Source organism: Puma concolor, chromosome B2, assembly GCF_028749965.1.
Source record: "Puma concolor isolate L17-30 chromosome B2, mPumCon1.1.hap2, whole genome shotgun sequence".
Taxonomy (NCBI): domain Eukaryota; kingdom Metazoa; phylum Chordata; class Mammalia; order Carnivora; family Felidae; genus Puma; species Puma concolor.
The window spans coordinates 12311073-12383161 of NC_141671.1; the positions used below are offsets into that span (position 1 = coordinate 12311073).

At 43.7% G+C, this 72089-nt stretch overlaps 1 protein-coding gene and 1 long non-coding RNA gene across 2 annotated transcripts; both read right to left on the bottom strand.

Annotated features, from left to right (window-relative positions):
- Positions 1 to 972: 972 nt before the first annotated feature.
- LOC147580735 (uncharacterized) lies at positions 973 to 6448 on the bottom strand. Its single transcript, XR_015250761.1, has 2 exons — positions 6213 to 6448; positions 973 to 1223 (listed from the first exon to the last, which is right to left on the bottom strand). It is a non-coding gene; the product is annotated as an uncharacterized LOC147580735 (long non-coding RNA).
- Positions 6449 to 19597: 13149 nt separating this feature from the next.
- On the bottom strand, positions 19598 to 48770 carry STMND1 (stathmin domain containing 1). Its single transcript, XM_025917131.2, has 5 exons — positions 48613 to 48770; positions 36882 to 37062; positions 31998 to 32149; positions 22876 to 23007; positions 19598 to 21960 (listed from the first exon to the last, which is right to left on the bottom strand). Exons 1-5 carry the CDS (start codon positions 48691 to 48693, stop codon positions 21673 to 21675), a joined length of 834 nt encoding a protein of 277 aa, XP_025772916.2. The 5' UTR covers positions 48694 to 48770; the 3' UTR covers positions 19598 to 21672.
- Between the last annotated feature and the right edge of the window lie 23319 nt (positions 48771 to 72089).

Below are 72089 nucleotides of genomic sequence, written 5' to 3' on the forward strand. Positions count from 1 at the left end.
ACTGCCTCTCCTCTCTCGTCTGTGCTCTGATTTGGAATCATCACCTCGCATTTTGATGATCTATTTGCACATCTCTCTAATGCCTTGTGAGCCCCTAGGAATAAAGCTCAATTTATTCTCCTTATCTTCATCTTGAGACCTAGCACAGCGGCCAGCACAAAATATACGCTAAGTGAACATTCGCTACAGGAAACGCTGGCTAGTCAAGGACAAACTATATAGCAAAGAGGCGGGTGACTTTTCCCTTAAGGCCTGAAAATACTAAAAATGAAAAGACAGATTCACTCATGAGATGGGGGGGTGGGCGTATCAGAAGGACCCGGAAAATGTTTTCAAGGCTGGACGTTATGGAAAACATGTAGAGTTCCTGAAAGAATTTCCTGAGACCATTGTCTTCTCTACCCGGGAATTAATGCCACTTTCCTTAATCCTTACTCCGCATTCCAGAAAGGTGTTAGCATTTCAAGTCTCATCAGTACTAAAGAGAGTTTGGGTGTGGTCTCACTCTTCTGAGCAAATATAACTGCAATTATCTCAGTGACAAACAGTCAGAGAAACGACTTGGTAACACCCTTCACATTTGAAATGTAGGACACACTGCCATTTGGAGGATAGAGATCCAAGGTTCTTCCTTTTAGTAAGATTAATGCCAGTATCTTAGGGCTTAAAGACACTTAAGTGGCCACAGAAGAAATTTAGTGTCATTCAAACAAAATGAATTACAGTCATCTATTCTCAGGTTTCTAAAATACTGGCTGGGCTGGGGGGGGGGGTGGGAACCCTGCATTTATAGATGATTGTAAGGATGAGGATATTTTTCTGTCGCTGGCTGGTATTTTATAAAACATGCCACTGTGTTCAGCTTTGCAGAATTATGCCGTTAGGAGTTATACCTTCAGATGATAGCTGGCCCCAGGAAAGGGAACTGTGGGCAGAGCATTTGTTGGGAAATGATTTACAAAGACATGTGAGTTGGTTTGTTCTGAGTTTTAATCTTTCCTTTCAGGAAAGTCTTGACCTTGAAAGGACTTGCAGATCTGCCTGAGCTTGTACTTCGGAAGGGCAAAGTACTGTCGGTCACGAGTGGTAGGTGGTATTTATTTGTGTGTCCAGACACATTCTGGGATTCGACCACTAATGTGGTCCAGAATAATTATCTGTTCACTGGTCATTCAGCAAGCTTGTATGGAGGGCTGGTCCTGTGCCTGGCGCTCCTGTCGGCCCTGGGGAGACAACAGTGAACAAAGCAGACACAAGTCTCAGCCCACATGGACCTTACACTCCATGTAAGAGACAGGCAAGAAAGCAGATGGGTATCTGTATGTGTATGGTGTGTGTGTGTGTGTGTGTGTGTGTGTGCTGAAATCATTATGGAGAAGAAGAAAGCTAGAAGCAGGCTAGAGAATTATGAGGGTAGCCAGCCTGTGATTTTCCACCAAGGGTTCAGGGAAGAACCTCATTGGTGGGGAGAGGGTGGCCGAGGGGCCCTGCTACTGCTGGAGGAGGATCCTTCTGGGCAGAGGAAAGAGACACAACTGGTCTGAGATGGGACCAGGCCTGGGGTGCTGAGGAACTGAGAGGTGCTAGTGAGACTGGAGCAGAGTGAGTGGGGAACGTACTAGAAGATGAGGTCCAGAGAGCTTGGTGTAGGGTGGGGGCATCCTTGTATATGGCTTTGCAGGCCATTGTAATGACTTGGGCTTTTATTGGGTGTGAGATGGGAATTCTTGGCAATGTCAATTAGGAAAAGGATGGGGGGGATGTGCGTGGGTGGTCCGGTCTGTTAAGCACCCAACTCGTGATTTCCACTAGGGTCATGATCTCACGGTTCATGAGTTCGAGCCCACCTGGGGCTCTGTGCTGGCAGCGTAGAGCCTGCTTGGAATTCTCTGTCACCCTCTCTCTGTCCTACTTGCGTGTTCTCTCTCCCCGAAATAAATACACTTTATTAAAAAAAAAAAGAAAAGAAAAAGGGTAGGATCTCTTTTATGTTTTAACAGAGTCACGCTGGCTGCTGTCTTCAGAATAGATGGGAAGGAGACAAGGCAGGGGCTGGGGGATGAATTGGAAGGTCATGACAGCCGTCCCCATGAGAGGTGGCTCTGGCTTGGAGAGGGACGTGGTACACAGATGGTGAGAAGTGGTCATACTCTGGATATATTCTGAAAGAAGAGCCAACAGGGTCTGCAAAAGTATGGGACAGAAAATGGGAGAGACAGAGAGAAGTCAAACGTGACGTCAAGGTTTGGGGCCCAAGCCATGGAGGTGGAGATGCCATTCATTGAGAGGCGAAGGGCTGTGAGGGAAGCAGAGAGAAGCTCTTATTTGGAACATGTTAAGTTGAGATGCTGATGAGACACTCAGGTGGAGCCTGGTCTTAGAGAAGACATTGGTGTTGGATAGAAGGTCAACAGTCATCTGCATGTAAGTGGTATTTGAAGCCACTGGACTGGATATCACCAACCATGATGTAGGTAAGAAAGAAAAGAAGCCCAAAGGAAAATGTCCTAGGTTGTTTAATGGGAAGGGATCAAGGATACAAGGAAGTCAAGGAACTGAGAAGTCAAGATGTGGGAAGGGTATCCACGCAGATATTGAAATTGCCAAGAATTAGGGCAAAAAGAATGTTGGAAATCCAGGAGTGAAAGAGTCAAGGGATAGACTATCCAAGATTTTGATTATTATGCAATCAAGTAGAATAAGCCAAAATGCTCTAAAACCCAGTAGATATTTAGGGTACTATTGAGAGGCATAATGGCTTCAATTAACTATCCTTCAGCGCCACCTGCTGGACACAGACCAAAGCAAATGGCTATACGGATGAAGCCTCTAAGGAAAGCCTTCCACGTGATTTTAGTAAGTTTCATGACAGGTGCAGAAAAACGGAAAAGTCCTTCGGGCACTCTGATTAATTAGATAATCACTTTGGCATTTCACCAGAGGTAATAAATTTCACAGAGTTTGGTTTCTGAAATATCTAGAGAAGAGATAAAAGAAAGAGGAAGGTCATAAAAGGGAAGCCCAGGCACACAAAGGGATAAAAGAAAAGGAGGCAAGGATGAGACAGAAGTTGTCTATTCTACAATTTGGCCTTTGGGACATGCAGTAGCCATTTTATTTTTTCACGTGTAAATGTATTTCCCCCTACCCCACCCCACCCTAGTTTGTTAACATTTTCTGTAATCAGCAACCCCATTTTAAACATTACTGATGATATACCCACCCTGCCATTGAGTCTAGTACAGGTCCAGGTGAAAAGTAAATGTTTAATATTTGCCAAAGATTGGAGTAAGTAGAACTCAAGAGTGAAGCTAGTTGCCCAGCCATGTGAACATGCTTAACATATTAAGCTGTACACTCAAAAATGTTGAGATAGTAAGGTTTATATTATGTGTGTGTGTTTACCACAATTAAAAATTTAAAAAATTGGGGCGCCTGGGTGGCACAGTCGGTTAAGCGTCCGACTTCAGCCAGGTCACGATCTCGCGGTCCGGGAGTTCGAGCCCCGCATCGGGCTCTGGGCTGATGGCTCAGAGCCTGGAGCCTGTTTCCGATTCTGTGTCTCCCTCTCTCTCTGCCCCTCCCCCGTTCATGCTCTGTCTCTCTCTGTCCCAAAAATAAATAAATGTTGAAAAAAAAATTAAAAAAAAATTTAAAAAATTAAGAGCAGTACAAAGGATGCTTGTGCTGATGGAAATATCCTATATCTTGCCTGTATCAATGTCAATATTGTGGTTGTGCTGGCGTATAACAGTTTTGCAAGATACATCGATACATTTCTTTAGTGTTTAAAATGGTGCTAGCTTGGATTTTTATAATTTTTAGTTGAAAGCATCCTAACTATGAAATGACTTGGCTAGGGGTTTACTCCAGGAGTGGGAGTATTGGTCGGTATTGGCAACGATGCTGGTATAGTTCGTTCCATTAGTAGGGCAGAGGAGAGAAACACCATATCCATTTTGGCATATATTAAAGAGGCATTTGGGAAAAGTCAAACTACATTTGTGAGTGAGAGATTCTCTGTCATCAAAGAATAAGAAAAAACGAATACAAAAATACAAGATCTGTCAGAGGATGCAGAAACATTTGGGGAACAGAGCCACCTAACTGTGTTCATTTCTCTCCCTTTACTCCTACCCTCATGTCTATGGGTTTTCTAAGCCAAACAGCTATTGGAGTCCGTAGCAAGCTGGAGGAAGGCAAGGTCTTAGGTTTTGTTGGACTGTGGCAGAGAGAACTAGAATAGGACTGTCTCTCCCAAGGGCAGGACGATTGCCTGGAGACCAGACATTTGACAGTGGTAGATACTGGGAAGGATGAAGCTTTTGGAGATAAAGGGAGCCAGTTGTGATGATCACCATCTGAGCTAACAAAGCATGCCTGGCTACTAGGGTTCTATAACGTTAAAAAGTTAATAGGATTAACTGATCCCTCTTTGCCCATGAGATTGGTAAGGTACACGGAGACCAGCGTCAGGGAACTCTCCCCCATGTACATACAACATTGGGGGTTGTGGCCTGACTTCTACCCGTGAACTCCCTAGAATGGAAACTGGTTTTCTTCCCTCTTCCTGTCACTGCTGCCTCCCAGGGTATTTAAACAATCTTACCTGGGTGCTCCCATTGGACATCCAATAAGAGTGATGGCAACAACAAATCCCACCTAAGGATGGTCTGCAGTCAAAGACAGAATGACAAGTTGTAACAAATAGAATACATGCCCAAGGAAATGAAGCTGCTGGAGAAGACAGACAACAATTTAGTAGGGGGAAAATAACATCACATTGAGGGAATCATTGGCAACAGGGACAAGAAATGCTGAAGCTAAAAAAAAAAAACAAAAAAAAAAAAAACAAAACATAATTTAGCAATTAAGCAATTCTAAAGATAAATACAAATTTTCCGTTAAGACCCAAATTAGTGTACTTAAGAAGGCAAGTCCAAGAAATATCTCAATGACAAGGGGGAGGGGGATAGATAGATAGATAGATAGATAGATAGATAGATAAGAGAGTTGGAGGACAGGCCTAAACACCTAATTCTATAATGGAGCTCTAGAAAAAGAGGCAATACTTTAAAAAATAATAAAAGAACATTTCTGTAAGTTAAACAAATATTGGTGGCCTATAGACTGAAAGAGAATACTGATTTCTAGACTGTGTGTATGAAAAAAGACACACACCTAGAAAAATGCCAATAAAATTCCTGAATTCAAAAAAAAAAGAAAAACATAAAATCTTCAGACAAAAAGACAAAATCACTTCCCAAAGGAAAAGAATCAGACTGGCCATGGACTTCTCATATGTCATGCTAGAAAATGAAAGACGGTAGGTTCAGATCTACAGACTTCTCAGAGAAAAGAACTACAAGCCACAATCCTATACCCGACCAAGACATCCCATTTCACACGTCAAAGAAACTTGAGGGTATGCATGAATTCAGAGACTGTATCACTTAAGTGGCCCCAAAGGAGGAATTTTCTCAAGCAAATGTTCTCATCAGATCACAAACCTAAAGAGACATGAAGATAAGGCAAGAAGATGACAGGAAACCATCATGGGCAATGAAACTTGAGATATTTACATCTGTGATATATCTATATCTGAGAATCTGTATATAAGTATACAGATTCTGTACATTAAATCAAAAGTACTAAATTATCTCAAAAACACACACACACACACACACACACACACACAAACAAAACAACCCTGGGAGTTAGAAGGAGTAGTAACTAAAACCATTCTTAGACATTCAGCTTAAGAACAGATGAAGAACGGGGGAGGAGCCAAGATGGCGAAACAGCATGGAAGTTTTTTGTGTGTCTCACATCCATGAAATATAGCCAGACCAACACTAAACCATCCTACACACCTAGAAAGCTGATTGGAGGATTAACACAACAATCTACACCACCTGAACCACAGAATTCAGCAGGTACGTGGTGCAGAGAGGTGAACTTGGGGAGCGAGAAGTCACGGAGGGCAGGGAGCTGCTTTTGCAGGCAGAGAGAGGATGGAGCCTCTGGGGGGGGGGTGCGGGTAGAATACGGGAAAAGCACCCCCCCCCAAAAGCAGCTGGAGAGAAAGTGGAAAATTGGAAATAGCCGCAGGGACTAAACTAAAAAGGGAGAAAAGAGAAAGGAGAGGGTCTAAATTCCATTAAGACTGTAAACAAGGAGAGTGCAAAGGCTGCAACTCCGCAGCTCGATACCTGGCAGTGCTCTGGTGGGAAGAGCGAATCCCCAGGAACAGAGTGGGGTCCGGGAGGTTCTCAGGCCACACGGGGAAAAGCAGTTCCACTGCTGGAAGGACATTTGGTAGAGACTGTTGAGGTCACCTGGTCCCAGCAGACCCCAGAAAACAGCCACATTCGCTGGTGCTGGAACAAGGTCCTTAAGGGTGAAGCCTGGTGCCAGATGTGTGTTGTGATTTTCCATAATTCCTGAAAAGCTGCAGCTACACTATCTTGCAAACTTTTGCTGGGGCAGGCTGGCACCTGGCCGCAGTCTCGGGGCACCGGCTGCAGCAGGGTCCAGCAAGCATTCCTGCATGCAGCCAGCATTTGACCATTGCTCGGTGAGACCCTCCCGCAGAGGGGCAGAACGGGTCAAAGCCACAGGCCTTCAGAAGTAAGGGGCCGGGAAAACAGCCCCATCTGAGACAAGACTCGGGAGAGAGGTGCCCGGGGCCTGGTCATGGAGAGTGAGAAAGCGGGGAGTGGATGTGAGCTGAAGACAGAGGACAGGTGCGCGATTGCTGATTGGGGAGAACAGAGTTCCAGTGCTAGAGACTGGGTAGCTGGGTGGACCCATTTTCACCGCTCCCACCATGCACATACCCACCTATGAGCACCGCAACTATCCGCCCCAGTAGGCTAGGGGTGCCATCTAGTGGAGAATGGAGCCATTACACTGAACCCCGCCCAACTGGGCCAACCTCGCTCTTCAAGAACACAAGTCTCACCGCCAGCTTAGTTTATGGACTATAAAGCGCTACATAATCTGACTTCTAGGGGAAAGCGAAGTAATTTCAGCCCTATTTCAATCTGTTAGCAGGTCCATCTATTCAATTTTCTTTCTTTTTTTCTTTTACACTACTTTTCTTTTTCTTGAATACAGAAAGAGAAAAAATTCATTTTTATTTTCAATTTTTATTAAAAATATTTTTATTTAATTTTTTTACTATATTTTTTACTTTTGTGTAATTTTTTTCAAATTCTTACTTCCATCATTTTATTTTAGTCTACTTCAGTGTATTCACCTTTTCAAATTTTCAAATGATTTCTTTTTCTTTTTTCTCATTTTCATTTCTTTTCTTTTGCTTGAATGCAGAAAGAGAAAAACTTCATTTTTACTTTCAATTTCTATTAGAAATATTTTTATTTATTTTTTTCTATATTTTTTGCTTTTATGTAAATTCTTTCAAATTCTATTTTACTTCCATCATTTTATTTTAGTCTTCTACATTGTACTCACTTTTTCAAATTTTCAAGCGATTTCTTTTTTTTCTTTTTTTTCATTTCTTTCCTTTTTCTTGAATACAGAAAGAGAAAACTTCATTTTTATATTTAATTTTTATTAAAAATATTTTTCTTTAATTTTTTTCTACTATATTCTTTACTTTTGTGTAAATTTTCTCAAATTCTATTTTACTCCCATCATCTCATTGTAGTCTACTTCAGTGTATTCATTTTTTCAAACTCTCAAACAATTTCCTCCCCCCCTTTTTTTCTCTAATCTGTCAAGCCATTTTCAACACCCAGACCAAAAACACACCTAAGATCTAGCATCATTTATTAGATTTGTGTGTTTAATTTTTTAATTTTAATTTTTTAAAATTTTAATTCTTTTTTAATTTTAATTATTCTACCTCATTAACTCCTTTTCTCCCTTCAAAATAACAAAACGAAGGCGTTCACCCCAAAAGAAAGAGCACGAAGAAACGACAGCCAGGGATTTAAGCAACACAGATACAAGCAAGATGTCTGAACCAGAATTTAGAATCACAATAATAAGAATACTAGCTCGAGTCGAAAATAGATTAGAATCCTTTTCTGCAGAGATAAAAGAAGGAAAAACTCGTCAGGGTGAAATAAAAAATGCTCTAACTGAGCTGCAATCATGGATGGATGCAGTGGCGGCAAGGATGGATGAGGCAGAACAGAGAATCAGCGATAGAGAGGACACACGTATAGAGAATAATGAAGCGGAAAAAAAGAGGGAGATGAAGGCACAAGAGCATAATTTAAGAATTAGAGAAATCAGGGGCGCCTGAATGGCTCAGCCGGTTAAGTGTCCGACTTCAGCCCAGGTCACCATGATCTCATGGTTTGTGAGTTCGAGCCCCGCGTCGGGCTCTGTGCTGACAGCTCAGAGCCTGGAGCCTGCTTTGGATGCTGTGTCTCCCTCTCTCTCTGCCCCTTCCCTACTCACGCTCTGTCTCTCTGTCAAAAATAAATAAACATTGAAAAAATTTTAAGAATTAGAGAAATCAGTGACTCATTAAAAAGGAACAACATCAGAATCATAGGGGACCCAGAAGATAAAGAGAGAGAAAAAGGGGTAGAAGGGTTATGTGGAAAACTTTCCTAACCTGGGGAAAGACAGAGACATCAAAATCCAGGAAGCGCAGAGGACCCCCATTAGATTCAACAAAAACCGACCATCAACAAGGCATATCATAGTCAAATTCACAAAATACTCAAGCAAGGAGAGAATCATGAAAGCAGCAAGGGAAAAAAAGTCCCTAACATACAAGGGAATACAGATCAGGTTTGCAGCAGACCTATCCACAGAAACTTGGCAGGCCAGAAAGGAGTGGCAGGATATATTCAGTGTGCTGAATCAGAAAAATATGCAGCCAAGAATTCTTTATCCAGCAAGTCTGTCATTCAAAATAGAAGGAGAGATAAAGTTTCCCAGACAAACAAAAATTAAAGGAGTTTGTGACCACTAAACCAGCCCTGTTGGGGCACCTGGGTGGTGCAGTCAGTTAAGCGTCCGACTTCAGCCAGGTCACGATCTCGCGGTCCGTGAGTTTGAGCCCCGCGTCGGGCTCTGGGCTGATGGCTCAGAGCCTGGAGCCTGTTTCCGATTCTGTGTCTCCCTCTCTCTGACCCTCCCCCATTCATGCTCTGTCTCTCTCTGTCCCAAAAATAAATACACGTTGAAAAAAAAAATTTTTTTAAAAGAAATTTTAAGGGGACTCTCTGAGGGGAGAAAAGACTAAAAATATATATATACATACATATATATGCATATATATACCAAAAGCAACAAAGATTAGAAAGGACCAGAGAACACCACCAGAAACTCCAACTCTACAAGCATCATAATGGCAATAAACTCATATCTTTCAGGACTCACTCTAAACATCAATGGACTCAATGCTCCAATCAAAAGACATAAGGTAACAGAATGGATAAGAAAACAAGATCCATCTATATGCTGTTTACAAGAGATCACTTTAGACCTAGACACCTTCAGAATGAAAATAAGGGGATGGAGAACCATCTATCATGCTAATGGTCAACAAAAGAAAGCTGGAGTAGCCATACTTCTATCAGACTCTAGACTTTAAAATAAAGACTGTATGAAGAGATGCAGAAGGGCATTATATCATACTCAAGGGGTCTATCCACCAAGAAGACGTAACAATTGTAAACACCTACGTGCCATATGTGAGAGCACCCAAATATATAAATCAATTAATCACAAACATAAAGAAACTCATCAATAGTAATGCCATAATAGGAGACTTCAACACCCCACTGACAACAATGGACAGATCATCTAATCAAAAAATCAAAAGGAAACAATGGCTTTGAATGACACACTGGACCAGATGGACTTAACAGATATATTCAGAACATTTCATCCTAAAGCAGTAGAATATACATTCTTCTCCAGTGCACATGGAATGTTCTCCAGGATAGACCATATACTGGGACACAAATCAGCCCAAAGTAAGTACAAAGAGATCGAGATCATACCATGCATATTTTCAGACCACAACTCTGTGAAACTCGAAATCAACCACAAGAAAAAATTTGGAAAGGTAACAAATACTTGGAGACTGAAGAGCATTCTATTAAAGAATGAATGGGCTAACCAAGAAGTTAAAGAGGAAATTAAAAAGTATATGGAAGTCAATGAAAATGATAACACCACAACCTAAAACCTCTGGGACACAGCAGAGGCGGTGATAAGAGGAAAGTATATAGCGATCCAGGCCTTCTTAAAAAGGAAGAAAGATCTCAGATACACAACCTACCCTTATGCCTTAAGGAGCTGGAAAAAGAACAGCAAATAAAACCCCAAACCAGCAGAAGACAGGAAATAATAAAGATTAGAGCAGAAATTAAATGCTTTCAAAACCAAAAAAAACTGTAGAACAGATTAATGAAACCAGAAGCTGGTTCTTTGAAAGAATTAACAAAATGGATAAACCACTAGCCAGTTTGATCAAAAAGGAAAAGGAAAGGGCGCAAAGACATAAAATCTAGAATGAAAGAGGAGAGATCACAACCAACACAGCAGAAATAAAAACAATAATAAGAGAATATTATGAGCAATTACATGCCAATAAAATGGGAAATCTGGAAGAAATGGACAAATTCCTAGAAACATATACACTACCAAAACTGAAACAGAAGAAATAGAAAATTTGAACAGACCCATAACAGTAAGGAAATTGAATTAGTAATCAAAAATCTGCCAAAAAACAAGAGTCCAGAGCCAGATGGCTTTCCAGGGGAATTCTACCAAACATTTAAGGAAGAGTTAACACCTATTCTCTTGAAGATGTTCTAAAATATAGAAGTGGAAGGAAAACTTCCAAACTCTTTCTATGAAGCCAGCATTACCTTGATTCCAAAACCAGACAGAGACCCCACTAAAAAGGAGAACTATAGACCAATTTCCCTGATGAACATGGATGCAAAAATCCTCAACAAGATATTAGCCAACCGGATCCAACAATACATTAAAAAAATTATTCACCACGACCAAGTGGGATTTATATCTGGGATGCATGGCTGGTTCAATATCTGCAAAACAATTAACATGATTCATCACATCAATAAAAGAAAGGACAAGAACCATATGATTCTCTCAATAGATGCAGAGAAAGCATTTGACAAAATACAGCATCCTTTCTTGATAAAAACCCTCAAGAAAGTAGGGATAGAAGGAGCATACCTAGACATCATAAAAGCCATATATGAATGACCCAATGCTAATATCATCCTCAATGGGGAAAAACTGAGACCTTTCCCCCTAAGGTCAGGAACAAAACAGGGATGTCCACTCTTGCCACTGTTATTCAACCTAGTATTGGGAGTCTTAGTCTCTGCAATCAGACAATACAAAGAAATAAAAGGCATCCAAATTGGCCAGGAGGAGGTCAAACCTTCACTCCTCGCAAATGACATGATACTCTATATGGAAAACCCAAAAGATTCCACCACCAAACTGCTGGAATTGATTCATGAATTCAGCAAAGTTGCAGGATATAAAATCAACACACAGAAATTGGTTGCATTCCTATACACCAACAATGAAGCGACAGAAAAAGAAATCAAGGAATCGATCCCATTTACAGTTGCACCAAAACCCATAAAATACCTAGGAATAAATCTAATCAAAGAGGTGAAAAATCTATACACTGAAAACTATAGAAAGCTTATGAAAGAAATTGAAGAAGACCCAAAATGATGGAAAAAGATTCCATGCTCCTGGATAGGAAGAACAAATATTGTTAAAATGTCGATACTATCCAAAGCAATCTACATATTCAATGCAATCCCTATCAAAATAACACCAGCATTCCTCACGGAGCTAGAACAAATAATCCTAAAATTTGTATGGAACCAGAAAAGACGTTCTTAGCCAAAGCAATCTTGAAAAAGAAAACCAAACCAGGAGGCATCACAATCCCAGACTTCAAGCTATACTACAAAGCTGTAATCATCAAGACAATATGGTCCTGGCACAAAAACAGACACTCAGATCAATGGAATAGAATAGAGAACCCAGAAATCGACCCACAGACATATGGCCAACTAATCTTTGACAAAGCAGGAAAGAATATTCAATGGAATAAATACAGTCTCTTTAGCAAGTGGTGCTGGGAAAATGGCAGCGATATGCAGAAGAATGAACCTAGACCACTTTCTTACACCAGACACAAAAATAAACTCAAAATGGATGAAAGACCTCAATGTAAGACAGGAAGCCATCAAAATCCTCGAGGAGGAAGTAGGCAAAAACCTCTTTGATCTTGGCCGCAGCAACTTCTTACTCAACACATCTCTGGAGGCAAGGAAAACAAATGCAAAAATGAACTACTGGAACCTCATCAAAATAAAAATCTTCTGCACAGAAAAGGAAACAATCAGCAAAACTAAAAGGCAATTGACAGAATGGGAGGAGATATTAGAAAATGACATATCAGATAAAGGGTTAGGATCTAAAATCTATAAAGAACTTCTCAAACTCAACACCCAAAAAACAAACAATCCAGTGAAGAAATGGGCAAAAGACATGAATAGACACTTCTCCAAAGAAGACATCCAGATGGCCAACCAGATGAAAAAATGCTCAACATCACTCATCATCAGGGAAATACCACCTCACAGTGGTCAGAGTGGCTAACATTAACAACTCAGGAAACAGCAGTTGCTGGTGAGGATGTGGAGAAACGGGAACCCTCTTGCACTGTTGGTGGGAATGCAAACTGGTGCAGCCACTCTGGGAAACAGTGTGGAGGTTCCTCAAAAAACTAAAACTAAAACTACCCTATGACCCAGCAATTGCACTACTAGGCATTTAGCCAAGGGATACAGGTGTGGTGTTTCGAAGGGACACAGGCACCCCCATGTCTATAGCAGCACTATCAACAATAGCCAAAGTATGGAAAGAGCCCAAATGTCCATCGATGGATGAATGGATAAAGAAGATGTGGTATATATACATAATGGAGTATTGCTTGGCAATCAAAAAGAATGAAATCTTGCCATTTGCAACTACGTGGATGGAACTGGAGGGTGTTCTGCTAAGTGAACTTAGTCAGTCAGAGAAAAACAAAAATCATATGGCTTCACTCATATGAGGACTTTAAGAGACAAAACACATGAACATAAGGGAAGGGAAACAAAAATGTAAAAACAGGGAGGGGGACAAAACAGAAGAGACTCATAAATATGGAGAACAAACTGAGGGTTATGGGAGTTGTGGGAGGGGGGATGGGCTAAATGGGTAAGGGGCATTAAGGAATCTACTCCTGAAATCATTGTTGCACCATATGCTAACTGATTTGGATGTAAACTTTAAAAAATAATTTAAAAAAAAGAACAGATGAAGAAAGAGGAGAAGCATATTGAAAAGTATTCACTGATCTTGTTGAGGTGATGTGGGGCTATACTGGAGATGTGGGAGGGCTCAAGCTGGCTGGTTGTTGGGAGGTTCCAGGGGGCACCATGAAGGTCCTGGTGTCCCCCACTGAGCTGGAAATATTGTGCACACCCTGCTATGCCCCTTGAGCATATGAAATAGCAGACTTTTATCAGGCTGAGCAGCATGAAATTGCCAATGAATGGACCATATTTAACCTCTGAGTTTTATATTACAGACAGTGGAATGTAATGTTTCAGCCAAGCCAATACTCCAAGGCCATCTGCCCAGGGCTTCACTTTCTTCCTTTTCGCCCTACAGCACGTCACATTGGAGATGTTAGTCTTTCTAGCAACCGATTCGCAGGCCAGCAATTGTTCCCCATGGGCCGAGGACTCAAGTCCACACGAACTTCTCTACCTTGGCTGCTGCAGCTGGCGCTCAATTCGATTGTTTTTTCTGGTCCAGATTTCCAGCATGTAAACCGCACAGGTCACAGCAATGTGGAGGGATAAAGGAATAAGTGTCCCTCCTAGGAGAGTTACCCAAATGGTTCCAAGCCATCTGAACTAATCAAGCACTCAGTCAGTGCCACGGTATTTCTGTCCAAATGGCAATTTCCTGCATCGCCAAGTTTTCTGCAATGGGAGACACAAGATGCAAAACAAACATTTCCATGTTATAGAGCTTAGGAGATAAAACTGAAGGCATTCAAGACTAGTTTCATAAACTAGCATTTGTATGTTGACTGCAGAATCATTCATAATAACCTATAAAAGTGAGAAATTGAAACTAACCCAAACCTCCTATAACAGGGATGAATTAATTAATTAATAGCAGTCTCTTCCAGCTTTTTTGGAAACGCAAATCCCCTTAAATATTTTCAGCAAAAATATTTTCAGCAATTTTGAATGGCATGCGAGAATGAACTGATTTTAAATAAAAAAAATATTAAAAAAAGTTTTGATCCTAATTCCTTCAAAATGTAATAGATGTAGGGGTGCCTGGGTGGCTCAGTTGGTTAAGTGTCTGACTCTTTTTTTTTTTTTAATTTTTTTTTTTTCAACGTTTATTTATTTTTGGGACAGAGAGAGACAGAGCATGAATGGGGGAGGGTCAGAGAGAGGGAGACACAGAATCGGAAACAGGCTCCAGGCTCTGAGCCATCAGCCCAGAGCCCGACACGGGGCTCGAACTCATGGACCGCGAGATCGTGACCTGGCTGAAGTCGGACGCTTAACCGACTGCGCCACCCAGGCGCCCCACTGACTCTTGATCTCAGCTCAGGTCATTATCTCCTGGTTCGTGAGTCCAAGCACCGCATCGGGCTCTGCACTGACAGTGTGGAGCCTATTTGGGATTCTTTCTCTCCCTCTCTCTCTGCCCCTCCCCTGCTCCCCTCCCCCCACCAAAACAAATTAAAAAACTTAAAAAAATAAAATATAATAGATGCAGTCAGGTCTGAAAGATTATTAGTTAATAAAAAATAGTCAATTTGACAGAAAGTCTTAAGAAACTGCATATATACGGTAAGCAGTTTATTTTAACTTAAAACAGTTACATAAATTTTCATTGAAAATATTTTGGCATAACACCAACAAAGCATGATTGGAATTCTTAACATGAACCACACCTGTCATGCATTATCTAGAGCCAAAGTTTTAGGTGTTTTAATTAGAGGGTGCAATTTGTACATTTTATGAAATGATGTGAGCATAGAACCTTTGAAGTTTTTTTTACAATCTTATCTATTCCTTTACAGACCATTTTTATTTTTATTTATTTATTAGACTATTTTTATTTAAAATAGAGAAGCTATTAAAAATTAAATATAATAACCAGTACAAATGGCATTAATAGGTTTTAGAAGAAGTATCACTGACTTGGTAAGTATTGTTTTCAAGTTTATTTATTTATTTTGAGAGAGAGAGAGAGTACAAGTGGGAGAGGGCCAGAGAAAGAGGGAGAAAGAGAATCCCAAGCAAGCCCCACACTGACAGTGCGCAGCCCCACGTGGGGCTCAAACTCACAAACCGTGAGATCATGACCTGAGCGGAAACCAAGAGCCAGACGCTTCACCGACTGAGCCAGCCAGGCGCCCCTGACTTGCTAAGTATTTAACTCGATGCTAGAGGGTAGGGGTCCTTGAGCCTGCTGGAAAGTGGCCTGAACTGAGTGCCTACAAGGGAGTGAAAGAACAGGGCAGACTTCGGTGAGAATCAGAACTACCTGGAAGGCTTGAGCAAACCCAGAACGTTGGGCCCCACCATCTGATACAGAAGGGCTGGGGTGGGACCTGAGAACTTGCCTTTATTACAAGGTGGGGAAGGGGCACACCCTGAAAATTGTTATGCCCAGAATTCGTGATCCCCAAAGACCACCAGGGAGCCGAGTCCGATGCAAAAGCAAAAGAGCCTTTTTTCGAGCTAGCTGAGCTCAGTCCCCTACCTGCACCGACGCAGATACCAGGGAGAGAGAGCGAGTTTCAAAAGCACAAAGGTTTTATAGGGGTCTAGGGGCAGCCGATTGGCTGGGGAAGGGGCGTGGCCTCGGCCGATTGGCTGGGGAAGGGTCAGAGTCCTGTTACGCAGGTCGCTGGGCGGGTTTTGATCAGGAAGTTTGAATGGGTGAGAGGGAGGTTACTCAAGGGGAGGAGGCGTGGTCTAGGTGAAGGACACAGAGCAAGATGGAGTCGGCCAGCCGCGTAGGCCCGCCCTTTCAAAAATCACTGGCATAAACCAGTCTGGAGGGTTGGTGAACAAATCTCCCTACCGTCTTTCTCCCACTTAGCATGTGAGCATTGCTGTTTGTTTTAAGCAAGGAAAAAGAATGAATTGTTTTCATATGCATTTTAGACGATACACTGTGTTTGCTTTAGGGATTGAGTTGTGTGACACAGAGAGAAAATTTATGTGTTAATTACTAGAAATTCGTAGGAGTTGAAGTACAGCTTTCATGACCTTACTGTTTGGAATGAATGCATTCTGTGCTTAAAATAGCCAGTCGCTTTATTTTTAAGACTAATTTCTTGGTTCTGAATGATGAGAGAAAAAGTTTCAGACCCTTAGCTGCAAACACTCTTCTGTCCACAACACTTTGCAAATACAGCTCATCTCTATTCCTGATCCACGAAAAGCCAACTCGGATATAAGATGTAATTGTCAGTCTTGTTTTCTCTTTAGCACACGGGCTTTTGAAGCAGACTTGAGGTCTCCGTGTGCTGAACAGCATCTGTGATGAGGCGAAGTCGGGAGTGGAGTCTGAAGGTGGGTCTGTAAAACTGGCTGCATCTGATCTTGTGTTCTTTTGCACTGACCATCCTGCGGGGAAGGGCGTGGAACAGAGCGCGAGCCAGGGAAACCAGCAGGGCAGTTTCTGCCCTGCAAGGTGTTCAGACTGTGTCGTCTTCACAGGGGAAATGTTCAAGATGTTTGACTTCTCCACCTTTTAAAAACAGAGACTGAGCATGCGTTCTTCCCGTCTTTAGCTACGGGAACCCTTAGAAACCTAAGAGGAAAACCATACAGTGTTGCATCATTAAGAACGACAGCGCGGAAGTAGATGTGTTTACGAATGAGAATGAGAAGTTGTTGAGTGAAAAAAAGCAAGTTGCAAAAGAGTTTGTGTAGCACGAGTCCACTTTTGCCAGGAAAAACGTGTTGAAATACATACAGCAAAATGCTCCCAGCAGTTTCTTAGCTGGAGGGAAGCACGTTGGTTTCCTGGTGGGTTTTTTTCTTTTCTTTTCTTTTCTTTTCTTTTTTTTTTTTTTTTTTTGCGTCTTAGCTTTTTCAGTGTTTGTAATTCCACATTGCTTAGGTAATTTAAAAGAAAGGGGGGGAGGCAGCAAATACAAGTGACACAGAGAGACCATAACGGTCATCTCCCACAGTTTGCTTTAAAATAATGCCCTTTCCTGACCCAAGATGCTCTAGAAAAAGGTGTGGTGTCTACAGGTTATGTGGGGGCAAAGCGATCTATCTGCTGACACCCCAAAGCACCGCACAGCTTTAAAATGCAGTATTTACCGTGTAACTACGACTTCAAATACTAGCTGTTTACTAGCAGTGGAGTAACACACAGAAATAGGCTCAGTCATAAATTACTGGTAGTCGCTATAGCAACACTGCGATAAGTTCTATTCTTGTTACTGTGATTGCACAATCACTTTTGATCTAACATAAATAAGAATCTTACAACGTGTAGTACTTTCAACATATGTGAAATATTTTAAACACACCTTTTATTTTTTTAAACTTTTTTTTAATGTTTATCCATTTTTGAGAGAGAGAGGCAGAGCGCGAGCTGGGGAGGGGGCAGAGAGAGAGAGAGGGAGACACAGAATCCGAAGCGGGCTCCGGGCTCTGAGCTGTCAGCACAGAGCCCGATGTGGGGCTCGAACTCATGAACCACGAGATCATGACCTGAGCCGGAGTCGGATGCTTAACTGACTGAGCCACCCACACGCCCCTTAAATATACCTTTTAAATATTAGTTTAGGTATAAATTATCCATAAGGGTTTTTTTGTTCACCCCCCAAACTGGAGGGTTTACTAAACATCAAGTTTACCTCCTATGAGACTGGACCAGACCATCTTTCACAAGGAAATCGATATAGGCGTTTTTCTGTTGCACCCAATTAAAATGGTTATAGGGACATTTACCTAAGTTTGTCTTCCTGACTCATAACTTCCTGAAGGTTGTAGCTGGATTTGAGTTGAAATACCCTGGCGGCTGTTCAAAACCTTCTGCTTCAGCAATGAGAAAACCAATTAGGTTATTCTCAACACATAAAATTAACGTGATCCCAGAGGCTATATTTTAGAAATCTCTTTCTTTTATTTATTTATTTATTTATTTATTTATTTATTTATTTATTTATTTATTTTTATTTATTTATTTTTTTTTTAAATTTGTTTTTTCAACATTTATTTATTTTTGGGACAGAGAGAGGCAGAGCATGAACGGGGGAGGGGCAGAGAGAGAGGGAGACACAGAATCGGAAACAGGCTCCAGGCTCTGAGCCATCAGCCCAGAGCCTGATGCGGGGCTCGAACTCCCAGACCGCGAGATCGTGACCTGGCTTAAGTCGGACGCTTAACCGACTGCGCCACCCAGGCGCCCCTAGAAATCTCTTTCTTTTCTCTTACTCTTCAGTGTAAATCATCCTTTTAAATAAAAAAAAAAAATGAAAACAAAAAGAGGATCATGGGAAAAAGTCACATTTACATTTGAAGTTAAAAAATAGTACGTTGCCGGGATGGGCTGACCGCTCTGGAGGCAGTGGGAGGATTCAAACCCCAGCCAGACCCCCCTGATGCCAGGGTTCGTGAAGGTGAAAAGTCCTTAGAGCCTCTGAGCCTGTTTCTTCGTCCGTAAAGCCTCGGTCCGTTTGGTGAGTAGTAATATACTTAGAGTTTAAGAGCCGTTCCTTGTATCCAGGTGTATATTTTCATCACCTCTCTTCCCACCCTGTTAAAGTGTTTCTTGCTAAGAAAATACATGGCTAGTCATTCTGGATGTGTTACTCTGCTGTATTTAACTCTATGTAGAAAGCTTTCCAAGCCAGGTTATCAGCGATGATGTTCACATCTGTAGTGCATATATTTGAACTCAACAAATGTGTCACCCAAGCCACTGTAAGTAAGAGCATAGAAGTTCAAGAGAAAGTATTAGTGGGATATTTATCAAATTGGGGGATTTAATATACAACAATTACTACAGAGGCACCTGGGTGGCTCAGTTGGTTAAGCGTCCAACTCTTTTTTTTTTTTTTAATTTTTTTTTTCATCGTTTATTTATTTTTGGGACAGAGAGAGACAGAGCCTGAACGGGGGAGGGGCAGAGAGAGAGGGAGACACAGAATCGGAAACAGGCTCCAGGCTCCGATCCATCAGCCCAGAGCCTGACGCGGGGCTCGAACTCACGGACCGCGAGATCGTGACCTGGTTGAAGTCGGATGCTCAACGACTGCGCCACCCAGGCGCCCCAAGCGTCCAACTCTTGATTTCGGCTCCGGTCATCATCTCAGGGCTTGGGATCCAAACTGACAGTGGGGAGCCTGCTTGGGATTCTCTTTCTCTTCCTCTCTCTCTGCCCCTCCCCAACCCGCACATGTGCTTTCTCTCTCTCTCTCTCTCTCTCTCAAAATTAAAGACAAAAAACTTTAAAAACAAAACAAATCAATTACTACACATTTGCACTCCGTGTATATTTGGGCCATTTAAATTTTTTTATTTACAGAGATCTGAATGATACTAAATCCTTTCGAAGTGGCCTACTGCAATCATTTCTGCTACTGTAATATTTTGTAAGATTATCACATGTCACCACAAGATAGCTGCCAGAAAAAATCTCAGGACAATATGGAAAACATCACGTTGGCCACCTGGGATTTTACATAAATCGTATTCTGTAATATTATGGCATATTCCAGTTTCCACCGTACTTTTAGACCCATTATTTCATTTGGGTTGATGGAAGCGGTTATCCCAAATTAACGTATAAGGTAATGGAGACACAGACTGCCCTGGACCAGGGCTCTGCAGGTCACATTGTAAGAAGGAGATCGTGGTTCTTAAAGGTTTGGGTTCCAGAATGGGTTTTGAAAGAAGTCCCTCCATCATACCACCATCATACCTGGCTACCGGATCCCGAATCCTACAATATCCCAAAGGGAATGCATAAGCAGCAGGTGCCTCGTGGTCCTCCGGTCAAATTGCACTGTCCCCAGCCACCGGTTCCCATCTTTGGGGGCTGTCCTGCTTCTCAGAGATGTGTGGGGACACCGACGCATCCACTAACAAAATATTTACACGGCACTTATGATGTGCCATTCACCTTCGGAGGGACAAAAAAATGCAACTGTGAACAAGACACTCATCTCCTGCTCTGCTAAAACCGAAATATCTCGTGGTGGAGCTGAAAACCTATCAGGCGATTTCAAGTGGGTGGCAAGTGCAGAGGTGAGTGGGCCAGGGTGCCGAAAGTCAACTGGAAGAGAGCGGCACCAACCCAGACCGGGAGCTTTGGACTAAGTGGTCTGAGTGGAGACACAAACAACAAGAAGGCATTAGTCGGCTCCAGCAGCGAGAGGGAGAGAGGGGGCGAGGGGAGCTGCACGTGCAAAGACCCTGAAGCAGAGGAGAAGCAGTGTGATGAGTCTGAGGGGCTCAAGTTCAGCACAAGTGAATTGTGAAAGCAGAGATCCTTACCAGTCACAGAAAGGGTTCTGGACTCTGCTTCGACCACGAAAGGCACCCAGGAAAGGGTTTTAACCAGAGGACTGTGGTATAGGGACCAAGGAAACTTTTGTAGAGATCCAGTTGAATGACAGGAGGGTGGTGTGAGGGGAAATGTGTGAAAATGGATGGGAGATCTTCAGGATGTAGACTCATCAGAGGCGCCCGGGTGGCTCAGTCGGTTAAGTGCCGGGCTCTTGATTTCAGCTCAGGTCATGATCTCACGGTTCATGGGATTGAGCCCCACATGGGGCCTGGGAATCCTGCCTGGGATTCTCTCTCGCCCTCTCTCTCTCTCTCTGCAACTCCCCTGCTTGCACACATGCTTTCTCTCTCAAAATAAATAAACAAATAAATAAATAAAAAAAAGAATGTAGATCTGTCAGACTCCCATGGGGGAGTTAGGCACAGGGCCTCCTGTCAGTGTACCGCCTCCGGGACATCCCCCACCCCTAGACGCTAGTGAAGTTTGTCTTTTTTCATACTTAATTCTCTGAATTGGATATTGCTTCCTTAAGCTGTATGGATGAAAGTGTAATTCAAACAGCTTCAAGATATTGCTTTCCATCTTTCACAACACAGAATGAGAATAATGAAACATACAGATAAGCATACAGATCATTCAAACACGTAATACAAATCTGTGCAATTTGTCTGAAGGGACCCTCAGAGGGTGAACATAGCCAACGGGCAGGAGCAAAAAAGAAGGGTTTCATTTGTCACAAACACATTAACGTAAGCTGGAAAGTATTCATAAAGATGTCTTCATAGCGTCTGAAGCCCCACTGGAAGAGAATGCCAACTTTATAATGTGGAAGCCAGTCAGATCTTCCTGGGGTTTTTTCCCCCCCTTTTGCTAGCTAGCATAGATATTGAATTGACTCAGCCAAGTTCAGCCCATGCACATTATACAATCGTTCCTAAACCCATGGCAAATCCCAGTGGGGTGAGATCAGGCCTCCAGAAAAACACGAGACAGACTAAAATTGTCACAATCAGGGAGAATGGATGTCTTTTCATGAAATCCACATAAGATGGCTTATTCAAATACATCATCTGCTTGGTTGTAAGACACATCTGACTCCACCAACCCAAATCCTTCATAACTGAAGTTTCTATCACTCGATGCTGTATGACTCTTCTTCCCTTTCAAAGGCTTTCCTCCCTGCGGGTCAGACGGCTCAAACTCAAACACAGCAGAACTCACAGCCTGAGGTCCTTTGGCAAACAGAACCTCAGCCCCTTCCGGCTCAGCTGCATCTGAATGATTGGCTGGGGACAAAAGTCGGTCACTCCTTAGCCTTTTTCTTATTTCTTCTTCTTTACTCTGAAAAGCGGTATTAAAGAATGAAAATGAGCCCCAATAACTTCCTCCGAGTTCTCATTAATATGCCTGAAATTAACCTGTATGATTTTCCATTTCATTATTCAGTCACTTCACAAACATGTGTTGAGGAACTACATAAAATCTTGGTTTGCAAGCATAATTCGTTCCGGAAACAGGCTGGTAATCCACTTGTACATCAAAGCGAATTTCAGAACCACTGGCTCAGTTGTGATCGTGTGACGTTCAGGTACGACTCATATTGCAAGGCATGGCTTGTTTATCAAGTTAAAGTTCATTAGAAACGTTTGCCCGTCTTGCGGAACGCTGGCAGAACAAGTTACTTGCAATCCAAGGTTTTACTGCACTATTAAAGACACTCGCACACTCCCTACCCTAGTGGAGCTGAATGGGGAGTCACTTCCTCCCCCCCCCCCCCCCCCCCCCCGAGAGGCCAGGTAAAGGGATGGAGACAAAGGCTGTCAGACCACAGCTGTGAAAGCTGCTTCCCGGCAGGATGGGGGACAGAGGGTGATGGGGACCCGGGTCGGTAATGGAACAGGTGTTGGTCTAATGGTCTGCACGGCCTCCTCTTGGCCTCTATCCTCCACCCCACGCCCCCCTCCCATCCCCACCCCAAATGAAGCTTTTCTTCTTCCAATGAAGAAAGCTCCATACTTCATTCTGAGAATTGAACAATGCTTCCTTAGGCTATTCAGATGAGACAATACTTCAGCCAGCTTCAAGATGTTGCCTCCCTCCTTCACCACACAAAGAGAATTAAAGTAAAATTAAGCATCCTGCCTAGGAAGCACAGATCACTAAGACACTGGATCTGAATCTTCAAGCTGCAGATAGGAAAGGCCTACGTGGGCTCATTTCAGCAGGTAGCACACAGTGACACAAGAGCTCAGGTACCTTCTTGTGCATCTCCACCGCTCGCACCTTCTCTTCTAGATCGTTCGTTGTGAAAGCCTTTGCTTCCTTTTTGAGCTGAAGTTTTTTCAGCCTGGCTGGAGGCTTTCTCAGAGGCCACTCGGTCACGTTTGCCTGGAGGAAGAAAAGGGAAAAAACAACAAAAGGGAGAAACAGACATATTCACTGGTGGAGGAGAGAGAGGGGAGAGGTAGAATCAACACAGTGTACAATGTCGATCCTAAAAATCTGAACAGATACGTTGGCAGATTTAAAAATCACGATGTGAACGCTGGTCACCCCAGAACTAATTCTTCGAAAAGAGAAAAAAAGGTCTATTAGATGCCTAGAAGGAAAGACAGGCTCTTTCTAAAACGCATTAAAGAACGCAACAACGGGGGCGCCTGGGTGGCGCAGTCGGTTGAGCGTCCGACTTCAGCCAGGTCACGATCTCGCGGTCCGTGGGTTCGAGCCCCGCGTCGGGCTCTGGGCTGATGGCTCAGAGCCTGGAGCCTGTTTCCGATTCTGTGTCTCCCTCTCTCTGCCCCTCCCCCGTTCATGCTCTGTCTCTCTCTGTCCCAAAAATAAATAAACGTTGAAAAAAAAAAAAAAGAACGCAACAACGTTCTGGAGCTGGAAGAAGGCTCACGAGAAGAAAACGTTCTGGAGAATGAACACAGGTGGGAAAAGGTGACAGACGAGTGATGAGCGAATGCTTAGTTCAAGGTCAAAAGTGAAACCTGATAATTTTGTAATATGCCACAGCTGGAAACACCTTTCCCTTGGGATCGAGATGGGTTTTGAGTACTTTGGGTCTCATGCAGGAGAAAATTAACCCGAGCAGCAACCTCGGGCTGGCCTTTGCCGTCAGGACTCTGTGAATGTTTTCAGGATGGGAGGAAAAATCCCCAACTATTTCGTGTGACTGACTACCCTTTCCAAAGTTCAAAGCAGCAATAATGACTTTCTGATGACAACTTCTAGTTATAAAAAAGGAAAAGTGTCGTGAAGGGTTTATAAAGAAAGTTTTAATGTACATTTTTTTCTTTTTAAAAATTAGTTTTCTATAACGTACATCAGTTAGGAAAAAGTAACGTGACACGTAAATAACTGCATAGTCTTCTGTTGAACCCCCTGGCCCCCAGTCCTACTCATCAGCATGAACTATGTGAAAGAATTTGGTATGTGTGTTTCCAGGCATTCTCTACGTACATATATTTATGGACATATGTATGTGCAGTACAACTGTAACGCTAAACCAAATGTAAATGAAATGATACCCTCTACAGGCTGTGCAATTTGCCTTCTTTACTTAATTTGCTACGGACATCTTTCTAGTTCTATGACATCTTTCCAGTTCATTATAAAGTAAACTGATTGTTCTAGGTAATTTCTCCAAAGACTTTTAAAGGCAAAGGAGCCACTGATATCCATTGTAATATCTGAAAGAGTCTCTTTACGCTACAAGCCTGCTGGTCCTGAGAAAACACATCAGAGAGGCAGTCTAGCATGTTAGAAAAAGATGCCAGGTCAAGACTCAGACAGACCTCGGTCTGAGTCCTGACTTGGCCAAGGTGTGCTTTGCGTGAGTTTTTAAGCTCTGTGAACTGGCTTTTGTCACTTAAACGGTGGGTTTAATGATACTTATTTCACAGGATTTTCTTTTTTATTTTATTTTATTTATTTATTTTTTTATTAAAAAAAAAATTTTTTTTTCAACGTTTATTTATTTTTGGGACAGAGAGAGACAGAGCATGAATGGGGGAGGGGCAGAGAGAGAGGGAGACACAGAATCGGAAACAGGCTCCAGGCTCTGAGCCATCAGCCCAGAGCCTGACGCGGGGCTCGAACTCACGGACCGCGAGATCGTGACCTGGCTGAAGTCGGACGCTTAACCGACTGCGCCACCCAGGCGCCCCAAGGATTTTCTTTTTTAAGGGACTGTACAGTAATCACTCGGGAAATGGTAATTACATTTCATTCAATGAAAGGAGTGACTGTTTTAATGAAGTTTTAAATTTTAATTGCAGTAGAGTTAACATACAGTGTAATATTCCTTCCAGGTGTACAATATAGTGATTCAACCATTCCTTACATCACCTGGTGCTCATCACAAGTGCCCTCCTTAATCCCCATCACCTGTTTTTCCCATGCCCTCCCCTCCCTTCTGGTAACCATCAGTTTGTTCTCTATAGTTAAGAGTGTTTCTCGGCTTCTCTCTCTCTTTCCCTTGCACGTCTGTTTCGTTTCTTAAATTCCACACATGAGTAAAATCGTATGGTATTTGTCTTTCTCTGACTGACTTATTTTGCATAGTATTATACTCTCTAGTTCCAACCATGTCATTGTAAATGGCAAGATTCCATTCTTTTTTATGGCTGTATAATATTCCCTATGTAACAATCCATCTATATATATAATATTATATACCCTACCACTTTTTTTTTTAAAGGGAATTTTTTTTAACGTTTATTTATTTTTGAGACAGAGAGAGACAGAGCATGAACGGGGGAGGGGCAGAGAGAGAGGGAGACACAGAATCGGAAGCAGGCTCCAGGCTCCGAGCCATCAGCCCAGAGCCTGACGCGGGGCTCGAACTCAGGGGCCGCGAGATCGTGACCTGAGCTGAAGTCGGACGCTTAACCGACTGAGCCACCCAGGCGCCCCCCCAGACATCTTTTTTAAGCCAAACAGAAACAAGCACAAGGCGGTGAGCCAGAGCTTACCATCACTGGCAAAACCTCAACTGCTTATCCCAGAGCTGTTTTTTTTTTTTAATTTTTTTAACGTTTTATTTATTTTTGAGACAGGGAGAGACAGAGCATGAACGGGGGAGGGTCAGAGAGAGGGAGACACAGAATCGGAAGCAGGCTCCAGGCTCCAAGCCATCAGCCCAGAGCCCGACGCGGGGCTCGAACTCACGGGCCGCGAGATCGTGACCTGGCTGAAGTCGGACGCTTAACCGACTGCGCCACCCAGGCGCCCCTACCCTACCACTTTTTTATCCGTTCATCCATCAATGGACACTTGGGCTGCTTCCATAGTTTGGCTATTGTAGATAAAGCTGCTATAAACATAGGGGTGCATGGATCTCTTTGAATTAGTGTTTTAGCATTCTTTGAGTAAATACCCAGCAGTGTGAATACTGGATCGTTCTATTTTTAACTTTTGGAGGAATCTCCATACTGCTTTCCCCAGTGGCTGCACCAGTTTGCATTCCCACCAATGGTGCAGGAGGGTTCCTTTTTCTCCACATCCTCACCAACACTTGTGGTTCCTTGGGTTTTTTTATTGTGGCCATTCTGACAGGTGTGAGGTGATAGTTCATTGTGGTTTTGATCTGTATTTCCCTGATGATCAGTTATGTTGAGCATCTTGTCATGTGTCTGTTGGCCATCTGGATGTCTTTTTTTGGAGAAATGTCTGTAAATGTCTTCAAGCAGTGATTTTTTTTTCTTTTCTTTTTTAATGTTTATTTATTTTTGAGAGAGGGACAGAGCACGAGCTGGGGAGGGGCAGAGAGAGAGAGGGGGAGACACAGAATCCGAAGCAGGCTCCAGGCTCTGAGCTGTCAGCACAGAGCCCGATGTGGGGCTCAAACTCGTGAACCACGAGATCGTGACCTGAGCCGAAGTCAGACACTTAACCAACTGAGCCACCCAGGTGTCCCCAAGCAGTGACTTTTTTCAATGACAGCACACAGAATCATCACCAAGATAGAGTATTTGTCCTGAAGGGCAGGAATGGGCCAGCAGGCGGCCTGGGCTTTAATCCGGGTTGACCTCTAATACTCATGGTGTCCCCTGAGGCAAGACACCTCTACTCTTCGGACTTCATGTTCTTACATGTAAAAATAGTGAGGGGGCTGAGGACCGCTAAGGTTCCCTCCAGGTTTAAGAACCATGCTTCTCAGAAAGCCGTTTAGAGGGAACCATTTGTTGAAGCTCTGGCTCACTTACAGCCATCAGACAGTTTTATGTGGTGAGAAGTTTTTCACTACACGAAAACCGTGGAATGTCTGTCAAAGCAAGTTCCCCTTCCCCCATCACTGTATTATTTTTATGACAATTGGCTGTTAGGCTCCCTCCTGGCAAAAGCCATTTGCTGCAAAGAGGGACGTACTTGCTGGAGTGGCTCAACTAAAGATACTGTGAAATTAGTATGAAAACAGTTTTTTAGTGAAGTTCACTCACAGAAGGCTAAAAATGTGAAATGGCAATCCCAGATTCAGTGAAGAAAGGCTCCATGAGGCTTGACACAGGAGTCTGAATCTTAACTAAAGGAGTAGGTGAGTGGTTCTGAGAGACTTGGGATTTCCGGTCTGGGTGGACTCTTCCTGTGGCTTTAGTTCAAAATGATGCCTAGGAAATCAAGTACTTCCTCCCGCTTCCGGAAGTTAATCCAACCTGGGCAACCCTCATCCTTTCCCGAGTTTGACATTTGAAGTAAAAGCCTTGGAAGACCTGAGGGAAAATATCTGTACTCTTTCCCACTGGATTTTATAAAGTCAGGCGTTACCAACTGTTGGCACTTAAAAATAACAATAATTGCATGATGCTTAGAGAGGGTGCTCCCTATAAAAACCCTAAACCTGTAGAAGTTACTAGTTCAATTATTTCCTTTAAGAATACCATCAGAAGACTGTCACACCCAAAGATGCTGTGATGAAGTTTGGATCTTGTTTCTAGCCAACCTGGCTTGTATATATTACTTCCTGTGGCCACCATGTAGCCCTCGGAGTTTCCCTAATTAGCCATTGATCCACAGGCAAACCTACCGTGGCTATGTTCCCTCCCCAAAGCCTTGTGCATAGAACGGGTCAAAGCTTCCAGGAGACCTGCCGTTCTTGCTCTAGCCCCGTGAGACCTCCCAGCAAGGTCACAGCGTCAGCTGACATTAGTCTTACCCAGCCCACTTCCTCCTCCTTAAAAAACTCCCCGTGAGGTTCAACGAGTAACGGTAGGGACTCTGATGCAAGAGAGACGAACTCCCTAACTGCACTGAAGGTTACCAAGGGCAAAAGTTGCCCAGAGAAGGGGGTACACTTTGGCCAGAGACAGAATGAGTCAACAGAGAAATCGGAGTCTTGTGTATGGAGGCCAAGGGGCAGGGGAAAAACGAGTCTGGGATAAAAGACACCTCAAGTGGATAATACCAATGTGGATAAATGAGAGCCAATTACACTTCTTGTAGAGATCTATACCAATACAGACACACAGCGACGTGTGCATATAAAGTCCATACACATTTATGATACACCCACTTAAGTCTCTTTAGAATATTTAAAAATATACTAAAAAATTCATTTAGTCTGATACTTAGGTTAATATTATATCATTATATATTATAATTAATTATATCAATCTAATTCTTTCTGAGTTACTCGGAGCAAATTCTATTAGTATGACTCTGTTTGAAAGCATGTTACCCCAGGGGCACTGTGAAATTGTTGTAGTACTTGCCGAGAAGCAAATGATAACAATTAAGAAAAAAGACGAATGGGGGCCTGTGGATATATACTTCCCTGGACCTCCAGGGGGAGACTGACCCACAGGGGGGTCCCCCAATTCAGCAGATGAATGGAGGATCTCACTTTTCAGCATCTTGTCTTATTTTTCACTCTACATGAGAACTAAATTAAAGAAGGGGACAGATCTGGGGCACCCGGGTGGCCCTGTCGGTTAATTGTCTGATTTTCGCTCAGGTCATGATCTCACCATTCGTGAGTTTGAGCCCCGCATCGGGCTTAGCACTGCAGAGCCTGCGAAGGCGGAGCCTGCTTGGGATTCTCTCTCTCTTCCTCTCTCTCTGCCCCTCCCCTCCTCTCTCTCTCTCAAAACAAATAAACTTAAAAAAAAAAAAAAGAAGGGACAGATCTAACATTCCCTGGTATTTATACTAATGGTATATGTTAGAAGTCTTGTTTTTAAAGTATTCTCACATTTATTGTTCTATTTTTCCCCCCATAATATTTGATTTAAAAGATTTTGGGGGACCAATGAAGAAACCGTGTTACATGGCTTCATCACATTGTATAACTGCTGACATTACTAACATCCCTTTGGTTTGCATTTTTAGCCAATTTTATCATCTGTTGTTTTTTTCTAAAAAATATTATTAAATATTGGATAGGAAAAGCATTAACTATCCAATAATACTCCCGTTCTTAGTATGTTCCCCTTTCAGTATTCACTACTCATCTTTTCACATTGGCTCAAAACTTTTGCCAAAATATGAAGGCACCTGGTGTCTGATATATGCATGTTCTCAGCTACAGCTGAACTGTAAGAGACTTTACCTGTGACGCTAAGCAATTATACCTCTCCCTCATTTCCCTGTGTTCCTGGGGATACTCTTTGTCCTCTGCCTGGAAGTATGTTACATTTTCAGGAATCCTTTAGAATTCTTACACAATGGGGGATTTCATTTCAAAAGATTTAACACTTTCCAGCTTTATAATGAATTTGAGGGCTTTGTGTATGTTGGTAGAAAAGTAAGGGCAGTGATTCTTGGCCTGGGCTGCCCACTAGAATAACCTGGGAGCTTTCAAAAGCACTGCGGCCAGAACCCATCCCCAGCCACTGGTACCAGGGGGACCCAGGCACTGGGATTTTCTTTCTTTTCTTTTTTTTAAACATATTTTTTAAATGTTTATTTAATTTTGAGAGAGGGAGAGAGACAGAGCTCGAGGGAGGGAGGGGTAGAGAGAGGGAGACACAGAATCCAAAGCTGTCTCCAGGCTCTGAGCTGTCAACACAGAGCCCAATGTGGGGCTCGAACCCACGAACTGTGAGATTGTTACCTTGAGCCGAGGTGGGACGCTCAACCAACTGAGCCGCCTAGGCACCCTGCGAATCCCAAGGAGGCTCCTCACTGTCAGCACAGAGCCCCATGTGGGGCTCAAACTCACAAACTGTGAGACCACGACCTGAGCCAAAACCAAGAGTCGGATGCTTGACTGACTGAGCCACCAAGGCGCCCCTGGGGTTTTCGAAAGCTTCCTAGGTGATTCGAATGTGCAGCCAGGTTAAGGACCACTGCTCTAGGTGATAAAACATACAGCTGTGTGTTATTGTGCTGGCTTTTTGCAAATCTAGATTATGCTGGGACATCGTGGCCCAAGTGCGGAGCAAAAAGCAAAAAACAAAAGCAAAGAGCTGTGCTATTCTTACCTACCTCTGCAGTCCTGTCACATTGAAATCCTTTTGAGAACAGTCCAACTAGGCTCCTGACAACTGTTCCATTTCTACAGAATATGAACACACTCATCATCTTTGTCTCACTTAATGATGTTATTGAAAGTCAAGCCTGTAGTTTTCATTTTTCAGATACATTTCTTTCACAAGGTGGCTTATGTTAATTCACCTTGTCGTGCCCTTGTAAGGTCTCAGTCTGGACTCCATCTCTGGCGTCTGAATCACTGGAAAATATTTTAATGCTATTCCCATTGCGGTTAGCATCAATTTTCTATAGCATTTCCCTGAAGAAGGCATCGCTTAGCGACTGAAAGTTTCCACAATTTATCCTCCTCCAAATTGTTCTCTTGTCTTTTTTTCTTTTGACACACCTTCCTTTTTTCTGACCCCCAGAGACTCACCTAAAGCTGGAAAAGAATCCCTCCCCCTCCTTTTCCATGTTAAAGACCCATCTTCCAGTACTTTCAAATAAGATACTGTACTCTAAAGTGCCATGCATCTCACAGACGTGAACTGTCATTATATTGGTATTATCTTTTCCACTATATAATCTATTTTTACCTTCCCCTGTCCCCTACACCCTCTGATTATTCGCAGCCTGATAACATCATTCGTGAGGTTTAGCGATTTCCTCTCTTTTCCCCAAATACCTTCTGCAGGATGTATATTCTTCTTCAAGAGAAAATGCCACTTTGGTTTTTATTCATGAGTCTTAAGCAATTCCTACACGCAGAGAAGGAAATTACCTTTGTTCAAACACTTAAGTGACTTGGTCTAGGTGGCATACTTGATTTAAATAATGTGTCTACTTGTCCACAGTCGATTGTTTTCCCTACAAGACAAGGATGGGCGGCCATTGAGGAGCCTTCGATGTTATTTCTGGTCCCCATTTCCATCCTTTCTGTGTCTTCCTTGTCTTTCCCACTCATCTCTCCCTAGGCTTCTTTTCTCTGTTAATTCTTCTTTCCACCTTCGTTAGGCGATGGGGTTGCTTGGGAGCTTTGTTAACAAACGAACACCCGAGAAAGCAGAACAAACAACACCTGCCATCGTCTTTACAGGTTTAGACAGAACTTATTAAAAAATTAAGGACTCAAGACTTCGGCCACAACCAGTTAAAATCAGAGTAAAAATTCTGCTCACGCTAGGGAAACACTACAACCGATTAGTCAAGATGAATCAACAAAGAAAAAGAAGAGTGTGAGGAGTTTTATAACCGTATTCATTTCTTCCTGTTTGACCTTAGGGTCAATATCGAAATGTGTACATATAGGTGTATATATAAATGTGTAAGCATATCTGTTTTAGCTTTCGCATTTAGGCCTATTTTTTATTAGATAAATCAGAGTTCAGTTTTATATTCACAATACCTAGTCCACAGGCAATGCTTAATAAAAATTCTTCAAAGAATGAAGGCATGTTATCCAATGGGGCTTACTGTCCCTCAATTTCAGTAAAACCCAAGATATGTTTTACTGGATTCCTTTATCATCAACGATCAGGGCAGTTGCTGGGTGCCTGGCTGGCTCAGTCCATAGACTATGCGACCCTTACTCTGAGGGTCGTGGGTTTGAGCTGCACGTTAGGAGTAGAGATTGCTTAAATAAATAAACTTCTCTTTTTTAAAATTTTCTATGAACTTATTTATTTATTTTTTTAATTTACATCCAAGTTAGTTAGCAAATAAATAAGCTTAAAAAAATGATTAGGGCAATTCCCGAGTCCGTGGAAAAGGATGATGTGGAGATGGGTGAAAGAATTGATGGGAGAGAAACCTGGCTTAGATAAATGCTATAATCTGCATTGTGACTTTGGAAATCGTAACTCATGATCAATCATATTCTATTACTATTTTAAACTATTACTATTACTTTCAAACTAAACTATAACTATTAGCTTATAGCTAATGTTTAATTAAGGAATACTTGCCATGACATCATAAGATTCTCCATTTCTAAGTACTTTGCTGTGGCTTTGTATTATTCCTTGACCAATTAATTCCTCCAGGATGTCTGATGACTTTTGTCGCTCTCGGATCTCGGGGGCTTGGGGGTTATGGATTAATCCACCGGTCACTAGGTCTTCCAAAGGAAAAGAAAAAAGAAATAGGAATTTAAGCATGAACATTTTATCAATCGGATGCTAAATGGATGCCTTATAAATCATGCCGCTTCATTAAATCTTGGGTGAACACTCTTACCTACATATCTGTTTCTATTATAAATCTTTGAATCCTTTGAAGTTGAAAGTCTTCGCGTTCTTTTAGAGGATACACATCACCATAATATACGGTTTGCTTAGCAAGCCCCATATTAACATAACAAAAAGTCTTTCATGTGCTGCTATGTACTACTTTTTTTGTTGTAACAACACTTATACACTGGGGTAGGACTACATGGGTTCTCGACACTAATTACCAAGCTAGAGCACAGCAAGGAAGGAGATCTTCTTTCAGTGACTCTTGTGAGTTGCAGTTTGGTTTCTATGCTTTGTATACAAAGGATAAACAGTGCGATGTTGCCAAGAGACTTCTAGTTCCGCAACCTTGAGCTTACAATTACGCCATCTGCTAAATCTATGTAAGTAAAAGTAATGCCTTTTTGAAAAGAGTCTTTGAACCAAATCAGAACTGAAGTGAAGTGATGTCAGCTAAATTTTTATTAATGATTCTAAAAATGGCACCGAAACGGTGTCTCCGGGAGCCTTTATAAACTGCACTAATGAGAGAGATCCCATCCCCCCATTACAAACCGCCCAGTGCTCCAAATAAGCAAGCATCTGTTTTTCCGGACTCACACCATGAAATAAAGGTGCGATGAGTCTTCAGAAATGAGCTATTTTCTATTTTGTAATCATCAAGAAGTGCTCACTGTAACCCCGTTGATTCCGTCTAGTGGACGGAGTCTTTTAATGAAAATTTCTAACCTCGCTGGTTAACAAAGACAATTTTTGTGAATTTGCAGTGGGAAGAGAGAAAAAATGCACACATACACACGAGCCAGATGTCTCTTACTTCAGAATATTTGCCTTCTTGTTACGAGAGACTTCTCTAATTGACCGCTGCAGGTAACTTCAACAAATCGCCTATAATCTCATTTCTTGTCCAGTGTTGTGTCTTCCTTCTACCTTCGCGTGTGTCTGGAATAGACTCGATTCCCACTGTAAAGAGCTATATACAGATTTTGGTACAGAGTGGTAAAGCATGTCTTTGAAGTATGTAACCTAGAAGCTTGAAACCACAGAGAAAAGTTAAAGCTAGAGGTAAAGAATTAGATGGATGTTTTTTTTTTTTAGAAGGTGGATTTACCTGGAAGGGCCAAAATAATAACAATTACTATTTACTGAGCATTTACGTGCCTGGCACCATATTAGGTACTTTATAGACTTTATAACACTGTGAATTCTGTGAGAGAGGTACTGTTACCCTTATTGTACAAATAAACTATATGAGAGAGGCGAATTAACTTGCTTAAGGTGACATGGGTAGGAAGAGAATCAACTAGGGTTTGAACTCAAGAATATCCGACTTCGACATCTGTGTTCTCTGCCACCCTGCCCCCCCCCCCCCACTCCTTTCCCAAGGTCATGGATGGAGGTCTACTGCATGATCCATTATTTTTCTGAATCTACCAAAGTATTTGGCTTGACATTGACAGTCGTTAGCCTACAAAGAGAACCCTGAGCTATCATGGTCATTTCAACTAGTTCTCATGATTTCTTGGGATGCTGAAGACGATTGGGGAAATGTGTGAAAATGACATTATGCTTTTTTCTGATCATGAAAGTGATACATGGTTACATAGTAAACTTGGATAGAAAAGAATGAAAAAAGAAAAGAAAAATGCCCATACTCTTAGCATTAAGAGATTACCACTGTTAATATATCAAATTTTACTTTTAAAACTCAGACACCATACTGAAGATAGTTATGTTTCCTATGCAGTCAACATATACACTAGCATTTTTTCACGAGATCGGAAACTCTTCATAAGCGTAAGTGTCAAAAGCGAAGTCATACAAGAAAATGTAGGTGAATTCATCTTAAACTCTGGTGTAGGAAAAAACTTTCTAAACATGACTCAAAATCCATATTCAATAAAAGAAAAGATTGAGAAATCTTTGATTTTAACTACATTAAAAAGTGTTTGCAAGGAAAAAAAGGAATAAATGTCAAATATAGATACCATGTAGCTTGTGATTTGATGTACAAATGGGGTACAATGTCATTTTTGGTATTTTTGCTAAAAATGTATAACCTGAAGTTAATCATGGGGAATTCTCAAACACAAACTGAGGAACTTTCTACAAAAAGCAATGGCTTATATCTCCAAAATATCAATCCAATAAAAGACAAAGAAAACCTGAGGGACTGGCTCTGGATTAAAGGAGAAAAACACATTATGTCTAAATTAAACGTGTGATTCTGGATTAGATCTTGAACCAGAAATTTATTTATTTTTTTATTTTTTTTTATTTTATTTAAAAAAAAAAATTTTTCTTTTCAACGTTTATTTTTGGGACAGAGAGAGACAGAGCATGAACGGGGGAGGGTCAGAGAGAGAGGGAGACACAGAATCGGAAACAGGCTCCAGGCTCTGAGCCATCAGCCCAGAGCCTGACGCGGGGCTCGAACTCACGGACCGCGAGATCGTGACCTGGCTGAAGTCGGAGGCTTAACCGACTGCGACTGCGCCACCCAGGCGCCCCGAACCAGAAATTTATTTACAAAGGACATTTGTGAGACAATTGATACAATTTGAATATGCAGATGAGACAATGTACTGCCTAAGGGGTAATTTGCTGATTGTGATCCCTGTACCGTGATTATGCAAAGAATATCCTTGTTTTAGGAAACACATATTGTGCTTAGGAGTAAAGTGTCATTATGTCTGCGATTTGCTCTTAGAAACAATCTAGGGGCGTGTGTGTGTGTGTGTGTGTGTGTGTGTGTGTGTAAGAGAGAGAGTGTGTATGTGTGTTTACATGAGAGAAAGAGTGTGTGTGAGAGAGAGTGTGCCAGAGAGGGTGTGTGAGAGAAAGAGTGTGTGTGAGAGACAGAGACAGAGAGCATGTGTGAGAGTGTGTGTGTGAGAGTATGTGAGTGTGTGTGTGTGTGTGGGGGGGAGCTATGATAGGTGCAATTGTATCACATGCAAATGTGGTATAATGTTAGCATCTGGGAAATCTGGGGGAAAGAATATAGGCGTCCTTTGTTTTTGCAACTTTACTTAAATCTGAAATTATTTACAGTAAGTTGTTTTGTTTTTTTTTTTTTAAGAAGAAAGAAACTTGAGAAGTGTTAGAGTGAAACCTGAAGTTTTAATCGACTGCGTTCTGTAGCCGGGCAGGGCAAGGATGCAGAAAGGACACAGGAGGAACAGGGCAGAGGACAAATCTAAGCCTCGGGGCATTGGTTCTGCACTCTGGGGCAAGGTCTTTTCTGGAAACTAATCGACAACACATTTGGGGAACACTGCTTTGCTGGTTCACTCCCTCCCCAGGCTCGTGTCTCTTGGCTCCACCCTGCTGGCTGGACTGACGGGGAGGGTGCACCCAGGTGTCCCCTCCCACCCGACAGTCTGCGGTCTGCTAGGGCCACAGATATTGAGCATTCACGGCGCTCCTGTCCACAGAATCATCAGAGAGAGACACACAGAGAGAGGAGAGGCGCCCCCCGCTCTATCCCCAGCCTCCTACCTCGTTCTCTGAGCTCACGAAGACCTCACCTCAGAACCACGAGACGAGGGCTAATAGGAAAACTATCATAACTAGACTGTGCTGTCCAAGTCCAAGGAAAAGAATCTCACTTACTAACCCATCTCTTTTCCATCTCTAACTTGTAGCTAGGGAAGAAACAACGGCCATGAGGAATGACACACGAGGCGTCCCCCCAAATAAAACAGAACACTTTTGCTCGAGTTCTTTTGAACTCAATTGGTTTCAGAGGCTGATGAAATATAAACGGGAGCTCTCAAATCAACACCAGGGGGGGTAACTCAAGTAAAGCAGAAACAACCGTAGGAAAAATCAAAATAGTTTCCAAGGAGCACACCAGGTCATGATTACTTCTTTTATGATTTTGAAAGCTGTTTGTTTTGTATATTCGCTGATGCTTTGGATGGGAGACACAGGGGAAACAGTTTGACATAGGTTTTATTTATTTTTTCAAATGTAGAACTTTCTCTTGGAAACATGTTAACAAGAGTGGAAGTTTACAGGAATTTAACCAAAGCCTGTGTGACTCCTCCTAAGGCCTGTTCCCAACCACCAGTAAGGGCTCTTAGTTAAAAAAAGGGGGGGGGGGAGAGAAAAAAAAAAGTAAGATAGTTTTAATTACTTGATCTACAAGAAGAGTAATGGTTAGCTTTATGTACGCACACAATGAAGGCTTAAGGCTACATCCTAATGTCTCAGAAATAGGGATTTTGCTATTTGGAGCACTGCCTCGCCCACAAAACTGTGATAAAGGGGTTGCTAGCATACATCATACTTTATATAACGTATATATGTGTTTTTAAAAAATATTTATTTATTTTGAGAGAGAAAGAGCACACGTGGGGGAGGGGCAGACGGATAAGGAGACCGAGAATCCCAAGCAAGCTCCCCACTGTCAGTGCAAAGCCTAATGTGGGGCTCGAACTCATGAACCGTGAGATCATGACCTGCGTGAACTCATGAACCGTGACATCATGACCTGCGTGGAAATCAAGAGTCAGACGCTTAACTGACTGAGCCCCCCAGGCGCCCCTATATTTTACAATATATGTAGAGAGATAGTGTTTTGTAGAGATTAATATACATGGGGGCTGTTACCTGAATTTATTCCTCTGTTTCTTTCACTAAGAAATGGGGGACTTTCTGTTGTGGTTCCAGGTAAACTTCCCAACTGAGCCTGTATTTCCAGGCCCTTGGGGCTGCTCAAAGGGTCCTTGGGTAATTCAGCTCCAATCTGGGGCCCGAGGTTCTCCACGGAATAAGTCACACCGACATCAGCCTGTGAAGAGGGAATGGCTCCATGAGAGTCAACATTTCTTAGAAAACAGTTTCTTGGAAAATGAAAACAATGTCACAAGGTCTGCTTGGCAAATATTTAGCCTACGAGTATCTGCAGCAGGCTGATTAGCCCCAGCCACCTGTACATGTTACCACGCATGCAGTGTGTGTTTATTTTTGAGAGAGAGAGAGACAGACAAAGAGACAGAGGGTGAGTGGGGGAGGGGCAGAGAGAGGGGGAGACAGAATCTGAAGCAGGCTCCAGGCTCTGAGCCATTAGTACAGAGCCCGATGCGGGGCTTAAACCCAGGAGCTGTGAGATCATGACTTGAGCCAAAGTCCGATGCTTAAACGAATTGCCCAGCTGCCCCCAGATATGATTAATTTAAGGACCTTGAGATGGCATGATTATTCTGGATGATCCAGGGGACCTATGTGTAACCATGATTGTCCTTAAAAGATGGAGGCGGAGGGAGATGTGGCTACAGACGTGGAGAAGGTGATGTGCCAGGGAAGCAGAGACACATTCGAGGATGTTACCAGCAGCGGATGAGGGAGGGTCACCAGCCAAGGAATGAAAGAATGTAGCTCTAGAAGTCAGGATGGGCAAGGAAAGGGATTCTTTCCCCAAAGCTCATTCCTGAAGGCAACCCACCAACTTTATCCCCAGCGCAGCTGACTGTAGCCCAGTGGAACTGATTCTGGACTTCAGACCCCCAGAATTGGAGGAGAATAAAATTGTGTGGTAGTGAGCCACCACATTTGTGATCATTTGTTATAGCAGCAATAGAAGTTAATATAGTATCTACTAGGAATCTATCAGGTACAAGCTACTATGCTGAGCACCCCAGAGGATGCCAAGCTGAACATGTTCATCAAGTGTGAAGAGTAAAGATACTGCTGTGTAAAAATTTTTTTGTCTTTTGTGTGTGAGAGAGAGTTAATGGGGGAGGGGCAGAGAGAGAATCCTAAGCAGGCTCTGCGCTGTCAGCACAGAGCCTGACATGGGGCTCAAGCCCACGAACTATGAGATCATGACCTGAGCCAAAACAAAGAGTCAGCCGCTTAACCAACGGAGCCACCCAGGCTCCCCTAAAAAAGTTTTCTTTAAATGAAACTGTCTTTATTGCTTATGCTGATTAAAGAAGCAATAGAGACTCATTGAAGAAATAAATAACATAAAAGGAAACTGTTGATCAGTTTTGTGTCAACTAAGCTATGGTATTGTTATCCAATCACACATGAATCTAATCATTGCTGTGAAGGTATTTGGTAGATGTGGTTCAGGTCTACAATCTGTTGACCTTAAGTAAAAGAGATTATGCTCAATAATCTGGATGGGCCTCATCCAATCAATTGAAGGCCTTAAGAGTAGAATTGATGTTTCCCTGAGGAAGAAGTTTTTTCTGTGGACTGTACCTTCAGCTCCAGTATGGTCCTTTCTGACCACCTATGCTATCGTGTGAATTGTGGACTTGGCTAGCCAGCTCCCGTAACTGCATAAGCCAATTCCTTGTAGTACATCTATCTATCTATCTATCTATCTATCTATCTACCTATCTCTCCATCCATCCATCTGTCCATCCATCCAGTCAACCATTATACTGGTTCTATTCTTTTGGTAGAACCCTGAATAATACAGGAACACAGTAAAAAATAAGTACCATACTCTACACTAATAACATCTTAGTATATTACTTCTTAGATGTGTTTGCTCAAAGAAATATAATCTTTAAAAACAAATTGGAATTGGCTAATTAGCACATGAAAAGATGCTCAATATCATTAGACATTAAGAAAATGCAAATCAAAACCAGAATGAGATATGACCTCACATTCATCAGGATGACTATAATGAAAAAAAACACACACACACAGAAAGTGTGAGCGGGGGTGTGGAGACATCGGAGCCCTCGTACAGTGGAGTGGGAATGTAAAATGGTACAGCCACTTTGGAAAACAGTTTGAGAATTTCTAAAAAAATCAAACAGAGCGTTAGCGTATGACCCGCAAATTCCACTTCTAGGTATATACGCCCACACAAAATGAAAGCATACATCCACGAAAAAACTTGCACGCAAATGTTCAGAATTAACATTCAAAATATCTAAAAAGTAGAAACAACCCAGACACCCATCAACTGATGAATGGATAAATAAAATGTGATATGTCCAGACCAGGAAATTTTATCTGGCAATAAGAAGAAAGAAAGTACTATTGCATTCTGCTCAGAGATGACGTTTAACAACATTCTGCTGAGTCAAAGAAGCCAGACGCGGAGACTGTTCCAGTTACCAAACACTCAGAATAGGCAAATTAATAGAAACGGAGTGTAGATTTAGTGGTTGCTTAGGAAGTAGGGGTTGGCCGCTAATGGGTAGTGGTTTCTTTTGTGGGCGGGATAAAAATGTTCTATTAGATTAGATTGTGGTGACAACTGTGAATTGTATAATATGTGGATTATATTTTAAGAAAGCTATATATAAATAATATACATCAAGTTCTATATTAAATGGTATTTAATATTTCCATAACCTGTTTTTCCCATTAAGGATATGTCAGGGACATTTGCTTACGTCAATATATATAGGTCTACCTCATTCTAGTTAACGGTGGGGAGTAGTCATTTATTTGATGACTGTAGTGTAGTCTATTATATACTATACTATAATTTATTCAACCAATTCCTACTGACGGCCATCTTGGTTGTTTCTATATATGCTTCTATATGTGTTTCTGTATATGTCTGCAATACAATGAACTATGCTGGCATAATATATGTGCATATATATATCAGTGTGAATTCACCCCATCATTCCATGAGAATAAATCCCTACATCTAAAGATGTACACATTTTCTATTAGTATGTGTTTCCAGAGGGTCCTCCATAAATCTTGCACTGGCTTACAATCCCACCCCTTCCTTTTATGAATCTCTATTCTTCCATACCAGTTCCACTGATCGTAAATATGTCAATACACTGTAAAAAGGGTCCGTATGTGATTTAGTAAACCACTGACTCCAAAATGCTGGCCCATGTCAAATTTTTCATAGTCCCACAGCAAAAGAAGAAAAATAAGAAAAATGTAGTGAGTGTTCCAAAAAGTTAAATTAATTCAATTTAAAGAGTTGGCATTAGGGGCGCCTGGGTGGCGCAGTCGGTTAAGCCTCCGACTTCAGCCAGGTCACGATCTCGCGGTCCGTGAGTTCGAGCCCCGCGTCAGGCTCTGGGCTGATGGCTCGGAGCCTGGAGCCTGTTTCCGATTCTGTGTCTCCCTCTCTCTCTGCCCCTCCCCCGTTCATGCTCTGTCTCTCTCTGTCCCAAAAATAAATAAAAACGTTGAAAAAAAAAATTAAAAAAAAAAAAAAAGAGTTGGCATTTATTGGAGAGGCAGCGTGTTCTAAATATTGGTATGTTCAGGAAAAGTTTTCTCCAATCCTCGCTAACTCCCCTGCCCCCTTTCTCCTAGTGCTGGCCTTTCCTTCCTTGCTTGGGTTGATCAGCCAACCTCTTCTCCATCACACATACCAGTGAAGCCCCCTCAGTGTCCCCAGGGGACCTAAGCACATAAGCAACTTCTACAGAGTTTCGCCTTCTGGTTATTCTTCTCATGTCTATTGATTTCATGTTTGTTGGTCCAAGGGGTGCTTTTCTTCTCCCCTGAGTATTAGAAGGTCCCCAGGACTGTACCTCCAAGGCCCCATGGTTTCCAGTAATTCCCTGGTACACTTGTACCAGGTTGTAGCTTCTTGGGGCAGCAGAAGGTGTTCAAGAAGATGCTTGAATTGGCTCTTGATGAATGAGTTTCCAGTGGGCAAGGAGAAATTGTCATTGTAGACAGAGAGGTTAAGCACACACAAAGACGGGTACGAAACAATATTGTGAGCATATGAACTTGAATTATTCCAGGGGAGCAGAAAGATGGAGATAGAACGGGGTAGATGCTGAGTGGGAAAGGGAAGTCTTTTGTGATGAGTAAAGGGGCTTGATTTTATTTTGAATGCAACAGGAATCCTTTGTAGGGTTTTTGTGTATGGAAGTAAAATAAAATATCAGTCATGTGTTTTAGAAAGATCACTGGGGTTCATTTAAATGAGGGGGGCTGAAGGAAACAAGGAAGGGACAGAGCAGGGCGGCCAATTACAATGATGGCAATTGTCCAGGTGAGCTCTGATTGAACGTGACCTAGGACAGTGGCAGTGAAACTGGGGGAAAGAGATGGAAGAAACATTAGAAAGGAAGACAGCAGACACCCTCTCCCCCCCAGCTCTTCCATTTAAAGGAGGGACAAATAGGACATCAGCATTAAACCCTTGGTAATCTCACAATAAAAATCACACAGATTTTAAAACACCTAAGCACGTTTGTTCACTTTCTGAAAGCTCTCCAAAGAGCTGTGAAATCCCTCAGGGGCTAAGTAGAAACCACAGTAGCCAGGTCCTGGCGGCTCCAACACCCACCCTCAGGTTCCTGTCATTCAATGACGATTTCTCGAGTGTTTGAACGTTCATGGGGAGACTCACGTAGCTCCTTATCACTGTGTTTACATAACATGCTGGCTGCAGCTAATCAACATCAGTTCATTGTGCTGGGGGTTAATTAGCTCTGTGCTTCAGGGCTGCATGGGAAAGTATGAAAACGCGACCAACTGAACAAACAAGCCGGCCAACAAAAAGTCGACAGATCCGAAATACCAATGGCCTACGGAGAAAGTATCAGAGCTCTTATGTGCTCTTTCTATCTCTCTCCATTTGTCTTTCTTCGTAGACACAGTTACTGCCATGTAGTCCCTGTACCGTAAGCCGACCCAGGAAAAGTCTTTATGTATATTACGTGCTATTATTTTATTATATAATAATAATCTTACTATATCAGACAGGGTCTCTCTCACGTGCACACACACATTTACAGATATATAAAATATATATTGTTATTTTATATATATATAAATATATAATATATAAAAATATATGTTGTTACATATAATACAGGACAAGGAGACTCTGATGGTTTTTTTTCAGGTGCTCATAGTCCATGCTGACGGGAAAGAGCAAAGATCACGGGGCCCCCGGTGGCTTAGCTGGTTAAGGGTCCGACTGTGGCTCAGGTCGTGATCTCGCGGTTCATGAGCCTGAGCCCTGCATCTGGTTCACTGCTGTCAGTGCAGAGTCACCTTCAGATTGTCTCCTTCTCTCTCTGCCCCTCCACCACTCGCACTTTCTCAAAAATAAAGAAACTTTTTTTTTTTAAAAAGAACAAAGATCACGTTAGGTATTCTTGACCTCCTTTCCAAATAAACTATTGAAAACCAATATATGCAATGGCGGTGAAGCAGGCAATTTCACAAGCTCATTGTGTCTTGCAGGCCTTCGTTTTTTGAACATAGCAGGGCACTGAGTTACACATAGGGACGAGTTTTGCCATCTAACGTTTCCCATCAGAGACCTTGGAAAATTTAGCAACAACAAACAAAAACACGTCCATATTGGAGCTGAGAGCACACACGAATATTCTCAATCTAAAAGGCGGCTTTTCACAAAGATATTCTGTCATCTACAAACCAGAAAAATAGATTTAATTTTTTTAATTTTTATTTATTTTTGAGAGAGAGAGAGAGAGAGCATGAGCACACGTGCTAGGGGGGAGGGGCAGTGAGAGAGGGGGACAGAGGACCCAAAGCAGGCTCTTCGCTGATAGCAGCCCAAAGTGGGGCTTGAACTCATGAGCCCTGAGATCATGACCTGAGCTGAAGTCAGACACTCAAACGACTGAGCCACCCAGGCACCCCACAAGTCAGAATATATTTAAATTCCACATTTAATTATGTGACCCTCATTGGTTTCATCAAAGTGAGGAATCCAGGCCTTACCAAGAATCTTAACCCCTTTATTCTGACTTAGATCCCGTCTGCCTTCAAGCTCTGTTAGTGACCAAAGCTTAAATGGCAGCAAATGAAGCACAATCGTTGGGCATAAGATAACATATACCAGGCTTCAGTTTCCAGAGCAGAAATGTAAGGTTCTTCTCTCTGAAAAACTAAGCATGTCTTTCAAATATCTTATCTATGTGCAACACATTCTGGAAATTTTAACCCAATTTCATAATCTAGACTTGAGAACAGACACAGTTCAGAGGCCAGAAATATTGACAAATTAATTATACTTATGCCTCTGGGGGCATCGCAAAAACAGTTTTCTTATTCTTTCTATGCATGCAGGGTTTATATTTTCACACCAATGAGAAGTCTATCTGCCGTGGAGGGGATCAGGAGGTGGGTGGGAGGTTTGACTTTGTTTCCTGGAGATGAAGTTGTGCAAACGTACAGATTCGAAGGGCGTCTGGGTGGCTCAGTCGATTAAACATCCAGCTTCAGCTCAGGTCATGATCTCGAGGTTCGTGAGTTCGAGCCCCGCGTCGGGCTCTGTGCTGACAGCTCAGAGCCTGGAGCCTGCTTCGGATTCTGTGTCTCCCTCTCTCTCTGCCCCTCCCCTGCTCGTGCTGTGTCTCCCTCTCTCAAAAATAAATAAGCATTAAAAAAAAGAAGTAGAGATTCGATATGTTTATATTTTGTGTCAATTCTATTTTATGTTTCATTGTCTTGGGGATACAATCTTATTAGTTTTAGAATTGAAAAGCCGTGAATTCTAAGCTAACAGTTATGCATGGGAATCATCAGCATTCCAAAAAAGGTATTATTTTTAATTACAGACAGGGCTGTTTTTTGTTTGTGTTTCATATATTTGTTTTCGGTCTGGAAGTGTTATAGGTTCTGTTCTAAAGCTTTTGGGAAACACATTTGCCAAATAGTTTGGAGGGAGTCATCTGTCATGTCTCCCTTGGACTGAAACCTTAATCACATTATTGGCAGGTGTATTTTATAAATATATTTGCCTGTAGACATATAGGAAAAAAAATGGGTTCTTCAGCATTTGATTTTCTAGTTTATGTCTAACGAATATTGTAACAACTAGCAACCCTCCAAACACACTCAAAAATACCCTGTTTTAAAAATTAGGACTTGAAGAAGTCATTTAGTCCCTTTTGCTGATGATAAGCCAGAACTTTCTTGTCAAAGGTTAGGGGGAAACTGTGAGGGGTCCTTAGGGATTGTCTATTCCAATCTAGTCTGTTCCCTTTCATAATAAGACAGAAACTCGGAGTTCATCATACAGAACATTTCCCTCATTGAGAAAAGTTCCCCATGCTTTTCTTATTATGCATTATTTTATTATCATGTCTACCTGCCATGTTAGACTAAGGTAAAAGTGAAGACAAAGTCAGTAGTCTTGACAAGTTTGATTTGGAATATTTTAAAAGTTGTGCCACTAAGGAACATAAATATTTCATGCATGCAAACCTGTACATCTCATTTTAAAGACACTGGTGAACCACTGAACTTTCAGCCTGTACATTCAGGAAGTTAGCAAAAATAGCACTGTCTGGTAGCTAGAGAGCGTTTCATTAGTGATTATGCCTTGGCTGGATCAGATTTCCAAAGTCTACCACTTGGGGTGGGGAAGGACGTATATGCGTGAATCGACCCTGAGTCTATTTTCAGGCTATTTATTTTAATAATTTTTTTTAAGTTTTATTTTATTTATTTATTTTTTTAATTTTTTTTTCAACGTTTTATTTATTTTTGGGACAGAGAGAGACAGAGCATGAACGGGGGAGGGGCAGAGAGAGAGGGAGACACAGAATCAGAAACAGGCTCCAGGCTCTGAGCCATCAGCCCAGAGCCCGATGCGGGGCTCGAACTCACGGACCGCGAGATCGTGACCTGGCTGAAGTCGGACGCTTAACCGACTGCGCCACCCAGGCGCCCCTTAAGTTTTATTTTTAAAAAATTTTTTTCTGAGAGACAGAGAGACAGAGAGAGACAGAGAGAGAGAGAGAGTGAGAGAGGGAGAGGGAGAGCGTGAGCAGGGGAGGAGCAGAGAGAGAAGGAGAGAGAGAAACCCAAGCAGGTTCTGTACAGTCAGCACGGAGCCTGGTATGGGGCTTGAGCTGAGATCACCACCTGAGCCGAAGTCAAGAGTCAGATGCTGAACCACCCAGACTCCCCTATTTTCAGGTGATTTTAATACTGAATTTACTCCTTGCTGACTGTTGTTGGTCTAGTTATGCAACTAGGAGACAAGAAGATACCAAGGATCGGAGGGAGTGGGAGGGACACCGGGTCCCTCAAGAAATGGTCATTAGTGCCTGGTCTTTATCAGGCGCTGTAGTAAGCAGGGGGGATTGCAGAGACAAAGAACAGTTTCTGTCCTCAAGAAGATAATAACAACTCAGGATGGGAAGCAAACACAGACATGAATAGATACAATATGATGTTTTGAAATATGGTAGGAGAAGGTATAAGTTCTGCCAGTGTGGTAGCCTAGCGGGGTGGGGAGCAGGGTCAGGAAAGTGGTCTTGAGTTGTCTTGAAAGATGGGTACGTATCTGCATGTGGCCCAGCACGGAGGACAGGGAAAGGTCTGAAAGGAGGGAAGACAGCAGGTGCAAAAGCATGGAGATAGAAACGGAATGGATTTGGGGAGCCACGAGTAGTGAGGTTTGACCAGCAATGAGTGTGGGAAGAGACGAAGCCGGAGAATTTGCCAGGAGGCAGCTCAAAGACGGCTGGTAAGGGGCGCCTGGGTGGCTCAGTCGGTTGAGCGTACGACTTCGGCTCAGGTCACGATCTCGCGGTCTGTGAGTTCGAGCCCCGCGTCGGGCTCTGTGCTGACTGCTCAGAGCCTGGAGCCTGCTTCCCCTTCTGTGTCTCCCTCTCTCTCTGCCCCTCCCCCGTCCATGCTCTGTCTCTTTCTGTCTCAAAAATAAATAAACATTTAAAAAAAATTTTTTTAAAAAAGATGGCTGGTAAGATGTGCTAAGGAGTCAGGACTTTATCTTACATAAATCACTGTAATAACAATTGTACTGACTCATATTGAGCACTTATTCTGTGCCAGGCGTTGATCCGATCATTTTATGTGAATTGAATTCATCAATCTTTGTGACAACTCTGTAACATAACTATTATTCTTATTATTGCCCTCATTTTACAGAAGGAAATCAAAGCACAGAGATGTTAAATAACTTGACCAAAGTCACACAGCTGAAACAAACAGTGAACCCAGAAATCATAACTGAGGTAGTCACATTCTTTGACCCCTGGTGTGTGTGCCTACCTAATGATTTGGGAACTGTTTTTTTTAGCAGAGGATGACATTACCAGATTTTAGAACAATGGCTCTGGAGGTCATGCGAAGCCCGGAGCTGGAGCACAGGTGGGCAGAGGAGGAAGGATCCAGGGAGACCAGTTGGGAGACTTGTCAAAACCCCAGGAGAGAGGCAATGACTTTCATGCCCAGGGAATTCAGGAAGAGACCCAGAAACCCTTCCAAACCCAGGGAAGCTTGGCTTCCAGGGACCCAGCATATCTGACACTCAGAGAGGATTGCTTTTCATCACTGTCTCCTGCTCTGTGCAACAGTCATTTTCAGTAATAACCTGGAAATGAAACAAATGATAATGGCCAGATAAGAAACACAAATGGTGAAAATGTCCTTCTCTGGAAGTCTCATGTGTAATCGCACCAGTCAAGTAAATAAAAAAGATTTTTTCGCGCAAAAAAGAGAAAAGCGCAATGGGTTAACATTTTAAATCATATTCGTACAGTTTTTGGAGAAAGGGAGAAAAATGTATTCCTACATATTAATCAAAGCAGAAGTAATGAGCAAGTAAGAGGACCAAGTTGTTTCCAAGAAGCCCGTAAATCTACGAGGGAGGAGGAGCTTTAAACACACACTTGCTGTGTGAGAAGTGAGTGGTACAGCGGTGGTGTTTGGGCTCAGTGCTGAAGGACAAGCAGGAATTGCATCAGGGGACCTGGGAATGGGGCCTGAGGAGGGCATTCCAGGAGGATGGAATGGCATGGGGAACAGCATGGACTGTGTCGGTGACTGGTGGGAACGAACCCTGCAGATTCTCGGGTTGGCAGACCCGAGAGTCCTCTAGTGTGCAGGGCTGGACAGGACGACATTACAAAGCCTGGTGGGACCGCGGGTAGAGGGTTTTGCGTGCTCTGGAGAATTTTTTCTTAGGAAGACAGATGGCAGTGTGGGAGGCAGAGAGTACCCTGTGCTCACGGGGGAGGCAGGAAGACCCAGTAAGAGGGAATAGGGCCCTGAACTCAGACAGAGGTGGCTGGAACAGAAAGCAGGAAACAGGGGCGCCAGGTGGCTCGGTGGGTTAAGCATCTGCTCAGGTCATGATCTCACGGTTCGTGAGTGTGAGCCCCTCTTCGGGCTCTGCACTGGTGGTGCTGAGCCTGCTTGGGATTCTCCCTCTCTCCCTCTCTCTCTGTTCCTCCCCTGCTTGTGCTCTCTCTCTCAAAATAAGTAAGCAAACAACAACAACAACAAAAGCAGAAAAAACAGTGTCAAGATGGATAGGCACCTGGGCACAGGCATCCACAAGGGCACCAGGTCCTAAGCCTGAGTTTCAGCCTTTACCAGCTTCCAGTTTGTTTTTTGATGTACTCCAAGAGCCCAGCAGGTGTGCTGTGGGGGTGTGTGCATGCGTGCACCCCCCCCACACACACACAGTAGGTGCTGTAAGTGACACCAAATGGCATCTTGCACATTGTCTGCTAAAAAAAAAAAAAGGTGTGCTCTTGAGACAGTAGCTCCAAAAATGCCCTTTAGGAAGGGTGACCGTAAATCCTGGTTTTCTGCCAACAATATGGGCTTAAATCAGACCAGGCAAATTTATTAATAGCGTTCCTTTTCACTCCTAAAAGTATTCTGCTTTTGGTGATCAGTTATATGGTATTACTACCTTTGGGTGACCCCTCTCCAAGGGGTACCATTGTGCCTTCCCAGCTCGGTTTGTGGAATACTGACCGTGGTGAGCATGGGACGAAATCCTGGACCTCATTTCTGTCTGGACCAACCCATCCCTCCATGCCCCACCCTGGAAAAAATTCCCCTTCAGGCCTGCAGAAGAATTACCGGGATGGCAACCTTGAGAGAGGGACTCCGAAAATTAGATTCTATCTCTAGCTCTGCCCCCAAACAAGCTGTGCAGCCTCAGGCAAGGCGTTCTCTCTCTGGGCCCCAGCGTCCTCAGGTGGGAAGCAAGAGGGCTCAGCCAGATGGAAGGCCAGATTTGAGCCCTTAAGTAATTCTCAAAGGGCCCACTTTCCGGAAGCGGGTAATATAAGGCACCTCCCAGGATCTCCCACCCTCCCCTGAGAATCCCCGCCGGCCCCAGCTCTGTGCGGGTCGCACGGCTCTACTTTTTAGTGCCCCGGGGTGTGACCAACTTCGCAGGTTCTTGACACACAAAAGGCTCTCAAAGCTAGTCCTACAGCAGCGGGGCCCTGGACACGACAGCAGGGAAACACAGACCGGTACAGCTGCTCCCGTCCCTCCGACCCTGTGCCCACCCACCGGGAGGGCTGCGAGGCCCCTGCGGACCCAGCTCCAGCCCACTCCAGTCGCTCCCCCGCCAAGCGTGGCAAAAGGCCTTGTGCCTGCTTGTCTGTTTTGTTGGTTTTACCTTAAATCCCTCATCCCAGCCCTTCTTGGGCGCGGGGACGCGTGTCTGGTCCTCAGCAGCCTGGGAAGGTCCGCAGCCCATGCCGCGCGCTCCACCTCCGGCCGGGCCTCCAGGTGCGCCCCCGGGGGTCGCTCCCTGCCGCGCCCCTGAACCTCACCCCGCCGCCCCCTCCCCTGCGCCCGCGTCCTGCACCGTGCCCCTGCGCCCTGCGCCCGTGCCCCTGCGCCCCAGCACTCTCCCACTTGCGGCACTGAAAGCCTGGGCTGGAGGCGCTCGGCGTCTGGGCAGTTGCCGGGAACTGTTGCCACAATAAACCGCATCAGCGGACCTGGGACTTTTGTAACTGGAAACTGGAAGGCCGGAGGCGTCTAAATCACACCTAGGACGCAACTTGCAGCCCTCTCCGTTGAAAAGTGAAGGGTGAGGGGCGCTCACTGCTGGGCGATTAGTCTTTAGAGAACCGTAGTCTTAAGCATCCTGCGGGACCTGTTATTTGTCCCTTTCTAAGGCACCGTGGGACCCTCCTGCTTCTGTGCTGCGGAGGCTGGGGACTGTGTGGCCAGCCGCTGCTGAGCGAAGGGGGGCCGTGGAGCTGGCCGGACAGCCTCAGACGACAGTGTCACGGGCCCACCTCGGGGAGGACGGTCACACAAACAGAAACCTGCACAGTGAAGAAAAGCGGGCATTAGGACCCTCACAGCTCAGCGGCCCCGAAATGGGTCATGCAAATCATTTTTATGGAAGCCACATTTTGTGAGCTGCTACATGGTAAGGAAATGCGTTCTCAGAGAGCTAAATAAAAAATGCCGCAACCCACCAGGCAAGGCGGACCAGGAAGACTGCCGCACTGAGCAACAGGTCCTTTCCTGGATTTCCCCCCCCCCCCCTTTTGTCCTATTTTTGATTATTTTTTCGATTTTCAATAATTAAAAAAAAAAGTGAGAGGGATCTTAGACATCATCTACCAACTCCCTATTTCACAGGCTGTAAACCTAGGCTCGGAGAGGCTGAGTGGTTCAGATTGGGGTGGGGAGGCTAGTCAACGAGGGATCTGGAACCAGGAACCAGGTGGCCTTGTGGCAGGATTCTGACACAGGGAGTCGGGACACGGAGGCCTTTCTTTCCAGGAAGCAACTTTATTTGAGCCAGCACCGCTCGGTTGGGTTCCTACCCTAAGAACTGAGCCCCCAACAGCCAGGTGGCCTAGTTTTTTTAATATATTTTTTACTTCTTTGTCTCCCACATACGGTAACACACAAATATGTAGTCTGATTAAGTGGTCTCATATTACAGGGTGGTGATGGATGTTGTCACATATGCGTATAACCAGGTTGCCTTGAGGTCTTTTTTTTTTTTTTTTCCTTTCCTTAGGGAGGGTTCCCTACAACAGCCTGACTCACTCCCATGAATCAGCAACACCAGGAAAATCCTAGTAAGAATTTTTGGAAATGTAAAAATCCTGGATCCTTCCAGGGAAATTACTGGTCCGTTCTGTTACAGGTGCTGATTCTTTGGGTTATAGCGTTTAAACTCCTTTCACTGCCTCTCTTTACTGGTTGGACGATGTTGCCCATCAATTTTCCTTTTACTAACATTGAGAAAAAAGAGGAAATATGGGATGAAAATCAAGTCAAAGCCTTAGGATTATTGAGCAAGGAGCATTACAGATTTGTGAATGAAGAGTTGAAACAAGGCTCAGATGGCATTTGGGGTTCTTTCTCTGAAAGAATGAACTCATGGGTGTAACAAGTCACATGAAACGTTCCAGCTGGAAACTGAAAAACTCTCAACCAGAATAAGCCAACACAAGACACCAAAGAAATGTTCTCGAGAAAGTTTAGTGAAAGTTTACAGGATGAGCTGTGTGAGTTTTTTTTTTTTTTTTCTTCTAAGGCAACCTGTGAACAGAGACTTGATAGGACATGGGTGTGAATAAATGGGGTGGAACCCACATGTGTTGTGTAAGTGTGTCTGGAAGCATCCTCTAACTGCGGTCCACAGTTGTGAAAATTCTCTTTTTCTAGCAATGTGCGAGAGCTTGCGTGTACTGCCTCATGAGAGCTGATTGTCAGGAATATTTGGGCCTAGCTGTTAAAATACGATCATTATTAAAAATGAAGTTATGGGGGCGCCTGGGTGGCGCAGTCGGTTAAGCGTCCGACTTCAGCCAGGTCACGATCTCGCGGTCCGTGAGTTCGAGCCCCGCGTCAGGCTCTGGGCTGATGGCTCAGAGCCTGGAGCCTGTTTCTGATTCTGTGTCTCCCTCTCTCTCTGCCCCTCCCCCATTCATGCTCTGTCTCTCTCTGTCCCAAAAAATAAATAAACGTTGAAAAAAAATTTTTTTTAAAATGAAGTTATGTAATACAATAATAATATGTAATGCATACAATTAAATTAGTTGTATTTAAAATGAAGGTAACGAACACAACTCACCAGTTCCTAATTATTTTACTACAGTTTACTCTTGGGCGCCTGGCTGGCTCAGTTGGTTAAGCGTCCCACTTTGGCACAGGTCATGATTTCACGGCTCGTGAGTTCAAGCCCTATGTTGGGCTCTGTGCTGATGGTGGGGAGCCTGCTTGGAGTTCTCTCTCTCCCTCTCTCTCTGCTCCTCCCCTTTGCGTGCACTTGCTCTCTCTCTCTCAAAAAAATAAATAGACTTAAAAAAATAAAACAGGGGCACCTGGATGGCTCAGTCAGTTGAGCATCGGATTTCGGCTCAGGTCATGATCTCTCTGTTAGTGACTTTGAGCCCCGTGTCAGGCTCTGTGCTGTCAGCTCAGAGCTTAGAGCCTGCTTTGGATTCTGTGTCTCCCTCTCTCTCTGCCCCTCACTCATGTTCTGTGTCTCTCTCCTTCAAAAATAAATAAACATTAAAAATTAAAAAAAAAAACCAATTTACTCTTACGCTTCTGAATATATTGGTCATATCTGTGTGCTGTGCTACTGTGGGTCTCTTTCCAACTCCACATCCGGTGACATCACTTCCGTAGTTTGAAATCAGTCAAGGTGGGAATACAGACACCGTGAAAACTGATAAAAGCTACCAATCAGGGCTTTCTGCCTCCCCACCTCCGGCCCCTGGAGTTGGCTATTAAACATCTATCAGCACACCACTGCCTTTTCCCTTATATTCCAGAACACCAAGGAATAGCTCTGCTCTGCTTATCCTTCCCTGATTTCTGCAGTGAAGTGACCTCGGTCACCCCCAGCCCCAGCCACGGGAGGTATGTGGATATCATTCCTCCGTCCCCCTTCACCCTGGAGCTCTGCACTGAGGCTCTGTGCTGCTGGCCCATAATGATCATTCTCTGGTCTTGGATAACTTGTTTCCACTTTGAAGGCCGTGTGAGAAAGCCTTTGATCTTCAACAAAACAGGGCCATATCGCTTGCCCAGTTTTTTAAAGTAAGCTCTACCCCCAAGGTGGGTCTTGAACTTACCACCCGAGATCAAGAGCCACATGCCCCACAGACTGAGGCAGCCAGGTGCCCCATCACTTGCCCATTTTAAAGTTTGACCACCAGCCTTGGTTTTCCTCTTCAGTTTTGAATAATCTCAAGATGGCCAGCTTTCCATTTCCCTATGGAATTTAAGCCTGAGGTTTGACCTGAGCTCTTTCTTCTCTGGGGTGTTGAGGATATTGGAAGGACTGGTTGAGGATATGGGAAGGACTGGTGCCTCTCAAACTATAATGTGCACACCCTGCAGACCTTGTCAAAAATGCAGACTCCTATTCAGTGGGTTTAGGGCAGGGCCCAAAGACCGCTTTTCTAACAAGCTTCCGGGCCACTGCTGATGGAGGGTCAAGCTTGGAGTAGGAAAGGTATAGAACACATGTGGATGTTGAGCCATTACTTCAGAAGACGGAAAGGAAAAATGGAAGGAAGGAGAAAGAATTGAAGAGGAAAAGGATGGAGGCAGTGACAACAAAGCCCATAGTTCATTTTACTCCCATCTGGGAAGGACCTTTACACAAAAAGTTACAAACTAGGAACACGACCAGCTTCCTTCTCATCCCTCTTCCCCGGTGCACGATGGGTGTCTGTGAGTAACCGGGTTATGGTGAGGAAGAAAAGAAAATCCTTACTTGCTGTCACCCAAGCTCTGGAGTTAGATATTTTTCCTCTTCTGTTCGTTCTGAGATAGTTACCTTTCCAGGGATGGTGGGTAAACCAGACGGCAGAGTGAGGTGTCTCTCTGTGGCACTCAGAGCATTAGTGCATGAGGGCAGGGTCGGTACCAGGCAGCTGCAAGGTTTCAGGTTGCAGTGACTAGAAAAATTATGTGCGGACCTTCATTCCCAAACATGTCCCAAAGACTGATTAGTATAATCATAAATGATTATACTAATTTGTTTTAATGTGTATTTACTTTTGAGCGAGAGAGAGACAGAGTGTGAGCAGGGGAGGGGCAGAGAGAGGGAGACACAGAATCCGAAGCAGGCTCGGAGCTGTCCGCATAGAGCCTGATGTGGGGCTCAAACCCATGAACCATGAGATCGTGACCGGAGCTGAAGTTGGCCACTTAACTGACTGAGCTACCCAGGCGCCGCTGACATTTTTAAAAAAGATTTATTTATTTATTTTTGAGAGAGAGAGAGAGAGAGAGAGAGAGAGAGAGAGAGAAGTGGAGGAGGGGCAGAGAGAGAATCCCAAGCCAGCTTCACATGGTCAGCGCAGGGCCCCACATGGGGCTCGAACCCATGAACCATGAGATCACGACCTGAGCTGAAAGTCAGATGCTTAACCAACTGAGCCACCCAGGAGCCCCATGGTTGACATTTTTGAGTGCTTGCTAAGAATTAGGTACGAGAGGGAAGCTGATGGCTCTGTTGGTATTTCTATTTTATTGCTATTTTATTAGTCAGTTATTGGCTTAAAGTATGGATTGGAAAACTATGACTCACAGGCCAGATCTTGATAAAGACAGACATGCCTGTCTTTATCAGACATATGAGCTAAGAATGGCTTTTATACTTTTAAACGGTGGAAAAAAATATGGGAAAAAATTTTTAAAAAGAAGAACATTAATTAGTAATTTGTGACAATTATACGAAGCTCAAATTTCAGTGTCCATAAATAAAGTTTTATTGGAACATAATCAGCCCCATTTGTTTACATATTATCTAGGGCTGCCTTTGTGCCATGAGTGACAAAGACCATACGGCCTGCGAAGCTGAAAATATTTATTATCTAGCCTTTAATGGAAAATGTTTGCTGGTCTATGATTTAAAATGATAAAGTAATTCCCACAAGGGTCTGAAATAACTGTGTGGAACCCTAATGGCCTGGAAGACTTTGTATCCCTTCCAGAAGGACAAAAATCTCCCGGGGGAGTAGATGCCACACAGGGGGAATTTATCTCATTAGCTAATAGAACTCCCAGGCCTCCACCATTTTGTTAAGTGGCTTCATCGGGCCGCTAACCCCCGCTCCCCCACCCCCCATGCTTCTCCCGGAGCACCCCGTTCAACAGGAAGGCTGTGAGGCGGGGAACACCACCTCGCTGTGTTGACGTGCTGTTTTGTATCCTGGGACGCAGCACAGGCAGTGTTGCGGCTTCCGGAAAAAGAAAAGAGAGCACCAGATTGTCAGAAACGAGGGGCGGCATTCTGAGCGTCTTCTGGAATGTAAAGACCTAATTCAAAAACCCCATATCGGTCTGGTTTTGCGGACTCCTTTGTCAGACACTCCAACCCAAACCGTGTGTATCTGGAAAACAGTCCCCTCTTTTACACACACACCGTGTCGCTCAGATGTGCGGGGCCTCTGAAGTTCGTACCTCTGGCATCCGCTGGGACGGGTTGCCTCAGTAACAGTACCAAGCACATTTAGAAACCTCACGAACCTGTCTATGAACAGTTGTGTGATAAAGAAAACTACCACTAGGAAAGGAGAAAGAATTGGACCAGAAGATCATCACACACAAAAAAAGACACAGCAACACATTTGCATAATCAAGATTTTTGCTACCCGTGTACCGATGCTTGTAATAACACCAGCAATGAACAAACGGAGTTGCCCCAAAGTGCTGAAGACAGGCACATCTTAGGGATCCTTTAAAGGACTTGATGTGAGGGGCACCTGGGTGGCCCAGTCGGTTAAGCGTCCGACTTCGGCTCAGGTCATGATCTCGTAGTTCGTGAGTTCGAGCCCCGCGTGCGGCTCTGTGCTGACGGCTCAGAGCCTGGAGCCTGCTTGGGACTCTGTGTCTCCCTCTCTCTTTGCCCTTCCCCTGCTCATGCTCTCTCTCTCAAAAATAAACATTAAAAACAAATAAAGGACTTGGTATGACAGACTCTTGCAGAGTGCATGCAGAAATAAATAAATAAGCCCCCAAACAGGGGAAGAATTGTTTGCCAAACTTTGACATGAAGCCAACGATCCTGACGTTTGCTCGTTCAACACAAACTGGGTAAAAACAGAGAGAAAACACTAATCTCAGGGTACTAGTTCAGAGGACGGCCCCTTAACAGTAAATTTAGCAGTAATAACCTCATAGAATTATAAGACGTCCATTTACATCCACCTTAAGAACAGGTCTGGAGCACATTTAGGTATTATGTGGATCTAATACGGGGCTGAGAGCTTAACGGGGATGTGTAAAAGTAGAAACAATACTCACTGAATGGCAGTTGGAAAGGAGAGCTTGCTTTTTAGAAAGCTGTAACAACTCCTGAGGTTACCCGTGACAATTTTCACACACTGATATTCTCACAAGTAAAGAAAAGTAATATTTAAATGATTTTCACTGCTTCCAATTTCGGCAGGACGTGGGCACAGAGCCCTGAGATTTCTCGGATTGGCGGTGTGATTTTTCCGTGCTGGCCTTGAACGTATTGTTTGACGCTCCAGGGGAGTTCGGCTGCTGGCAGACTAGGCTGCTCAAAGACTAGGCGGAGAACAAAGCTTGCTGAGAGACTTGGATTTATTTTCTCCACTGGAATGCGGTGGAAAGAATGCTGGGCGGGCTGGCTCCGTTCTGACCCAGGTCCCTCTCCGGGCTAGTGGACCACCCTCCAGGAAGTTATTTCATTGTTGGCGGGAGTGGGGTGGGGGGCTCTCACTCTCCTAATAAAGGAGCCAGGCCAGGAGATGCTGAGTAGTTACCTGGAGCCCTGGTTCTCAAAGTGAGGTACCGTAGCACCTGTCTCAGAATGCAGGCTGCTGCCCGGTCATCGATGCAGATTCCCGGCGACAGGGACACCTGCACAGGATCAGAAATCTCTGAAGAGGCTGCCCCGGAATCTGTATTTTCAGGAATCTTCTTGGGTTGTTCACGTGTACGGGAAGGCTTCCCACCCTGCGAGGGCAAGAGGAGCCTGGGCTCTGGAGAGACCGACCTCTGACCTTTGGGAAATTATTTCTCATCTTTAAAATAGGAGAGAGCAATGGTACCTACCTCCGTAAGTTTTTCCTGGGAAAAAATAATCCTGAGGAAAAAAAGGCATGGGAAGTACTTCATGTACTTGCCGTGATGGTGCAGTAAATGGGAGCAAAGAGGACTTTGGCGACATTTTAGTAGTTAAGGTTGACCTATTTTTTTTAATGTTTATTTATTTTTGAGAGAGGGAGAGAGAGAGAGAGACAGAGCACGAGCGGGGGAGGAGCAGACAGAGAGGGAGACACAGAATCCGAAGCAGGCTCCAGGCTCTGAGCCATCAGCACAGAGCCCGATGCGGGGCTCGAACCCACAGACAGTGAGATCATGACCTGAGCTGACGTCAGATACTCAACCGACGGAGCCACCCAGGCGCCCCAGATTTTTTTGTTTTTTTTAACCACGCGTTTGATTCCATCTCATTTTGACACCAGTGAGGACTGTTCAGCCGGCCTTCACCTGACGCATCAGGCCCCCAAAGCTCTAGAAAAACTGAACAAAGAGTACAAGTGTCACGTGTCACCTACCACGAACCAGATGCAAGCATGGCTGCTGTGGATGTCGCCCGCGCTCTTTCCTGTGGTGAAGGCCCTTCTGAGCATGGACAGAGGGGGTTCACGTGAGTCCCACGATTCCCGGCTTCGCCTTCCCGCCCTCTGTCTTCCTTTCAACAGGCTCTGCAATTATAGCCGCTACAGCAAGCTGCCTGTTCTCTGTTCTCTTACAGAGAGAGGGCGAGGGCCTCGCGGAATCACTTGGAGCAAAATTATAGCTCTTCTCCCCGAGGAGTCTGCTGAGTCTTGCCAGGAGAACCATCTCGGGGAGGCTGCTGTGGATTTCTCTCTCTTGCTGTGAAGACTTGAGACTCATGCACAAGCACAGTCGTTGGCCGTTGGGGACGGGAGAGGGAGGGAGAGAGACGGAGACGGAGAGAGAAACAGGGAGAGGGATCGTTGAGCCTGTTTATAAAGGCACAGCTCTCCCAGACAGACGAGGTGCTGGGTGTGCCCCCGGCCGGCCTCCCCTGGGAAAAGGGACTCAGTGCCTCGACTTCCCTGGGCCTGAACAGGTTTCGTCCAGGAGGGCACCTGTGTCATCGGTGCCAAAATGGCTCGATTTCGTGGACTGGGGACATGTGAAGGGTGAGGCGCTCTGCAGGGCCCATGGTTGGCCCGTGGAAACGTCGGTGTCAGGCCTCACCTCTTGGCTGTGCATTGCAGGTGGAGTTCTCATAGTCCCGACCGTTAGAAAAGAGGACTCAGGCAGAGGCTGTGGACCTAATGACAACATGGGCATTCTTTGGAAAGTCTGTGTTAGAAATGCCAGCGTGGAAGGGGAATGTGCTAATGCCAAACTCTAGCTCAGGTTTGTAAGTCGTCCCGAGGGGCGGCTGATAGCTTTTGATTAGCTATGTGACTTGTCACCATGCTTCCGGGTGCTATATTGGCTAACCGTGTGGGTCACAGAAAGGCGGTGCGGGCCCCCTCTCTGGGAAGCCGACAGCAGCCTGCTGCAGACCGCTTCGCAGTATCTGTGGTTAAGGCTCTGTTCTTCCAGCGGCTGTTTCTAATTCCATTTTTTCCCAATGTTTATTTATTTATTTATTTATTTGAGAGAGAGAGAGACAGAGTGTGAGCGGGGGAGGGACAAAGAGACAGAATCTGAAGCAGGTGTCAGGCTCTGAGCTGTCAGCACAGGGCCCCACACGGGGCTCAAACTCGTGAACCCCGAGATCATGACCTGAGCCAAAGTCGGCCACTTGACTGATTGAACGACCCAGGAGTCCCTAATTCTTTTTTCTTTTATGTTTATTCATTTTATTTTTGAGAGAGAGAGAGAGAGACAGAGAGAGACAGAGAGAGAGGAGGGAAAGAATTCCAAGCAGGCTCTGTGCTGACTCACAAACTCGAGAGATCATGACCTGAGAGGAAACCAAGGGGGGGGGGGCCACCGAACCAGCTGAAGGCTTGCTTCTAATCCTTTCTTTCGGGAGATTTTCAGGCCCCACCTGCCCCATTGTTATGGATCCTCCCTCATCACCTTCCTAGATTACTATCTAGATATGCCCCTCCCCCCATACCCACGGATCCCTATAATATCTCCCATTGCCTGACGTCTCACATTTTAATTTATGGCCAACATCGCTTGCTACTTTGGTCTAGTCAAGCCAATTTCCCAAAGATCCACTCACACTAGTTAGCCTGGTTCTGTTCTAAATGCTTGCATATTTATTCCTTCAACAAACATTTATTGGGCATCAGGCACTGTCCCACGTGCCAGGGATAAGGAAGAGACCAAAACAAAGTCCCTGCCTTCATGGAGCTTACAGAGGGTCAGCAGACCAAACAGATAAGTAGACATAGACCACAGGAGGTGGTGGAAAGTGCTATGCAGAAAAAAACCTCAAACTTGGAAAGAAATAGAAACCACCTGGAAAGGTAGAGCAGAAATGACCCTTAGGGATGTAGGTGGGTAGAGAGGGAACAGGAAACAAAAATGCTCTGTGCTGAAGCATCCTTGGAACGTATGGAGGAGAGGGTGTGGGCTGGTGTGGTTGCCGAGGAGACAAGAGAGGGACAAGGTCAGAGAGGCACCTAATGTCAGCAGCATTGCTCTTTGGACTGGGTGGCACCCTCTGAGAGGCATGCACTCTAGTTTTTGTTCTAGAGGTGGTTGTGTATTATTGCACCCATTGTATGGAGTACTTGAGGGTCAGAAAGGGGGACAATATTTTTTTTAATGTTTTACATTTTATTTTTATTTTTTTTTAAATTTTTTTTTCAACGTTTTTATTTATTTTTGGGACAGAGAGAGACAGAGCATGAACGGGGGAGGGGCAGAGAGAGAGGGAGACACAGAATCGGAAACAGGCTCCAGGCTCCGAGCCATCAGCCCAGAGCCTGACGCGGGGCTCGAACTCACGGACCGCGAGATCGTGACCTGGCTGAAGTCGGATGCTTAACCGACTGCGCCACCCAGGCGCCCCTAATGTTTTACATTTTAAACAAAATCTTTAAATTTGAGAGAGAGAGAGAGAGAGAGAGAGAGAGAAGGAACACGAGCCAGGGAGAGGGGCAGAGGGAGATAGAGAGGGAGAGAGAATCCCAAGCAAGATCCATGCTCAGCATGGAGCCCAGTGTGGGGCTTGATCCCATGGCCCTGGGATCATGCCCTGAGCTGAAATCAAGAGTTGGATGCTCAACCAACTCAGCCACCCAGGTGCCCCAGAAAGGGAGATAATTTTTGGAGGCCCAGGATGTGGTGGCATTCAGGGCTTCCAAGTCTGCCTTGCCCACGTGGATCTTGCCGTTTCTTATTCCCTTCGTAGAGTTTCCCTGGCACTCAACGGAGGATGATATTGTATTTCAGGGCAAATGGCACACCCAGGATGCTGCTCAGACAGGCATGTGCCCCAGCAAACATTGCAGCAGGGAGCATTCTTCTCCCCTGACAGGTTTTACAGCTAACAGCACCATTGGCCCCTTTGAGCACAGTGTCTGAAGACCAAAAAGGAGGAATTGAACAGCCATCCATGGTGGGCAGGCCTAAAACCTTCCCAGTGAGCTTATTCTTGTTCGCCTCTAGAGTTAATCCTAACTGACTATTAATTGGACTGAGTATTTACCAGCTAAGTGCTGAACAGTCCACAGTGAGAGAGATATTTGGTGACATTAGCAAAGATACACTTTTTTTTAAAGCTTACTTATTTATTTTGAGAGGGGGAGAGAGCGTGAATGGAGGAGTGGCAGAGAGAGAGGGAGAGAGAGAGAAAATCCCAAGCAGGTTCCACGCTGCCAGCACAGAGCCCAAGGCGGGGCTTAAATTCACAAACCACAAGATCATGACCTGAGCCAAAATCAAGACTCGGATGCTTGCCAGACTGAGTCACCCAGGCGTCCCAGGAGAATCGTACTTTTAAAGGACACTAAGCAACGTAGTCAAATTGCACTTTCAATTATTTGGAATAGATGTGATATCACTGAATACCGCTAGAAGGAATTTTTCAGCTTGTTATTCTCTTATCATTTTGGCGCTGGTTGAATTAAATTAAGCAACAATTTAAAAATTCTTTTAGTTTCTGTTCTGTTAGAGAAAAAAAAAGGAAAGAATGTTTTAAAGTTGCCATAAAAGAAAAAAAGAGGAATCTCACCTGTCCTCTTTCCTCAATCTGTTCTATAAAAGGAAACAGAGTGAGACACAGAAAAATGGTATGATTATCCTATACCTAGATAGCTTTAAGAATTTCTGGAAAATGATATCTATCACCATCTTCCCTTTTTCCTGATGTAACATCGTCCTGGGAGACTCTGTTTCTGGTCACAATGAATGGTTACAGGATACATAAAACTACCCAGGACCCAACAAGGCAAAACTGATAATACCAGACATATAATAATAATAATAATAATAATAATAATAATAATAAACTTAGCAAGCATGCAAAGAAACAGGAAAATATGATCCACAATTACGAGAAAAATAAATCAGTCCACACTGACTTAAAATGAATGCAGATGTTAGAATTAACAGACAAGGGCATTACAATTTAGGGTTGCTGCATTCTGTGTGTTCAAAGAGCTAGAAGAAAGACAGCGTATTAAGTGGAGACATCAAAGTTATTAAAAAGACCCAAATTACACTTTTGGAAACAAAACTATAATGTCTGAGAGTTTTTAAAAAAATTTTTTTAATGTTTGTTTATTTTTGAGAGAGAGAGAGAGAGAGAGAGCATGAGTGGGGAAGGGGGAAGAGGGGGGAGACACACAGAATCCAAAGCAGGCTCCAGGCTCTGAGCTGGTAGCATGGAGCCTGACGTGGGGCTTGAACTCACGAACCATGAGATCATGACCTGAGCTGACGTTGGACACTTAACTGGCTGAGCCACCCAGGGTCCCCTGAGAGGTGTTTTTTTTAATGAACTGAATGCGGTTACTGCTAGGACTAGTGTGTTCAGGCTGCTGTAACAAACCATCACGGGCTGCATGACTTAACAACAGGAGGCTTGTTGGGGTGCCTGGGTGGCTCCGTCGGTTAAGCGGCCGACTTCGGCTCAGGTCACGATCTCGCAGTCTGTGAGTTCGAGCCCCGCGTCGGGCTCTGGGCTGATGGCTCAGAGCCTGGAGCCTGTTTCCGATTCTGTGTCTCCCTCTCTCTCTGCCCTTCCCCTGTTCATGCTCTGTCTCTCTCTGTCTCAAAAGTAAATAAACGTTAAAAAAAAAATAAAAAAAAAATAAAAGAACAGGAGGCTTCTTTCTCATGGTTTTAGAGGCTAGAAGTCTGACCTCAGCATGCCCACATAGTTGGGTTTTGGTGAGAGCCCTCTTGTGGGTTGCAGACTTCTTGCTGTGTCCTCACTGTGGAAAGATGGTGAGAGGGCTCTCTGGGTCCCTTGTATAGGGGACTAATCCCACTCACAAGGCTTGACCCTCATGACCTGATCACCTCCCGAATGCTCCACCTCCTAAAACCATCCCATCGTGGGGTTAGGGTTTCAAGATATGAATTTGGGGCAGGTGGTGGGTGGGAGAGGGGAATGTCAGCACTCAGTCTATTGCAATGGGCAATTAGACATTGCAGAAGAAACGACTGGTGAACTTGAAGACAAGCACTCAGTCTATTGCAATGGGCAATTAGACATTGCAGAAGAAAAGACTAGTGAACTTGAAGACATAGCAATAGAAACTATCCCAAATGAAACATACAGAGAAAAAAGACTGAAAAATAAACAGAGCATCAGAGACAACCTCATATAACCTAAAATACCTGTAATTGCCGTTTCCAAAGGAGAGGAAAGAGAAGGGGGTAGGGGAAGATAGGAAGGATATTTGAGAAAATAATGACTGAAGAAATTCCAAATTAGATGAAAACTATAAAGCCACACATCCGAGAGGCTCAAAAAAACTGGCACAAGAAACATAAAACTACCCTCAAGTATGTTATAATCAACTGCTTAAAACCAGTGATAAAGAGGGGGCACCTGGCTGGCTCGGTTGGTGGAGCATAGGACTCCTGATCTCAGGTTTGTGGGTTTAAGCCCCGCATTGGGTGTGGAGGTTACTTAAAAAATAAAATCTTTAAAAAAGCAGTGATAAAGAGAAAATCTTAATAGCAGATGGAGAAAGAAAACCTACTATGTGCAGAGGAAATTTAAAGTATATTGGAAGTACTTTGAAAGCATCTGAAAATATTGCAAGCAAAAGTGGTGACCTATAATTTTATACCCTGTGAAAATATCTATCAAAAACAAAGGCATGGGACGCCTGTGTGGCTCATTCGGTCCAGTGTCTGACTCTTGACTTCAGCTCAGCTCATTGTCTTATGGCTCATGGGTTCGCCCCCGTGTCAGGCTCTGCGCTGCTGACAGTGTGGAATCTGCTAGGGAGTCGCTCTCTCTCTCTCTGCCCCCTTGACTTGTGTTCTCTCCCTTTCAAAATAAATAAAGAAGAAAACAAAAACGAAGGCAAAACAAAGACCTTTCAGGTGTACAAAAGTTGAAAGAATTCATCATCAGCAGACCCCTTTGTAGAAATGTTGCAGGAAGTCCTGAAGGAAGAAGGCAAATGAAACCCAAAGGAAATATGCATCTACACAAAGGAAATGGTAACCACATGCATAAACAGGTAAGAGATTTTATTACTGTTTACATTTCTTTAAGGTATAATTGAGTGTTTAAGCAAAAATAATAACAATGCCGTGTGGGATTTATGTTGTATGTAAAAGTACCATGTATGACAGCAATAATAGCTCAAAGGCCAGGAGGGGACAAATGGAAATAATATTGGGCGCATTTGGGAAAAACTGATAATATGGTCTCTGGATAAGCCCCCAGATATTTGGAAACTAAATAACATTCTTCTAAGTAATCCCTGAGTCAAAGAGGCAACCAAAGAACTAAAAGAAAGATGCTTGACATCTGGTTTCTTTACCCAGTTCTTTGGGAAATTAAACCATCAGTGAGTATCATGATAGTATTTTGGGCAAGTAATTATTAACAGTAATTGGGGAGTGTGTTAGTTTTCCATGGCTCTGTAACTGATCTCCACAAATGTAGTGGTTTTAAATAACACATATTTGTTATCTCACAGTCTCCATGGGTCAGGAGTCCATGCATGCCTTACCTAGGTCTGCTGTTTAGGATCTCACAAACTGTAATTAAGGTATTGGCTGAGGTCTCACCTGGGACTCAGGATTCTGTCCCAAACTCATGTGGTTATTGGCAGAATTCACTTCCTGGCGGCTGTGGAACTCATTTCACCTTGCTTCTTCAAGGCTAACAGGAAAGACTGCTACTACGTCTATCTCTGACCCATAGACCCTCCTTTAAACGGCTCACCTGATTTGGTCAGGCTCACCCAGGATAATTCCTGTTCTGAGGAGCTCAAAATCAACCAATGTGGAACCTTAATTACATCCGCAAATGCCTTCACCTTTGTCGTATTACATAACTGAATCATGACCTCGACATGCCATCATAATCACAGAGCCCACCACATTCAAGGAGAAGGGATGATATGAGGGGTATCCACCAGAGTCCTGGGATTTTAGGGGCCATCTTAGAGTTCTGCCTGCCCCACTGAGGGGCAGCATAGGAAAGGATATGATTTGTCAATCGTTTGTTACTCATAATCTCTTGTAAGTGACTGAATATTGTTCCTCAATGCAAAGAATTAGCTTTGATTGGCTTCATATTATTGTCTTCCTCGAGACCATTCAGAAGGTTTTGAATAATCTTAAGAATAATTATAGTAACAATAACAGCGACCATTTCTTGAATGCTTAAGCGTGACATTTTGCACAGTATTTTACACACAATATCACATTAGATCTTCACAACAAGCATATGAGGTAGGTGTTATCATACCCATCTTACAGATAAAGAGAAGATTTTGAAGTTTAGAAGTCTTATATAACTTGACGAAAGTAACACAGCTAGTAAGGGAGGAGTCAAGATTCGGACCCAGAGCTGCCAGATTCCTTTTTTTTTTTTTTTTTAAGTTTATTTCGTTATTTTGACAGAGAGAGCAAGCAGGGGAGGGGCAGAGAGAGAGGGAGAAAGAGAATCCCAAGCAGGCTCCGCACTGTGAGCACAAAGCCTACCACGGGGCTTGAACTCACGAACCCGGGAGATCATGACCTGAGCCGAAACCAAGAGTTGGATGCTTAACCAACTGAGCCACCCAGGCGCCTCAGACTCAGAGCTAATTCTAAATCCAGTGCTCTGGAGGAAAAAAAATGGGAAGGCACATATCAGCAGAATCTGTGTTTCCACTGCTAATTCTGCTTTTTGAACAGCTTGTCATTTCTTATTGAATTGATTCCATTAAGGATAAATGCAACCGTCTTCAGCTTTTGGGAAATGCTCTCGTTGGAAAGAACATATAGCAAAAACTGGTATATCTACCAGTGTGTAAGTGTGTGTGTATACGTGTGTGTATGTCTATTCCAACTCTGCCAAACCGTTTTCTATCAATTGGAAACATTGTTCCCCATACCCACCTCTCCCCTACTTTGTCTTAAAGGCTGGAACCAGGTTGCATAGTTGTGAGCGGTTGGATTGTGTTTCATGAGTAAGTTTCTGATTTGGGGAGTGAAAATGCACGGAGACATGAAAACGTGTGCAGGTGACACTGCCTTAGCATGCAATTATTATATGCAATGAATGTACCTAACTTCATGTCTGATTGTCAGCAGCGGTATACTTTTATACATTTGACAAATTTTTGTTCCTGAATGTCTAAGACCCTGAATATTGCACAGATATTCTCTAAAATGGGGGTCCCCTTTGTTCTTTGAGACCAAATGGTTTCATGGCTCTGGTGGTTGCCTTCCTAAGACGGGACAAAATGTCTCCTAAGGGATGGGGAACAAAACAAGTAGATTGGTAGGTCCTAAAAAGAGGTGTGGGTGGAGTCAACACAGAAGTTTTTATCAAGAACGTACTCTGATGCTTTCGTCTCTAGTTTAACTTGGAGAGAAATAAATGCCAGCATCTCCAGGAAAATCTGTGCACCTCTCTTAAACAGCAGCTTCTTCAAACATGCACAGTTATGTAATTATCATCACCACCAGGGGGCAATAACACCACAGCGATGCTGAATAGTATTAAACTTGGCATTGTTGTGTCCAAATCATCCAGAATAGTCTTAGGTGAATGGATTATATGCTACTCATGGTCTTGGATACAATTAAGTACTGCTATGCTAATTACATTTCTGCTTTAAAGAAACAATAATTGGGACGCCTGGGTGGCTCAGTCTGTTGAGTCTCCAACTTCAGCTCAGGTCGTGATCTCATAATTGGTGGGTTCGAGCCCCAGCACAGGCTCTGTGCTGACAGCTCAGAGCCTGCAGCCTGCTTTGGATTCTGTCTCCCCTCTCTCTCCGCCCCTCCCCTGATTGCTCTCTCTCTCTCTCTCTCTCTCTCAAAAATAAAATAAATATTAAAAAACAATGAAGTAACAATAATAATCAGCCTTTACAACCTGTATGGTTGGGCAGGCTCTTTTGGGGGAAAACTTTTATTCCTCTCTGCTGCCTTCCCCCTTAGAAAGAGATCTTAGCTTTAAAAGAGATTATAGTGGGAATCATGGGGTGGAGCGGGGGGCTGTAATGGATGAGAGCAGGGAAGCTTCCAGATGATGAAAACGAGGGCCAGAGGCATGAGAGAGTGAATCGTCCAACATCAGCCTCCTAGAAACACGATCAGGGTCCCCAGAGATCATGAGTCACATCCACTGGGAACCCCACAAGGCTATGCAGCCTTCTCAGTGAGAAAAAGGGCATCATTTCCTCCATGGGCCCTCAGCATTTACCATGGGCTTATTGAGTTCCTAGTATGGGCAAGGCACTGTGCTTGGCCTGGGCTGTCCTGGGGGGAATAATAATAATAACAATAATAATAGTATTGGCACCAACGTACATATAATAATAGACATAATCCCTGCTCCCAGGAGCTCAGGGTCTGGTGGGAATATAGATAATGAGTTAGTGCTCAAACAAACATCTCATCTCAAAATGCGTTAGATGATGTAAAGGAAAGTATATTAGCGTGAGATCATGTAATGGGGGTAGGGTGTCAGAAATTAGACACTTATCCTGAGAAGTGAGGGAAGAAAACACAAACCACAAACCTGGAGAAGAGTATTCCAGGCTGACTCTAAGGTACACTGGATTATATAGAGAGAGAGGTGGGGGCCATTTCATGCCAAGTACCCTGTCGACCACGTCCAGGGATTGGGATTCCATCCTAAGGACGATAATAAGTGTTGAAAGGTTTCGTACAGAGGATTAACATGGATCCAATTACATTTTTGTAAGAACAGTCTGACTTCCATTTGGAGAAATAAATTGAAAGAGAACAAGAGTTAAAGCAGACAGAATTATTAGGGGGCCATTACAGTCATCTGTGATAAATAGTAAATGCTTAATAGTGACAATACAGAGAAGCAAACAGATTCCAGGTGTGAGACTAGGTGAGACTTGTTGCCTTGGATGTCAGGGTGAAGGGAGAAGGATGGGTCAAGGATGAACCCTCAGAGAGGTGGCGTATGACAGGGCAGATAGGTGACATTTACTGAATTGGGGAAGGCAGGATGAGGAACAGAAGGCCAACTTTCAGCTTTAGATGTGATACCTTGGATGGCCATGGAGATATCCAAATGGGGATATAAGGTTGGAGCTCAGGAGGAAGACGTAGGCTTGGGATCATCAGCATAAAGCCCCGAGAGTAGACGAGACTGCATAGGAAAACAGGCTTGAAAGAGGCAAAAGCCAGGAGGAGTCCCAGGAGGATGCCAACATTTAGAGGTGAGGCAGGAAATGGATTCATGCCAAAGCGAGTGTTGGATATGCTCAAGAAAAATGAGGAGGATATGGTATCATGGAAGCCAAGGCAAGAAGATTTTCCAAGAAGGAAGGAGTAATTCACTGGGTCATATGCTATTGAGTGATTACTAAGTAACATAAGGCCTGTAAAGGAGAATTGGATTAAGCAATATGGAAGCCATCAGTTACCTTCCCTAGAGCACTGTTCAGTTGAGTGATGGAAATGGAAGCCAGATCAGAGTATTTGAAGAACTGGGCACACACAGTACTCCAAAGTAAACTATAGATGGTTTGGGGACTTAAATGTGAAAGGAGAAACTAAAAACTTTGAGAAGAGAATGTGGAGGAATTATTTTCATGATTCTAGAATGAGAAACAACTTCTCAAACGATAAACAAAAAAGTACAAACCATAAAAGTTACCACTGACAAATTTGACTACTCTAATGTTAATTGAACATTAAGAACTCTGCTTCGTAAAGAATACAAAAATTCAAGTTGCATATCTCATGATCCTCCCGTGTTCCATATTTAAGAATGTGGAGAAAATCTTGCCCACGGGCCCAGAGAAATGTTTAAGAATGTGCACGGTAACATCGTCCATAGAGCAAAAACCCAGAAACAGTTCTGATGACCAATCTCAAAAGAAAGGATATGTACACTGTGGTATATTTATTGAACAAAATGTTGCACATCACAACATGTAATGAAAATGATTGCAGCTACATGGGTGTCTCTCACACATGTAACAAAGAGCCAAACATTCGATGTGCAGAAGATTATGTACTGGGTCCAGTGAGACCAAGTGTAAGAAAATTATTTAGAAATATGAATATCAATATCCAAAGAAAAAGCAAAAAGCATTGAAGGTATTTGTCCTTTCTCAGCAGACTTGAGTGTAGAGAGTAGTGCAGAAGATTACATTTTCAATATACTGGGTAATATTTGAATTTTTGAAACTATGTACATGTATTATTTTAATTAAAAAGTGTAAAGGCAAGTGTAAAAGTCAAGGAGAGGTGAGAAAATGGAGTTTCTATGAGGGACAGCTCTGAACAACTTTGGATCCGAATGGAAATATGGAGAGGGTAGTTGGCTGACACAGCAGATGGGGTCAAGGGAGGGTTGTTTGTTTTGATGGCTTTTTAAATTATTTTTGTTTTTTTAAGTTTATTTATTTTGAGAGAGAGGGAGAAAGAGAGTGCGTGAGCATGCACGAGTAGGGAGGGGCAGAGAGAGAGAGAGAGGGAGAGAGAGAATCCCAAGCAGGCTTCGCACTCTCAGCACTGAGCCTGACATGGGGCTCAGTCTCACAAACTGTGAGATCGTGACCTAAGTCAAGGCCAAGTTGGATGCCTAGCCAAATGAGCCAACCAGGTGCCCGTTGACTGCTTTTTAAAATGAAATATATTTCATACTGTAGGGGCCAAGGGCAGGCCACCCTCAAATGTGCCACTTTGGTATATTTATTATTTCAAATAAAAGTTACTTAAGCACAACAGTGCAAGAAAGACACTCAGACTCTTCTCTGTCCCCTTGAGAACAGAAAATAAATCTCCCATATGATACTCTCCCTGTACTAAGAAGTAAAAAGACATCCTTACCACTGGGATAGGAAATTTAAAGCCGAGAAAGCTGTAGAAACAAGTTTTGCTACTTTTTTTTTTTAATCTGCTACCTCAACCCAAATTCCACTTGGAATTCCTTACTAAATAAAGCTCCCAAACATCTGTTTTCTTTATCCTATTAATTCCTCACAAATTTGATGTCTTTGTCTAAAAGGTATGACAACTGCCTGCCTTCCCTGGTCATTTCCTTGGGTCTCAATTTCAATACTAGGCCTCCCTATGTATGTAATAAAAATGTGTTTTATTCTACTGTGAACCTGTCTTATGTAAATCATATTCTTAGTCCAACTGAAAGACCTTGAAGGGTAGAGAAGAATGTTTCCTTCCCTGCAGTATGGAAGAACCCATACAAGAACAAGATGGGGAGGTCAAGGATGCAGAAGATTAGGGAGATGATAACCTTGAGTATGGTCCTTGAGAAGGCAAGAGGAAGTAGGGTCCATACCATTTCAACAGGAGGACAAACACTTTGTATATGATGACAAGAAGGAGGAAGGAGGGACTGAGATAGATACAAGTAGATGGGTGAGTTGCGTAGAGAAACTATGAGGAAGTTCCTTTCTGATGGGTTCCCTTTCCTTTTTTTGAGTGAGAAAGGATCATTTGTTCAGAAGGATGGTTGGGTGGGGGGTGGTCAGAGCTCGAGAGTGGGGCCGTGATGGATTTGTCATTGTACACTTGGCGGTGATGGGTGTCCACTTAAAGATGAGGATCATGAATTTATAGTGATATCAATTCTGTCATTTATATAGTCACTTTGACCAGAATTAAAATCAGGGAGTGTGTACTCCCTCATACCGACCCTGAGATGTATGGTAACGTGCCAATGGCTACTCAAGTTTGAAGGATGAGCACGGTATACTTTCTGGAAGGTAAATTTTACATGATAATAATTCATTTAGAATATTTTTGTTTAACATCCAAGAACACATATAATGTGATTTATATGTGTAACCTATAATGTGATTATTAGAACACAAAGTTCAAATAGATTTTAACAGTTAATCAAAATGTTTAAAACATGTTTTAATGTTTATTTATTTTTAAGAGAGAGAGAGATTGAGTCAGAGCACAAGCAGGAGATGGACAGAAAGAGAGAGGGAGACGCAGAATCTAAGGCAGGCTCCAGGCTCCAGGCTCTGAGCTGTCAGCGCAGAGCCTGATGCGGGGCTTGAACTCACAAGCCATGAGATCATGACCTGAGCCGAAGTCAGACACTAAACAGACGGAGCCACCTGGGTGCCTCCAGAATGTTTTAAATGGGATGTTATGATTGCAAGAGATGGCTTTCCCTCAAATTCCTGGGCAAGCGACTTGTTTGCTCCCTTTTGCAGATGGGGTACCTGGGTCAAAAGTTTGAGAACTAATGACTTAGGCTGTAGTGGGTAAGGAAGTCGCACAGAAGCCAAGCAGAGATTAGGAACCATATTTTTGGACTCAGAAGCGTGTGATTTTTCTACCTTGCCACACAACATCTAAAGATTGTTCTTTTTTTTTTTTTAATTTTTTTTTCAACGTTTATTTATTTTTGGGACAGAGAGAGACAGAGCATGAACGGGGGAGGGGCAGAGAGAGAGGGAGACACAGAATCGGAAACAGGCTCCAGGCTCTGAGCCATCAGCCCAGAGCCTGACGCGGGGCTCGAACTCACGGACCGCGAGATCGTGACCTGGCTGAAGTCGGACGCCTAACCGACTGCGCCACCCAGGCGCCCCTAAAGATTGTTCTTTAAGGTTGCTCATTTCTGCATTAGAATCTTCTCTGAGACTGCATTCTAGATGATGCATACAATAATCTTGTATTTCTTTTATTTAACGGACAATTGTGAATGTGGCTCCAGGATTCCGGCTGTGAACAGAATGGTATTAAAACCCATGTCAATCTCTGCCTGTCACTTGGCTGGTGGACTACCTGACTATTTTGGGTCTTTCTTTGGGTAGAATTCAGAGCTGTACAAATTGGGTTCCAAATTGTACTAATTCTGGACTCTGTTTAGGGAAATACATTTGCATCTATATCGTCCTTGCTGTTTGACAGATGAGTAAAAGGAACCACAGAGGTGTTGCTTGCTCGAGATCCTAAAACTCACAAGCAGAAGCTGCTAGTTTCCTATTCTGTCAGAGTAAATGGTGCTGCTATTTTTGGTTCGGTGTTCTTTTCCATTTCTGGTTATCGTGATCAGAGAGAGACAAATTCTACTTTGTTTCTAAGATACTCTCTGATCTCTTTCAGGCAACTCACGAGCCGAGCATTGTTGCTGAGGCTGTTACATAGTAAGGTCCTCGGGTGGTGGTGGCCGGTGGGAGATTATATGACAAAGCTCGTGGGACAAAATAAATATATTACCTCAAACTTTGTGCCAGGAATTACAATGAAATTGGTGGACTTAACCCTTCCTTAATAACTTGTCAAAACCTGTTATCTCCTTAATGCTATGTCCTTTGAAAAGAGCCAGAGGTGAATAAATCTCTCCAGTATTGAGTACCATGCATTGAAAGAAAAAGCATTTGAATAGTGTTTAAGGGGGTAAAATTATTTTAGGCATTTAGGAAAACTACAAATTCTATCTATATGCTAAAAAGGATAATATGATAATGGAGTCTAATGATATAGTCGTAATCAGATTAGGGAGAAATTTGCCATTGACAGGAAATAAGGGACTGGGATCTGGTGCCATTGTCATCCCTGGAAGGGGCTTGGTTTTGTGGGTACGGGGGAGGTGCACCAATTCCCTGCAGTGACTGAGAAGATGGGGAAAGAAAAGCAAATCAGGAGAATGTTACAGATACAGCCAGATACAGCCAGATACAGCCATCATGATTTTTCACTGGGGGGTTATTTTACAATGCAGGCATATGGGTGAAAGTGTCTGAAGTCCTGCCTTCCCCACCACTTACCACTGGCCTGTTACTGGCTCTCCTAAGCGGGAATGGAAGGAAAATGGTGGTAATGAGTACGACTCTCCAAATGCCATCTTAGATCATACATGGAACTGTCTGTCTGTGGCACATAGACTCTGAGATGCCCCTGCCCCCCAGTCCCCTCCTTCTAGTATACATGTCTTCGTGTACTCTTGTTTTGAGTGTGGGCTGGCCTAGTCAAGGGGATCCATCAAGAGGATGTGTGTCACTTCCGTAGTAAACCACATAACTTAACTTCCAAGTTGCTAGCACACCCTCTCCGTTGCGGGCTGCTGTGTTGGAGAGACCCACAGGGCAAGGGATGGCCTTTGGCCAGCTGTCAGCAAGAAACCGAGACCCTCAGTCTACCAGCCCGCAAGGAGTTGAATTCTGCCAACAACCTCATGAGCCTGGGAGTGGATCCTTCTCCGGTCGAGCCTTAAAGTCAGACCACCCCCCCCCCCCCCCCCCCCCCGCCGGCCAACATCTCTGACGGCAGTCTCGTCAGAGACCCTGAAGCAGAGAACCCAATTAAATAGTGCGTATGCTCCTGCCCCATAAAACCATATGATAACAAACGTGTGCTGTTTAAGCTGGGGGGAAGAAAACGGGGAGGCAGAGAATACTACCGTCTTATAACTGCATGGATTCAATATGCTCTCTCATACTTCCATACTTTTGTCCAGCTGTGCCCTCTTCCTTCTCCTCTTCTATCTGGCAGACTCTGATCCTTCTTGCACAAGTC

Coding starts and splice junctions, on each gene's coding strand:
- STMND1 (XM_025917131.2), bottom strand. CDS start 48,693: ATGGGCTGCGGACCTTCCCAGGCTGCTGAGGACCAGACACGCGTCCCC. Junction 23,008..31,997: donor GAGAATCTTATGATGTCATG/GCAAGTATTCCT, acceptor TTCTTCCTCCAG/GCAAACGTGACCGAGTGGCC. Junction 21,961..22,875: donor CGGTGGAGATGCACAAGAAG/GTACCTGAGCTC, acceptor ACCGCTTTTCAG/AGTAAAGAAGAAGAAATAAG.